The following is a 60,948-nucleotide window of genomic DNA, read 5'->3' as shown; positions in this document are numbered from 1 at the left end:
GGCGGCAACCATTTTAATAAAAAAAACAACAACGATTTTCCCTAACCAATCACTGGAGACCACCGTACGCGCTTGAATCAGACGTCATTTTAAGTCGACACCTATGACTATACACGCCAACATACCTGTTTTACCAGGGTTTTAAGAGTGAGGCGGGGCGAAGTCAAAACAAAAAATATATATTTGTACTTTTAATCAATTTCGAACAGTCTATCTTGTCATTGTTGTTATTACTCCTCCAACGGCGCCCGTGGCGCTGGTTGGCTGATCATTAATCCCCGCGGCGCATATGGACTATGGGTAATCCCGCCCACCCACGGCACTGATTGGCTAATCGATAGTCCGCCCGCTGCACTCATTGGACCGATCGTTTTATTCAACCGAGAAATCCTTTCTTGTCATGGTGCCAGACGATAAGCGTCAATCGACTAGTCCATTTCAAAGGTCTGTGCCCAGGCAACTTTATTCCTCACCACCAGTCACAATAGCGGCACACCGTTTCCGCCATTTCAGACGCAATACTAACTGCTGTCGAGTGGGTGCAGCATAATCATTTTATGTTGGTTGTGGCTCGTCTTACCCATCGAAGAGTAAGAAATCCCTAATTTCAATTTTTAACAATTCATCTAGCGAAAATGTGACTCATCTGATGCACTGATTCCCCATCCCCCGCTTTATAGTGTTTATGCTTGTTTATTTTTAGTTTCGTATGATCTTTTGCCGTTTTCAGGTTAAAATGTCTCGCGTCCTAAACGGCATTGTAGCTGTCTGTCCGGATATGGGAATCGGCAGTAAAGGCAATCTACCGTGGCATCCGATACGGCTAATGTAAGTGATCCCACAGGAACAGCTGGTTATGGAAACGATTGTTGAGTCATAGTTTTACGAAACGCCAGAACGCATGCGGAACGATACGGTTCCAGTAATCAGTCTTACAAAGTCTTAATTTATGTTTCTTCATTTCTAGCAATGAATTCAAGCATTTTCGGAAGCTGACAATGACTCCAAGCGTTGAAGGTAGGAACATTTTTTATTTTATTTTTTTGCAGTACACACACACACACACACACACACATACTATATATATATATATATATATATACACACCTCACAAAAAGTTAAGGATATTTGGCTTTCGGGTGAAATTTCAGGATGAACCTAAAATGCACTATAACCTTTACAGGTGAACTTAATTTGACCTTCTCTAAACTTTTGAATGCACATGTCCAACTGTTCAATGTTTCAGTACTTTTTCCTCAACTTGCTGTTCTCTAACAAGGAGCTGAACGGCAAAATTCACAACAGGTGCTTGATCCATGAATTGACCAATACATTTCCTGGTTCAATTAGAATTGGTCTTAAAACAGTCCTCTTCATCATGCTGTTCACATTTTGACATCATTAGACCAAGACGACACCTAACAACTGATCAACAGTACCTCGCCATTGCGAGGCTTCAAACAGGATGTTCTCGAAGGGAAGTGGCCACTGAGCTTAGAGTGTCACAGAGTGTCATCAGCAGGTTGCAACAGAGATACAGAGAGACTGGAAGAGTCACAGAAAGGCATAGAAGTGGACGTCCTTTGGCCACATCCCACACTTTTGACCGCTTCATTGTGAACAGTGCCCTGCGGAACCGGATGATGAATGCCACTCAACCCCAAGCACATTTAAGGGAGGTGAGAGGCACCCAAGTGTCACGTCAGACTATTCAAAACCGTTTACATCAGCGTGGTCTGTGTGCTATACGACCTGCAAGGGTACCTGACCACCCACCAGGCACAGGCATCATCATCTTGCATGGGCCAGGGAGCATTTACGCTGGACGAGGGACCAGTGGGCCTCAGTGCTGTTCTCTGATGAAAGTCGATTAATGTTGAGCAGAAATGATGGCCGCCAACGATGTTGGAGACGTCAAGGAGAGTGCTATGCATCAGCCACTGTTGTCACCACACGAGCCTTTGGTGGTGGTGGTGGTGTTACAGTGTGGGCAGGTGTGTCTAGTCAATACAGAACTGCCCTACACTTTGTGAATGGTACAGTGACAAGCCCATACTACCTGAATAACATCATTAATCCAGTCATTGTGCCGCTGCATGAACAACACAGGCCTAATTTCATCTTCATGGACTCCATTGATGCTCCAGCTCATCGAGGTCGCATCATTAGGGAACGGCTGCTGGAGACTGGGGTACCTCAAATGGAGTGGCCTGCACTTTCTCCAGACCTGAATCCCATAGAAAACCTATGGGATCAGCTGAGTCGCCGTGTAGAGGCTTGTAACTCTGTACCCCCGAAGCTCAATGACCTGAGGGCCGCCCTTCAAGAAGAGTGGGGTGCCATGCCTCAGCAGACAATAAGTCGACTTGTGAACAGCATGAGATGTCGTTGTCAAGTTGTAATTGATGCTCAAGGGCACATGACAAGTTATTGAGACATTGACATTTTGTGTTGTGGTAAACCCACCGCTGTTGGTGGCTTTTGTTTCAATAAATTGTTTGAGATGAGGAAATCACCATTGCATGCTTCTACTTAAATGCCCTACTTTCATGATATAATATCACTGTAGCATGAACTTTTTACATGCATGTATGTATGCATGTATGTATGTATGTATGTATGTATGTATGTACATTTTTTTTGACTAGCCACGTGAAGGCTTGGCTCATACTACAAAAAAAACAGGTTAGATTATCTCTATACTGTATTTATTTGGTCTTAAAAATCATTTAATAGATTTGAATTTACAAGGTAAACATTTTGGCTGATTTATTCATATATTTCTCTAGGTCATAATTAGTCAAGTTGTTCGGCATCAAGAGTCAACATTTGTGCTGTTATACAACTGTTAAGCCTACTGCTAAACGCAATACTTACCTTCTCACATACCTGCTACACTTGCCTATTCTCGATGAACCCAACTAACTTTATAACGTTCCTGTCATATTTACCAGTAGAGAGAAATCCAAGAAAACCCTTGCTTTTGCCTTTAAGGAGTAATGTGAAATTAAGTTGCAATGTGACCTAATAAAAACTGTTATAACATTTCGCAGAATCCTATAGTTTCCTCTAGTTTGTAACAGGGCCGGCCCGTAGAATAAGCACCCTATTACGGTTTTTTAGGCCCACAACCACTGACCGTTAGCCTTATCTCCAGTTCAAATGACATGCCAACTGAACTTTGTCCGGCATGCAGTGTTGACATCTTTCCTACTATGATCCAGGTAAACAGAACGTTGTCATCATGGGGAGAAGGACATGGTTCTCCATTCCAGAGAAGAACAGACCATTGAACAACAGGATCAATATTGTCCTCAGCAGGGAACTCAAGTATGATGCAGTATATTTTTCAAAAGCTGCATAGAACAATATAAATTGATTTAATAATTCAAGAGATGATTTGTCACATACACATACGGTCATACATATATGTATTAATTCAAAAGTAAAACAAACAAAAAACCCTAACCCTACCAAAATAGAATTGTCAACATAATCAATTTTGTTGTACTCAGGCTGGGAGTTGGGAGTACTGCTACTGCATAGATGATTTACTGGAAGTAGAATTTGTGAAGATGAAAATGACTTGAGGAAGAGTATATAATTAGTTTACTAAAAACTACAACTTAGTTGCATCACAGAAATTTGTGCTTGTGTATCTGCTCAATTTATTAGAATTTGTTCTTAGTTTTTGAAAAAATTTAGAACTGCCTCAAACCGCTTGCACAATGTCAGAGTCAAGACATCAGGGTGCTAGAAAATGATACAGCCCAACTTAAACTAAATGTAATTGGCGTATTAGAACCACAAAAAAGTATATCTCCAACATTATACAATATAAATATGAAACATTTACTAATGATAATGATCGGACAGTAACTCAGGAGGTAGAGCGGGTTGTCTAGTTAAGATTGCCAGTTCCATACCCGGCTCCTCCTGGTAGCATGCTGAAGTGACCTTAAGCAAGGCACTTAACCCCCGTGTGCGTGTGTGTGTGCACTGTAAAGCACTTTGAGTCATATGACTAGAAAAGCACAAAATAAATGCACCCCATTTACCATTTGATGCAGGACCAATTGTTTTTTTCCATTTGTTCTTTTTCTCTTTTAAAATGTATTTATTTTTCAACTTGACCAAGGCATATCATGACCCTGCTCTCACAATATGATAGGACAATCAATTAACGCCATTGTACATGCAGTTGATTAACTATACACACACAGGCTAAAAAGATCGGTAGGCAGGTAGATAGATACTTTATTCCTCCCCAAAGGGAAATTTCCAGTAGAAATGTCCTCACAGCTCACATCAAAAATAATAGGCAGTGATAATAACAAACAGTATTATGAAAATGAACAAATGAAAAGTGACAATATCTATATGAATATAACAGTTATGTCATATTCAACTAATTGTCATTGCACAGAATTCAAGTACTGAGGCAACAAAATGCATTTCTCTGCATTTTACACAAAGTAAAATATGGAAGGACAATGTAAAATAAACCTGAACATTTTAAACCGTATAAACCTGAGGAATTTAAGCAGTAAATGACAATAAACCTAACAAACAAAGTTAACAGTAAACATACACCTGTAATAACAAATTCACACTTCTGGTTGATGTATGTATGTTTATTCATCTTTTTTTTTTTATATTAATGCAGGTGTGACAATGTTTAGCATTATTAGAGGACATTATGACTTAGGGAGAGAGCACATCTTTAGAGATCGCCATTAGGGATCTCTTTGCTAAGAGTGAAACATTGGCATGTTCGTAAGATAACCGCTTGGAAAAAAAATTTCATTAATGTTATTAAATGTTAATGTTATTAGAGAGGTCGGTTAAATGTTGAACTGCACTGCTACAGGGAAATAACCTGAGAATAAATAGAAACCAGTATAGAGCAGAGCGAGTTCTGCCCGCTGTAGGTTAACACTTGTTATAAAGTCAGTTACAGCTATTGTTTGCTATTTTGTACACTTCAGAGCTGAAGGATGCCATTGATACTTGATCTGCAGATACTTGATCACAGCTACTTGGACTTTATGAACGCTTTCTAAATGACTCAAATGAAAACACTTACCGTCCACCTTTCTGCTGTCAACATGTTTTTTTTAGAGAGCCTCCCGCAGGTGCTCACTACCTGGCTTCAGATTTCAGCTCAGTTCGCCAGCTGCTAGACACTGCAGAGCTTGCAGAGAAGGCAGACCAAGTCTGGGTCATTGGGGGAAGCTCCCTTTACAAGGTAGGTTAACCCACAATTGGATTGTTGATTGGAAGTTGTAAAATGCCAGAAAACCAGAAAGCATTTCACATGACTAGCTCGTTTCAATCAGGATAATAAAAACTCCAACTTTGAGCTAACCTCACAGGCACTTCAGTGTAGCAGTCTTTTCAGCATGCAAAATTTAGAGCTCCCAACAGCTGGTAGCATCTAATTTATTTCATGAACCATGAAAGTCTAAAAAACTATTTTGAAACAACAGACTGTACCATTTCATAAAAGTCAAAGAAGGGGTGGACACAAGAGGGTCTGCTTTATTGTTGCTGTTTTTACTTACTCTGTTTATTGTTTGTCATGTTTCTTGACAGTTATTGCCAACAGCAATACAGATGTCTCCAACATGGAATGAAATTCTGTACAAGTAAAAGTCACATCAAATTGTGATATGACTGTAGAGCTTTAGGTTGCCTTGCCACAAAAAGACAAATTCGAAATCATTTGAAAAGATCAGATTCCATGTGTTTTTTGGACAGTAGTTCACATTTACCCCATTGATACCTGGCATTAAAATATGATCCCTGTGGCACAACCCTTGACCCCAACCAGAATACTCCAGAATACCTTTGGTGTGATGAAATCTTAAAAGAATCAAAATACTCACCATATCTCGTCTCTTCTAGTCTGTCATCTTATTCTCCTTAATTGGAAGTCAGCAAACCCCTCCTTCATTTATACAATGGGTGAGAGAGGTGGCGACCTCTCTAAAACTAAAAAAAGTTAGGTATTCGATAAGAGAGTCTTGGAAGAAATTCTAAATAACTTGTTCCCCCTTTATTGAAGGTCAAATGTATCTTTCGCTTGAATGAAACATTTTCTTTTATCTATCTATTTTTCCGTAATGAAACTTATTTCTATTATGGTTATAGCGTCATAGAAAAGATAGCTATCATAGCCTGCGGCTCATGGCTTGTTTACGACCAGAGAGCACGGGTATTATTTGTTGCGTGGTGCCGTGGCGATATTCATCTGAAAGACAGGGGGCCTGTGCACAAACAACCAGGTGAAACTGAAAGAACTGCTCTAAACAAAACAAAGAATGAATAACTAGAAAAGGAAAATAGAAAGTGTTAAATGTACAGTGGGGCAAAAAAGTATTTAGTCAGCCACCAATTGTGCAAGTTCTCCCACTTAAAAATATGAGAGAGGCCTGTTATTTTCATCATAGGTTCACCTCAACTATGAGAGACAAAATGAGAAAAAAAAATCCAGAAAATCACATTGTCTGATTTTTAAAGAATTTATTTGCAAATTATGGTGGAAAATAAGTATTTGGTCAATAACAAAAGTTCATCTCAATACTTTGTTATATTCCCTTTGTTTGCAATGACAGAGGTCAAACGTTTTCTGTAAGTCTTCACAAGGTTTTCACACACTGTTGCTGGTATTTTGCCCCATTCCTCCATGCAGAGGAATGAGAGGAGTGATGTTTTGGGGCTGTCGCTGGGCAACACGGACTTTCAACTCCCTCCAAAGATTTTCTATGGGGTTGAGATCTGGAGATTGGCTAGGCCACTCCAGGACCTTGAAATGCTTCTTACGAAGCCACTCCTTCGTTGGCCGGGCGGCGTGTTTGGGATCATTGTCATGCTGAAAGACCCAGCCACGTTTCATCTTCAATGCCCTTGCTGATGGAAGGAGGTTTTCACTCAAAATCTCACGATACATGGCCCCATTCATTCTTTCCTTTACACTGATCAGTCGTCCTGGTCCCTTTGCAGAAAAACAGCCCCGAAGCATGATGTTTCCACCCCCATGCTTCACAGTAGGTATGGTGTTCTTTGGATGCAACTCAGCTTTCTTTCTCCTCCAAACACGACAAGTTGAGTTTTTACCAAAAAGTTATATTTTGGTTTCATCTGACCATATGACATTCTCCCAATCCTCTTCTGGATCATCCAAATGCTCTCTAGCAAACTTCAGACGGGCCTGGACATGTGCTGGCTTAAGCAGGGGGACACGTCTGGCACTGCAGGATTTGAGTCCCTGGCGGCGTTGTGTTACTGATGGTAGCCTTTGTTACTTTGGTCCTAGCTCTCTGCAGGTCATTCACTAGGTCCCCCCATGTGGTTCTGGGATGTTTGCTCACCGTTCTTGTGATCATTTTGACCCCACAGGGTGAGATCTTGCGTGGAGCCCCAGATCGAGGGAGATTATCAGTGGTCTTGTATGTCTTCCATTTTCTAATAATTGCTTCCACAGTTGATTTCTTCACAACAAGCTGCTTACCTATTGCAGATTCAGTCTTCCCAGCCTGGTGCAGGTCTACAATTTTGTTTCTGGTGTCCTTTGACAGCTCTTTGGTCTTGGCCATAGTGGAGTTTGGAGTGTGACTGTTTGAGGTTGTGGACAGGTGTCTTTTATACTGATAACGAGTTTAAACAGGTGGCATTAATACAGGTTACGAGAGGAGGACAGAGGAGCCTCTTAAGGAAAAAGTTACAGGTCTGTGAAAGCCAGAAATCCTTCTTGTTTGTAGGTGACCAAATACTTATTTTACCGAGGAATTTACCAATTAATTCATTAAAAATCCTACAATGTGATTTCCTGGATTCTTTCCCCCATTCTGTCTCTCATAGTCGAAGTGTACCTATGATGAAAATTACAGGCCTCTCATCTTTTTAAGTGGGAGAACTTGCACAATTGGTGACTGACTAAATACTTTTTTGCCCCACTGTATGTATATTTATTGTAGTCAGTGCAGGGTTCTGTCTCTCTGTTGATCGTTTCTCATCTAGAGGTTGTCTGGCTTGCATCTCAGCCAGGTGTAAATGCAATCTGTACAGCTTGGCCACATACCCACAAGTCGAAAATGTCTCCCAGCTCTGCCTCTTCCCGTTCTCCCACAAATCATCAGTCCTCTGGCACATACACAGTGACCGATTTGATGTGGTGGTCTTCACTGCGGTTGCAATTGCTGCAAGAAATATTTGTTCTCATTGCTGTTGTTTTATTGCAGGAAAATGTGCCGTGTTTGTTTAGTACACCTACCTAATTTGCACACTGAGATGCGATCACAATGCAGGCAGAATCAAGATAGCGAGAACACTTATTAATACCAGGTGTAAATGCATGATCGGATGTCATTATCGAGATACAGATCACATTTTGCATGCGGGGTGTATATGGGGCCATTTTTCTAAAAAATAAATAAATTCTGGCCGATTTGTACCTGCTCTACATAGTCTTCCTAATATTAGTTAGTTAGTTCGTTCCTCCCGTTCCTTCTTGAAGATTGGGCGACGAGCCCCCACCATTTGCTCCTTACCAGAATGGCTTCTTCTCGTTTCCTAATATTATTAATCCATAAACTACACCACTTCTTGTCCGGCTATTATTTCCTGCTAGTGAACTATCCAGTACACTGACACACAGAATCAGTAAATCCTGGGTTTAATTTGGGTTTCACAAGGCCAATTCTAATATTAATAGCAAAGGAAACTAACATTTTCATGAAAAATGTTTAGCCAAAGTTGCAAAAATACAAGCTAGTTAAACATTCACTTTTTAATGTAAATTGACGATTGTTAATCACTGAATTTCTCAGGAGATGATGGAGAGCCCTGGGTCCACACGGCTCTTTGTTACCCGTATCCAGAAGCAGTTTGAGAGCGACACGTTCCTCCCTGAAATAAACCCAGCCAAATACCGCCTTCTGCCAGAGTGAGTTCAACATGCACAAAAAGTTCACATCTTACCACTAATTTCTTTAATAGTAGAGTCTCAAATACAGCAATCTTTTGTCACAGTCGAATGCAGTCTGTGCATCTTGAAGACTCTGAAGCGAGGGAAGTGTCTAGTTGTAAGATTGAGCCACATCTTCTTCTTTAAGTGGTGCAGCTGGAAAAAAGTGCTGAAATTGGCGAAAGTAGAATCATGTCCAATATCCGATGCAGTCGTTTTGGCCAATATAGGACCTGATGCTGAATGTGGGATCGGTACATCCCTGTCGGAGAGCAAAGCAAAACATATTCGCCGCACAAAGGACGGACGAAAGACAGATGTAAGAATTGGGGATAAATTCTAACGTGGAAGACTGATCATAAGGGTATAAAAAGGGTAGCCTGCAGCCAAACCTTCATTACGAAAATGTTTGGATCTTATCTACAAATTGAGTTAAGATCATCCACCCGCTTCCTCCACCATTCTCCCCTTAAGAGTAGGAGCAGTTGCATAAACTCTGTCCAGTCCATAATTTACACGTATAACTGGACAGCATCAGGAAAACTGACGAGGTGTTCACATGATGGGTTAAGACGCACACAGGAAAGCTTGTATGCACATAGCGCCTTTCCAACAATGTATAACCCTGAACAGAAAATATCTGAGATTTGTGTTCCAGGGGATATCATGAGTGCATATTTCAACCGTTTGGCCTGTTACTAAGCCCAATTGAGTGATAGCCCCCCTCAGGGAAATAGGTACTTGGGTGCCATGTGTACATAGACAACGTGCTAACTGCTGCCTCCACAACCTAGAATGTGCAGCATAACACAGCATCATATGAACCTGAGTTTTAGAATGAATGCGGGTCTAACTCAACATCTCTTTCATAGGGCTGCCAATGGACTCCTTCCTTTCAGTGGAGACGCTCTGTCTGGCACGCAAAATTGGGTTTCTCTTAATCTGTCTACTCAGGCCCAAGACTACTTGGGCTGATGGCTTCAGCCTTGCTAGTTGTTCCTCTGGGTCATTTACACTCACCGGCCACTTTATTAGGTACACCTTGCTAGTACTGGGTTGGACCCCCTTTTGCCTTCAGAATTGCCTTAATTCTTTGTGGCATAGATTCAACAAGGTGTTGGAAACATTCCTCTGAGATCTTGGTCCATACTGACATGATAGCATCACGCAGTTGTTGCAGATTTGTCGGCTGCACATCCATGATGCAAATTTCCCGTTCTACCACATCCCAAAGGTGCTCTATTGGATTGAGATCTGGTGACTGTGGCGGTCATTGGAGTACAGTGAACCCATTGTCATGTTCAAGAAACCAGTTTGAGATGATTTGAGCTCTGTGACATGGTGCATTATCCTGCTGGAAGTAGCCATCAGAAGATGGGTACACTGTGCTCATAAAGGGATAGACATGGTCAGCAACAATACTCAGGGGGGCCCAAAGTGTGCCAAGAAAATATCTCCCACACCATTATACCACCACCATCAGCCTGAACTGTCGATACAAGGCAGGATAGATCCATGCTTTCATGTTGTTTACGCCAAATTCTGACCCTACCATCTGCATGTCGCAGCTGAAATCGAGACTCATCAGACCAGGCAACGTTTTTTCCAATTTTCTATTGACCCATTTTTGGTGAGCCTGTGCCAATTGTAGCCTCAGTTTCCTGTTCTTAACTGACAGAAGTGGCACTCGGTGTGGTCTTCTGCTGCTGTAGCCCATCTGCTTCAAGGATTGACGTCTTGTGCGTTCAGAGATGGTATTCTGCATACCTTGGTTGTAAAGGGTGGTTATTTGAGTTACTGTTGCCTTTGTATCGTCTTGAACCAGTCTGCCCATTCTCCTGACCTCTGACATCAACAAGGCATTTTCGTCCACGCAACTGCCACTCACTGGATATTTTCTCTTTTTCGGGCCATTCTCTGTAAACCCTATGGATGTTGTGTGTGAAAATCCCAGTAGGTCAGCAAGTTCTGAAAAACTCAGACCAGCCCGTCTGGCACCAACAACCATGCCACGTTCAAAGTCACTTAAATCCCCTCTCTACCCCATTCTGATGCTCGGTTTGAACTTCAGCAAGTCATCCTCACCATGTCTACATGCCTAAATGCAATGAGTTGCTGCCATGTGATTGGCTGATTAGCTATTTGTGTTAACAAGCAATTGAACAGTTGTACCTAATAAAGTGGCTAGTGGGTGTGGTTGATTTAGCATTGGGTGACATCTTAGGGTCTGGATCCTCACTGTTGTGGCCACCACAGATTTCACATCTCAGCAACATGCACTTTTGCACTGCGACAGTAGAAATATCTCGGTTGACTTACTTTAACACGCAATTACTCTAACTAAGAAAGTAAGTAATATATTCTTTACCAGGGGCAGTCAACATTTCAGTTTCCACATTATGTGCCAGAATTAGCTAATGAACTCATTTTCATCCATAGTCCCTGAACATGTTATTACAAATTATTGGCCTAATGTCATCAATACAATGCTTCAGCAAGCAGGACAGTACAACACATAAATACATGACAAAAGTATCAGATATACATGAAAATAATGAGTACGTAAAGGCAGTGCCAGAAATGAAGTAGTATGATTACTCATGATTAGTACGTAAAGGCAGTGCCAGAGATGAGGTAGTATAATTACTCATGATTGCAAGTTGGTTTGCTTTAAGCTATGTCTTAAGTTTATGTTTAAAGTTAGGTAGTTTGTGCTCTCTCTTAATTTCAAAAGGTAGACTATTCCAGACTATTCCTAGGTAGCTCTAACTGAGGAGACTGTTTGCCTAAACTTACTACGTCAGTATTGTACCCTCTGTTCCTAGTTGCCCTGCCGCTACCATCCTTCTGCATTATGAACTGGCTCAGTAAGGGAGTGGAAGCCCATGTAAGAAGATATAAAAATGGTATAAAAAAATTAATAAATTGTACTTGTATTTGGGAGGATATGGCAATGGTAATAGCTTTTGGCCTTTTGGTCAAGTGTTTTTAGTGACTATTTTTAAAGCGACTTGATTGGTTTTAGAGTTGTAATGCTTGCTTGTGACCAGCTTGTAAAACTATGCTATGTGGGAGAAGCTCATAGGATGCATAAGGAGGTTGGTAGCCTCTGTTGTTAGGGATGGTCTTATATGCCTAAAGTTAGCCAGGTTAGATTTGTTAGTACTGGCCAATTTTTTAACATTTTTTACACAACAGATTTGAATCTAGAATGATTCTAAGGTATTTCAAGTCAGACACCACCTTGAGCTTGGTAACACTCGTTTTTGCGAGAAAGACAGTTTTGTTTATTTTAGGTGTCATCATTAATTGCTTAACCAATCAGATATATGGACCATAGCTGCAGTTAGTTTGTTTGCAGCTTGTTGTTTTTAGCATGTACATCAAGAACTGTCATCAGCATACATTTGTATATTGACAGATGGGCAGACTAAAGCCAGGTTCTTAATATACAAGCTAAACAAAATAGGGCCCAGTATTGATCCTTGAGGAACACTCATGTTTTAGTTGAGGTATGTTGATTAGGTATTATCAATTGCATCACGTCCTGCCTCCTCCAGACCCACGATGCATTGCAGCTCTTGTTCTTCTTGCACAGATTGCATGCAACTGCTGCAGACATTAGCTATGCTTGAAACCAGGATAATCACGCTAGAAAAAGACAGGTGCACTTCAGGATACAGTACCGATGTCACCCTTAACCGGTGCGCTAGCGCAGGAAGAGTTTCTAATGGATGAAACTCTCACTGTTGTTTTTCCAAAACTTGACAAGACAAAGACAGTACTAAAGAAACCAACCAAACAAGCAGCAGATACTACCTACTGGTACAAGAACGGTGCCATGCCTAAAAAGAAAGGCAAAACGAAGAAGCATAGAACTGCGCAGTTATGCGGGTCGCTGGCTCACTCTACCCCGAACCACTGACCCTACTTCTACAGAATAGATTGGAACCACTGCTCCAAGTGTCTATGGTAGACACCTTGCAGAAAAGTGATGAGACCGCAGCCCTTGAAGAGAGATAACCGCCCCCCTTTTCACCCTCCCCCATGGACACTGACCATCAAGACCTCCCCAATGGCCAAAACAACACCCTCCCGCAGATCAAGGTCTTTTCCAAATCTATCCCTCTTCACCGCCTACTCGCATCTTGGCTTAACCTGTGAAATGAAGGAACAGGAAATCGTTGGCACCAGGCTTGTATTTGTGTTTCATACCCAGCCCATGACCTTCATCACCCCAAAGACCTGTGCCCCCGCAATGACACAAGTGCAGGTAGACAGCCGCCCACAAAACCCAGCAACACATCAACAACTACCCAAGCAGGTGGCGGCGGCCCCCCCTCCCCATGCCTCAGACTTTGTGTTCTAGCAGCGGCACTGATAACTGAGATCATCATGGGTCCAGCCATAGCCATACTGTAGGTATGTTACTCAGGAAGTCTTGCACAGCTGGACCCAAGGTTGCCTACACCAGTGCCTGGCGCCTTCTCCATTCCTGTTGTGACTAGTAATGGAGTCAACAAAGTGAAATCTTATCACACTGCTAACCTGCCAAATTTAATAACTATCCCGTCAACCAACAGCTGTGCATCTAGTGCCGAGGCACCGTGTTTAAGTTCGAACTGAAAATACTACACTGGTGGCTAGAGCTCATATAAACAGGTGCTTTACGCCGAGTGCATACTTGGCAAACGTAGCTTAGCAAGACGTCGTAGCAAACCAAGTATGGGAACTATATAGTGACAATGCTCAAGTTAATCAGCATCTGGGTTACGTAAATAATTGTCGTTTTTAACTTTTTTTTCTTAAATTGCAGCTATTACCTTTCTCCCTCCAGGTTCCCAGGAGTTTCAGAAGACCTCCAGGAGGAGTGTGGCATTCAGTACAGATTTGAAGTCTATGAGAGCAAGTAAACTGTGGGTCAATGCTGAGGTTTTGAGTTGGTCTGTATGTTTAAAATGCATATGAGCAGCTCTTCCTGCACAAATGCAAGAGATAAATAAAAACATGAAAATGGGAATACACACACTACTGGTCTGTTTTTATAGGGAGTTAAAAAAAACTTAGTCATTCAAATGTTTTTATATTCACAAATGATTTATAAAAAATCATAAATTGTAATCTGTGATTTTTAAAGGAGTCAACTAGAGCTTTAGTCTTTATACTAGACGGCTGAATCGCTCCCTATCTTCCTTCACAGACTAAAGGACCCATCTCTTCAGACTACACCTTGAACCTATTTGCACTGACCCGTCTACCCCATGAGAATCTTCTCTCTTTACTGTCTAACATACTTTCAATACACAAAAAAAACCCCTTCAATCTACTAGTACTGCTTGAGTGCTGCTCTTGAGAATGTTTAGCTGTGACTGTTTCATACTGTGACAAATGAACTTATTGTAAGTCACTTTGGATGAAAGCGTCTGAAAATGGGAATATGCTAAATGATGTAATGTAGTAATGTAATGACAATGTGTTCGGCATACCCACTTACACATATTACACCATTTTCCTGATGTCTCACGTTTTCGGTTTTAATGTCTCTTCGATTTTTGAAAATTCAATATGGTGAGAATCTTACCTTAAAATATAAGTTAGGCTTCTCATTGCATCTTTCAAAATCCCTGGTTGCTATCATTGGATGTGTGATTTCTCTGGTTGTTCAAATGTCACCGACTGCATCTCTATCGAACGGTCTGATAATTATTACCACTGACATGGAATACATCTGTTACGTGACTCTGGCATTATAAGAGGAATGGAAGACTTAACATTAACAAAAACCAAAGGTAAGTTTGTCAAAATAATGCTATTTTTATTTAGACCCTTCTATTCTAATTTTTTCTTTTTTGGAACATTTTGCGAGATCCTAAACATACTACAGAAAAATACGATGGCTGTGTCCTTGTGCTGTGTATATGTATTACAGTAACTTTCAATGCCTTCTAGAGATGGCACTGTGACAGCTGACCCAGTGAAATGTGTCAGGAAAAGGGAACGCAAGGATCATATAGGTTTCTTTTTTTTTTTTTTACTAACTCAATAGTAATACTCATTGTATAGTATTGGTAAATGAATTGATGTGTTCAACATTCCCATTAAATCTGAAGTTGATGTAGTTGCAACTATACACTATATTGGAGCTGTCATTGTAACTATTTGAATAAACAGGTGCAGATGATTATCTTTACAACTCAATATACACGCAGCAAAAGACTCCAGACGTCTTTTGAAAGGGCACTTTTTTATCCACTATGGTCTCTTTATGATAAACATTGCCTGCATTCATTATACTCTTCTTTAACTAGATAAAAAAATACAAGGGGATAGTAAATAGAGGTCTGGGTTTCACACACTGAGCCAGAAAATGTCTTCATGATACATGGAACACCTCCCATTATTTGTTCTCTTTGCAAGGCTGCTACTTGAAGGCCAGGTCTGAGCCCTCAAATCAAGGGTGTTGTTGGGAGAGGAGGGTGGTCTGCTCTGAATGTCAACATGCAGGTCTCTTTGTGTATAGGACAGGCTTCCAACTGGTTTGTATGCTCACAAACCACTTTAATGGAATCATGGTATCCTTGCAAATCAAAACTTGCATGTAAAATACTCTAGAATCCTGTTTAGCCATCATACTGTTAACAGGATATTAAAATCTATATTTTGTCAAAAGATAATCCCATTTTTGATATTGTTTTTGTTTTGAAACAGCCACTCATGTATATTTGCCTTGAATTTGATAAACCAGTGTAGGTAGATAGATAAATGTGGATCAATATCTATTGCTCAGCAAAGTTGAGGCTAAACCCAGATGTGTGTTGGGTTGCATTTTCCAATGGAATTCGGGTACTTACAACATTGCATACTTCAAACAACTCTAACATTTGTCTCCTAAATGTCCATCTGGATGCGGATAAATGAAGATTCTACTCTAGCACTATATACAACTTAAATACACACTCACCGTTCGGTGAAAGGTCCTCAACTTAAAATTTAAAAATGTATTCCAGTTAAAGAGACTGATCCATTTACTTGATTTGGTCTCATTAGAAAATGATTCTTAAGAGTCAGCCTTTTCTCAACAACTCATACAATCTCACCCATTCAAAACAAGCCAGCGATGATATACCAAGGCCTCAATGTCCCATCTCCCACTGATCTGGAAGAATGCCTGTGTTTTCCACCAATTTCTTGTTTCGAGTCACCATCTCAAATCCAGCAAAGCATTTCTCCACAAAGGTCTATAACAAATTGTTTTCCATCACCAGGGGACCCACTTCTTGACCTCAGGAATTCCCAATGGTTGGGCTTAGGGCACTGCCACGCCACTAGTGGGCCTGGTGCTCTCACCAAAGATCCTAGCCCCATACAGGCTTCTGGTTCTGATAGGCTCCCTCTCCAGAGGCTCCACTTTGAGCCATGGATGAAGATTCCTTCTTGTTTGCTGCTGCAGCAGCACAAACCCTCATCGTTGAGCCAGGAACAGGTGGACATTAGTCCAGAACAGAAACCATTATTAAGTATTAGTAGCCTTACCTGCCAGAAAAAAAACAAAACAACTATCTTCTTCATGCCAGAGATATAGATACCAGAGATGCACCTCAGCCACTGAGTAAGCTGGTGCAGTCATCTAGGAATAGTAGCGGAGGAAGTAGCCAAAGAGGCTTTGGTAGAAAGATGTCTTATGACAGTACTGCAGCAGTGCATTATGAGTATCATCCAAACTTGCACCAGGATGCCAGTTTTCCATGCCCACAAGAATCAGCTTCAAAAGAAAAGGTTTCTTCTGCATGTGTCCAATTCATCGGCGTCTCTCGTCTGCAAAACGTGGTCCTCCGCTGTAAAATTGGCATGGACCACTACAGTTCCGATTCACAGTTTCCCCAGGTTGGAAACCATCACATGGAGGATCGAAAGAAGTCTTCTGGGAGTGCAGGAGGAGCACCCAAAAAATGCAAACTGCTCAGCACCAGGTCCTCCACCCTGTCAAGCTCCCGTGAATCCCTGGAGAGCATTATCCAAAAACCAGAAGCTTGCGGCCTGGAGCGTAGAGGCTCAGGCGCCCTTCTTCTGGATCACATCTCCCACACTCGACCAGGGTGCCGACCCCCTTTGAATCCTCATGCTCCAATACCAGACATTGGAGTGGGCACTTCTTTTTCACGACCCTCGAATGACACTGACAAGACAGTGAATGGAACTCTTGCTGAAACAAAGCCCTCTGCCCTGTGCACCTCCTTTCACAAAGGATCCAAAAACTAAGAAAACACTCGAGACACTCTATACAATGCAAGCAGATCGGCAGCTGGTAAACTTTGAGGAATAGCTTTCTCACAGGTAGATATGCGAAAATGCATGCTACTGCTAAAGCTAGCCTCAGACATTGTTGCTCTATGCCTGTGATTATTACAAAAGCTTTTCCATCTTTTCATTTCCTCTATATATCAATCATCGATTGTAATTTAAAACAAGGTCAAATTCTTGAAAAGATGATTGTATTGAAAGAGGTAAAGTGCACTTTCCTGCTGTCTCTATAAAACAGGTAACATACTTGGGATCAAGCAATTATGCATGCACACTTGAATAAGTATCAATATTATCATTATTCATTTATCATCATAATCATCACTTAATGTTGAGTAATACAAGCATTTAATGCACACATTAGATGTTAATGTGCATTACAGGGATCCATAGTCTGCAAAATGCTCTTAACTGACAACTGCGTAACTAATTCAGTCAAGACAGCTTTATAATTCATACATTATATTACCTATTAAGTTTGTGTGAATTTCTCCATGAGCTGATCATATGAAGGTAATTTCTTATTTTGTATTTCCCTTATGGCAAACAGTTACCAGAATCGTACCACAAAATGAATGGAATTACAATTTTTTCCTCAAGCACCGTATGCATGTTTTCAGATGTCTTATTTCAGCCCAATTGTGCTCTGGTAGTCTGCATTTTAATTACTGAATGTTATTAAGTTATGATTTCATTGATTGGTTAGCATTATGTCCACTTTAGGCTTTTTTCAGATAAATTAAATGGGTTTTCATTAGACTGACTTGATAATTTGTTGAATGAATCGGGTTCAAACTGCCATTTCTACAAGGTCCTGCATCATCTGTAGATGAAGCAGAAGCCAGGATTGCTTTTCTGCAGCAGTGAGACTTGGTTAATGTGAATGGTAAATTATTTGTACAACTTAACAGCATCTTCTAAATGTATCTCTATTAAGAACCCTCAGAACTGTAGCCACAAAAACTCTGAAGTTGCATATGTAAGTAAGGAAGTAAAAATGTATTTATATAGCACCTTTCCAACAATAAATGCAACTCAAAGTGCTGTACAACAGTGCATTAGAAAGTAAAAGATTTAACCAATAATGAAACTCAAAAACATTAATCAGAGAATAAAAGATTAAAATCAAGCCATTAATCATAAGAATTAGAAGATTCAAAATCAAAAACACTAATAAGAATTAGAAGATTAAAAACAAGCCAAAGCAGTTTCTAATTTACCGTTTCTAGTCTACTAATTTAGACACATAAAGATTTGTGGCCTATACCTATATTTGAATACAACAAATTGTCCCTCAGTCTGTGTCTAGTATCCTTCATTGGAATGTCAGCTGACCTCGGCCCTGTCTCTCCACAGCTGCGATACAAGGTGATGACACACGTTAGGGAAAAACAACTAGAGTACCGTAGAGTTACAGTGCTGATAAAACAATAAGTCTAGGTAGGCCTACTAGGTACAGTAGGTACAGCCAATAGGAAATAGCAGTGCAGTGCAGGAGAGCCCTAGTTGTAGGCTAGAGTGAATAAATGCGTTTTTAGTTTTCTTTTAAAGATGGCAAACGAGCCGGCTTTCCTAATATCTATAGGTAGTACATTCCAAAGCTTTGGGGCATAAGTTTCGAAGGCTGCACTCCTGATTTTCTTCTGTGTATTACTTGGTGCTTCTAAAAGGCCAGCAGTAGATGTTCGTAGCTCTCTTGGGGGCACATAGTTAGTAAGGGAGTTGGTGATGTATTCTGGTCCTTGCCCATTTAGAGCTTTATGTATGAGGAGATGGACCTTAAAGTCTACTCTAGATGCAACTGGAAGCCAGTGTAAGGCAGCCAGGACTGGGGTGATGTGTTCTCTCTTCTTAGTTCTAGTTAGTAGTCGGGCAGCCGAGTTTTGGATGAGCTGAAGCCTTTCAGTAGTTACTTTGGGAAGGCCAGTGAGAAGTGCATTACAGTAGTCAAGCCGGCTTGATACAAAGGTGTGAATCAGCTTTTCAGCATCCTTTTGGTTTATGAAAGGTCTTACTCTTGCTATATTTCTAAAGGTGAAAAAATGAAACTTTCGTCACCTTGTTAATATGGGACTTGAAGCTTAGGGCGGAGTCTAGAATGACACCCAAACTTGTAACCTCAGGTTTGACCCAGGGTGCCAGTTTCCCTAGGTTTTTAAGTAGCATGTCCCTTTTTTTGGGGGGGGGAGAAGGATTTCAGTTTTGTTTTCATTTAGCTTCAGGAAGTTATTGCTCATCCACTTATTTATCGCTAGAAGACAGTTTGTGATGGACTGTATAGCTACAGTGTCATTTGGTTATGCCGAGATGTATAGCTGTGTGTCATCGGCATAGCTATGGAAGCATACATTGTGCTCTCTAATGGTGTGCCCAAGTGGGAGCATGTATAGTGAGAAAAGCAAAGGGCCAAGGCAACTTCCTTGCGCCACTCCAAAGCTGCTGTCATGTTTCTCTGATACATGATCTCCCAGCTTAACGTAGAACTTTCTCCCTATAATGTATGGTCTGAACCAATTGAGCACGTTGCCGGAGAGACCAACCAGCCTTTCAAGACGATTGATTAAGATGTCATGGTCAATTGTATCAAATGCTGCGCTCAGGTCTAGCAGGACAAGGATTCAGACCTTATTTGCATCAGCGTTCAGCCTGAGATCACTAACTTTTTTAGTGAGGGCAGTTTCTGTGCTGTGATTTGTTCTAAAGCCTGACTAATTCTTCCATAATGTTATTTTCTTTGAGAAAAGAGTTTATTTGTACTGAAACTATCTTCTGGAATACCTTACTGATGAAGGGAAGATTGGATATTGGCCTATAGTTTTTCAATTCGTTCACATCTAGATTGGCCTTCTTTAGTAGTTGTTTCACCACAGCTGTTTTGAAGGCGTCTGGAAAGATGGCAGTTGGAAGTGACAAGTTTATGATCATCAGGACGTGACTCTTGACACTATCAAATACCCGCTTTAAGAATGCCGTTGGTATAGGGTCAAGGCACGGCCTGATTGATCGCATAATATTAGAAAATTTGGTCTCAGCACTGTCATCTAAGACCCTTCTGTGGACTAGGAGTTTGCTTCTGGACGTTTTCATGATTAGTTTTGTCGCATAGAACATGCAATAATGGTCGGAAATGGGCATTTGTTGCACCGACAGTCTCAATATCTAACCCTGCTGTTATTAGTAGGTCTAATGTGTTCCCATATCGGTGGGTGGGTTCGTGTATATGCTGCGTCAGCCCATAACCGTCGAGCATGTTCTGAAGCTCACAACCTGTGGGGTCGTTCTCCTTGTTAATATGAATATTCAGGTCTCCATTTAAGATTATTTTATCATATTTAGTAAGGTAGATTGAGAATGAGAATCATTTCTGAGAATTCCTGTATAAACACTGATATTGAGTATTTTGGTGGGCGGTACAGTATCACACTGATTAATGGAAAGTGTGTTCTAATTTCTATAGCAAGATACTCGAATGATGGATATGTGCCCAAGTCAACATTATTTGACGTAACCTGCAGTGCCATGATGGTGGCTATTCCTCCTCCTCCCTTTCCCCTCAGTCTGGTTGATTGATAAGATTTAAAATTGGGGGGACACGCTTCATTCAATATCCCAATATTGTCCAGCCAGGTCTCCACTAAAAACATACAGTGTAGATCATTTTCAGTTATTAGCTCATTGATCAAAAAGATTTTTTGTTTCAAAGCCCAGACATTAAGCAGCGCTAATTTCAGCTGAAAGTAGTCTGCGGGGGAACAAGAGTCTGTTGGGGGACAGGGGGCGCTCTGATTTGGTTTAATACAGATCAGGTTTGACTTACATACAGAGCGTGCTGAGTAATGATTGTTCTTTCTAACCGTGATCAAAGTTGAAATGGCATCTGGTGTGTGATCAGTTATTTGGCCTTGAGTGATGGTTCTTGTCTGTCTTTTCTGCACTGTGGGCATGGGGAACGGGGGGGGGCAGACGACGGGGCCTTTTCTGGGCGCTGGGTGTGTGGGGGGCTTTTGGCGTAATTGACGCTTGTTCCTGGGAGCTGGGTGTGGACGAGGCTTTCTGGGGGGTGGATACTCGTTTTCAAGGGCTGGGTGTGGGGATGGGTGCGGGGATGGGCGCACATTTCTGAAGCGGAGGGCTGGGCGTGGGGGAAGGGGGTCGCTGAGGGCTGGGCGTGGGGAAGGGGGGTCGCTTGGGGGGCGGGTCAAGGGGGAATTGTGGAGGGTCGGGCGAGTGGTTTAGGGCTGAGTAAGGGGGAGGGGGGTCGTGAAAGGCGGGCAGGTCAAGGGGGAGTTTTGGATAGCCAGAGGGGGCTGGCCGAGGGGCTGGGTATGTTGCGGGCAGGTCGAGGGGGATTTTCGGATAGCCGGTGGGGGCTGGCCGAGGGGCTGGGTATGTTGAGGGGTTTCAGGGGGAGGGTAGAAGGTTTGGTCGTGGGGGGGATGATGGACAATGATGGGGGTGGGGGGGTGGGCGCTAAGGGCCTGTCCAGAAGGCGAGGCGAGCAAACTTTGATAAAAATCCCGAACATGGCGAGGTGGTCTCCGCAAGGGGCGAGGCATCTGGCAGCATGGTGGTCCCACTTGCTGTGGTGTCTTGGGCGCTGGGGAGGGCAGCCAGTGGGCAGGTAGTCTTGTTGCCAGCTGCAGCGCCCTGTGGCGAGATGGTCTGGCCACCATCTGTGGTCTCTGGCTTCGGGGTGATCTGGCTACTAGCTGTGACCTTCAGCTGCGGGGTGGTCTGTCAGCTAGCTGTGGCCTTCAGCGGGGTGATCTGGTCACCAGCTGTGGCGTCCGGGTGCGAGGTGGTCTGGTCGCCAGTTGTGGCGTCCGGCTGCGGGGTGGTCTGGTCACCAGCTGTGGCGTCCGGCTGTGGGGTAATCTGGTCACCAGCTGTGGCGTCCGGCGGTGGGGTAATCTGGTCACCAGCTGTGGCGTCCGGCTGTGGGGTAATCTGGTCACCAGCTGTGGCGTCCGGCGGTGGGGTGGTCTGGTCACCAGCTGTGGCGTCAGGCGGCGGGGTGGGCTGGTCACCAGCTGTGGCGTACGGCTGCGGGGTGGTCTGGTCACCAGCTGCACCACCCAGCGGCGATGTAGTCTGGGCGCTAGCTGTGGCATCGGGTGGTGAGATGCTCTGCTCCTGTGTCAGGGCCTTGCTCTTATCACTGTCCTTGTGCTGTTCCCATGCTTGGCTACTGTCGGCTGGATAATAGCAAAGGCTAGATTGTTTATTAGCAAAGCCTGGCCGGTTTGGTTTAAAGTGCCAGCGCGGTTGTAGACGCCCGATCATAGCCAGAACAGATTAAAGTTGTCGAGAAAGTTCAGCTTGTGTAGGTAGCACACATTTGTTAGCCATGTGTTGAGTCCAAGCAGTCTGCTAAATAGTTCAGATCTCTGTCTGGCAGGGGGCAGGGGGCCACTAACATAGACATGCACGTTTAGAGCGCTTAGCAGCTGGAAAAACTCGGAGAAGTCACTTTTCAGTATGCTCCTAGCTCTCTCTATATACAAATCAGGAAATAAATGTGGCTAATATTTTTGAAACAATACAGTCCAAACTATTAAAACACCACATACACATTTAGATAATACCTTTAATACTTTCAACTTTGTAATAAAACCAAAAGTTTTTTTGTTTTTTTTTAACCTGTGCTGTCAGCGTGCTGGGCATACAACACAGAGTATTTGTATGCCATTGCATTCAGGACAGAGTTAGTCTGCAAGTGGAGTTCAAGTTCTCAACCTGCAATGCAACTCTTTATTAATTCTTAAATCATCAAGAACTGCCGCAATAACTCTGTCCTGTGAATGACCTGTAGAATGACAAGACCACAGTTTTTGGTTAAAGAGAACCACCACCAACTCCCCTCTTTGGAGAACTATGTATCATGTTTGGGTCTATAAACAACTGATCACTACTCCAAGAGGGGGGGAATCACCACGGTAAGACAAATAAACATAGAAACAAACAACATTTACACAAAAACATGAACATTGGATGACAATATGTATTTGAAAACTGGAACTACAACTGGTCACGTGGCCTCTTCCTGTCATAATTATGGCAGCAAATGAGGGAGGAAAGGAGAGGATTGCAACCAGGAGGGTGCTGGGATGCACTTGAAGCAGGTGTGTGTGTGTGTGTGTGTGTGTGTGCGTGTGCGTAAGATGTCCACCGGTGAGTGTACATGACTTATCCCTATTGGCATTGGTAGAAGGTCGGTAATATGTCGCGGCACCTTCAAGCAGCGGAATGGGGGCCCCAAAGCCCCCACGACTTTCGCTGCCCCGTCGACACCCTACGGCTGCAGGGAAGCCCCGAGTACCCTGCCCTGCGGCCACAGAAGATCCCCGGGCCCCCAGAGAAGCCATAGGGCCATGGAGCAACCCCCACGCCCAGCCCCGAGGAGCATTACCCAGTCCCAGGGAGCATGAGGAAACCCGGGACCCCAGGGGCGCATACATACAACCAACCCCTGGGTGTAGGCACAAGACGCAGCCGCCGGCACAGAACCCGGGCCACGGGCGCAAGGCACGGACCAGGGGCCCGGATCCCGGCCCCACGGCGACAGACCGACAAACCCCGCCCAAGCCACCCAGCAGGAACCCCATGCCGACCCATGCCCCGCACAAGGGGGCGGCCCACCCCACCGCAGCCGACCAGATGCCTCGCACGGCGTGAGTGCCAAGTGCCCATACACGTAGCAGCGTGTGCCCGCGGGGCACCTCGAAATGACACCCCTGCCCCGGCGATATATGCAGGCCCTCCGCCACCCCAAGCACCCGGCCCACCTGAGCGCCCCCCACCCCCCAACCACGCCCCCACACCGACCCGCCAGTGCCCAGCCACCCCAGAAAAACCCCAGTGCTCGATGTGTGCTGTTGGTAATTGCAGTTAAAATTGCGGCGTTGGGGGTGCGAGTCCTTCAGGCAAGTCGAACCCGAATCACTCGCACCCCTCCTGTCCCGCAGACCCTGGTCCGATGGAGTGCTGTTCGGAGTAGGATTGGTGTGCGAGTATGTTTTCTAAGCTAATGTGAGTGGGATTAAAATTTTGGGACGGACGAAAAGCACGCTTGGGCAGGAGCGTGACAAGCAAAATGGCAGCTGCCCGCCCCATCCCGGCCTGCATCCCGCAAGCCCTCGATCTATTGTGTGGTGTATGTGCCGAGTATGAGTTTTGGCACTGGGAGAGAAAGGTGAGTCGCGACCGGATCGATCCAGGGGCACAGCAGGCCGGGGAACAACCACGCAGACCCCCTCCCCCTGGACCCGACCGCGCCCCAGTGTGCCCACCTCCCATACCTGGTGGCAGCCAACCTATAGCAATCAGCCAAGGGCGCAGAGCGTCCACCATGCGTCTCTACCATGTTGGGCAGCTCCGCGCCCCCATCAGGCCCCTGGTCAGCCCCCAGCCGCCGAGCATGCGGACTACAGAACAGAGGGCGGCAGACGGAACCCCCACCCACAGCCTGACCCCCCAGCGAAGAGCTCGGGGGTCGGGCTGGGGGGTCACTACCCAACTCCCCCGTGGGGCCCCGGGATCCCCCAAGAACACCGGCACACGAACCATGGATGTCCCCAGAGCCGCCCAGGCATCTACCCAACCGCAGAGCCCCGGCAAACCAGGAGGACCCCCACATTCCCAAAAGCACAACCACATTGCACCGACTTAGGAAGCCTCAAGTATTAAATGATGGAGTTATGTCAGTGATAAAAGTAGCCCATATTTCATTAAATGAATAAACATTGTTTTGGGATATTGCCAATAGTTTTTCCATTGAGATGTAATCTATTAATAACTGCAACCATTGGGATGTGGTGAGATTATCTCTCTTTTTACAATTGAGTAATGTTGTTTTCATGGCCATTGTTAAGGGGATCAAAATGGGTTGGTGGTGTTTCAGTGGTGGGTCGAATGAGGAGAGGTCACCGAGAAGACATAGTCTGGGAGAATCGAATGCTGCGACCCAGAAGGGTTGATAGCTTCTTGGTGATGTTGGTCCAGAATGCGAGGATAGGTGGGCAGAGCCAGAAGTCATGAAAGTAGTCATCTCTGGTATCAAGTGAACAGTTAGAGCATATGTCTTCATCCACAAAACCCATTTTGAACATTTTGTGTTCCATGATATGGGCTCTGTGCAAAATCTTGTATTGGATGAGTTGCATTTTGGAGTTGCGGGTCATAGAAAAGGTGTTGTTGCACAGCTTCCACAGGTTGATATCAGTGGAAACAGCAAGGTCTCTTTCCCATTTCATTGTAGGTAAAGATAAGGTGGCATCTGTTTTTAATAAAAGTTTGTATATTCTGGACAAGGGATTTTTCAAGTGACCGATATGAGTGAGATGTTCAATCATTTCAGGTGGTTGTAGGATGTCTTTCGTCAATTTGATTTTAACTTTTAGAGACTGGTGTAATTTAAGGAATTGAAGGAAGCCGTGGCCACCGATATTATACCTTTGGGTTAAGGTTGGGAAGGATATAAGCAAATTGTTTTCAAAAATGTGTTCCAGATGAGTAATTCCTTGTCTTTTCCAAGACCTAAATATTATTGGTCTGTTTTTAACCAAGACATCTTGGTTGTGCCAGATTGGCGTGAATTTGTTTGGAGATAGTGTGACCACTGAGTTTGAGGAATTTCCACCAGGGAAAGCGTTGACAGAGTTGTTGCGATAAATGGGTTTTTAAAGCAATTATGTTTCCTTATAGATTCAGTAAGGAATGGGAGATCGGATAATGATAACTACTGACATTCAGATTGTTCAATGTCTCGACATCCATAGGCCAATTGTTGCTCTGGTTGTAACCATTTAATTATAAATTGAAGATGGTTTGCTAGATAGTATCTAAAGTTTGGGGCTGCTAGGCCTCCACAGTCTTTGTTTTTCTGTAGTGTTGCTACAGAAAAGGGATGATATTGGGTTCCGTATGTTCGACAGGATATCGTCTGCATACAAACTGATTTTGTGAACAGTTTCCTGTTTGTAGGCCTACAATATTACTGTTTTTACGGATAGCCGCCGCGAGGGGTTCAATAAAGATGGCGAATAGTAAAGGGGAACAGACATCCTTGTCTTGTGCCGCGTTGTAGAGTGCAACGCTGTGAAGTGTAACCATTGGTGATGACAGAAGCAGATGGAGAGTTGTAGAGGATTCTGAGCCATTGAATGAGGGACTCTCCAAAGCCAAATTTGTTGAGGATTGAAAAGAGATATGTCCAATTCACTCTATCAAATGCTTTTTCGGTATCCAAAGAGGCAATAATAGTATTAAAGTTGTTCCTTGGAGATATGCTGATCAGACTGAATAAACGACGCATATTGCAGGATGAGTGTCTGCCTTTGACAAAGCCTGTTTGGTCTGGGTGAATTTTAAATTGAATTACTTTTTCCAATTCTGTTGGTTAGTGTTTTACTTATAATCTTAAGGTCGCAATTAATGAGGCTTATGGGTCTGTAACTGGAGGTGAGGGTTGGGTCCTTTTTGGGTTTGAGCAAAACCGAAATGAGAGCAGTATTCATGTGCGGAGACATGGTGGAGGTTGACTTTACCTCTGTAACCATTCTGATGAATAATGGGGAGATAAGTGGCCAGAGTGTTTATAGAATTCCATTGGGTAGCCATCTGATCCAGGTGATTTATTATTGGGCATAGAGAAGAGCCCTTTGCTGAGTTCTTCAAGGGTAAGTGGTTGATCTAAGGTGGAAGCCTGCTCCGTCGAAAGTTTAGGAAGGTCAATATCATCAAGGAATGAGTAAATGTTTGATATATTCGATTTATTATCCGAGTGATATAGGTTATTATAAGTCTCTAAATATGTTATTGATGTCTTGTATGTTATTCAACCCTGTGAATCTTGATGGCTGTAATAAGTGATTTCTCTATCACGTTTCAATTAATTGGCAAGAAATTTACCTGATTTGTCATTGAATTCAAAATAATTTGCTCTTGTTCATTGCATAAGGAGTAGTGTATTTTGATAGATGATATTATCAAGTTGAGATGTAATTGTCCTGATCTCATTTCGGATTTGCCCAGAAGATGAGTGGGCTTGTTGGGATTGCAACTCCTTTAGTCGCTGTTTGAGTTCATTTTGGCATTCTTGTCCTTTATTTTTCTTGTGAGTGGAGAATGAAATAATACTACCTACGCATGGTGATATTTCTGGGGAGTCATTCAGTTCAATGAAGCAAGTCCATTCTCTTGAAAAGAAATGGTTAAACTGCCACCTGCCGGGAGGGTTCCGGTTTGTTTCATTTATCAGGTTGAAACTAATTGGCCCGTGATCGGAAATTACAATAGGGTGGATTTCTGGATTAGTGATTTTGGACAGTGCAGATTTACTTGTCAAGAAAAGGTCGATTCTCGAGAAACTTTGGTGGGATGGTGAATAATGTTCATTCACTAGAATGTGGGTTATTTGATCGGCAACAATCCCCAAGAGCAAGATCACTCATATATTGTCTTATAGTGTCGGATGAACGCCAGGATTTGGGAATATTTCTGGCTTGAGAACGGTCTAAACTTCCAGATCCAGTACTGTGTTGAAGTCTCCTCCCAATATGATAATTGATTCAGAGAATTCTCAGAGTTTTGAAAATATATTGTTAAAGAAATTTGGGTCATCCTCATCGGGGCCATAAATATTAGCTATGGTTAATTTGATGTTACCTAAAATCCCATTCATCATTATGTAACGCCTTTCTGGGTCTGATATTGTGGTTTTATTTTGATATGGATGCATTTATTGTTTAATATAGATACCTCTTTTTTTTTTTTAGTTGTATGATGCGGAAAACATCTGATTAACCCATTTAGCTTTGAGTTTGAGGTGCTCAGATGTAGTGAGGTGGGTTTCTTGCAGTAGACAGAAGCTGGTGTTCATCTTGGTGAGGTGAGTTAGGATTTTGCTACTTTTACCAGGTGAGCCCAAGCCTCTCACATTCCAACTAACAAACTTAATGGGTGTCATCGAAGCTAGTTAGGGGGTGATGGCACAGTGCATCCAAGGCAATAACTATACTACCGTTCCCATGCTTTCCCATAGATAAGTCCCATAGATAAGATAAGGGATTTCCTCCTTTACATTTCTTTTCACTGCCATAGTATTGTAGAGATAAATAACTACACAAATAAATGACAAGTAGACAAAGATAAACACAGAACATTGCCGGATTATACATACTGTACATAAAGTGAAAGACATTATAGAGTGAGCGTGATAGAAGTGAGGAGAGAGGGATTAGGGAGGTGAGATGATGAGAGAAGTACAGAGGGGGAATTAGGAAGGTGAGATGAAAGTGAGCGATTTTAAATCCTGACATAGATAGTATGCCTATTCCTACATCTTGGGAGTATATAATAGCCAGAATAACAAGAATGCATAGATTATGATCAGAATAACCAGGGTGTGGTGGAGGAGTCTCGGTATAACAGACTGCTATATATAATTTATCAACAACCATTGATACGCGTTTACCCTTCTGCCGGTTCTCCTTCAGGACAGGCTACAGCACTTTCCGTCGGTCGCTGATCTCCCAGGGGAATTGATCGTTCATGCCCAGCGCTGTTCCCTTCAGCTCCCATCCTTTGCTTTTAACCAGCTCCTTGTGCTTGAAGTGTTCCCCACACGGTGTCCCAGTCGATGAACCCGGTGGAAGGTGATCTGCTTCACGGTGTCCGTCGGCACTTTCAGGGCGGTGCAGAGAAAGTCTTTCACCATATTTTCTGAGGACTCTGTTTTTCTCTGGGATCCCAGAAAATATGAGGTTGTCCCGCATACTTCTGGATTGTATATCCAGGATAGTGTCTTTCATTATTTTATTTTTTACAACTCCCATCTCCGCTGTGAGACGCTTCGGAGGTTTTTAGATCCGCTGCTTTGTTATTTTGTCTGAGGTGGAGCTACCGGTGCGTTAGTTAGTGGCGCCGCCATGTTGGGTCTCCACTCACTTCCACTTCCGTCTTCTCACAGCATGCTCCGCCAAGATCACAGCACCAAAAGTAAATTTTATAGAAAAGTAATTTGGAATAAAATTTATCAGTTAGGTTTCCCTGATGCAATGTACAAGTCTGACCTTTGAGAGTCCGGCAGGTCATAGTAAATTCTGGTCTTGTCAAACTTGTTTCTATATGTCAGCAAGTCTTGAATGGTGAACTTGTCATCCGAACCTGTCCACACTGTGAGAGTGTACCTGTAAAACCATCATGATCACATTCTTCACCCATTTGAAATGAAAGTACATATTCTTCATTACAGGAAATGAGAAGTATTCATACTGAACATTGTGGCAAGGTGCAAAAGAGATTTCAATTCAATAGTTTAAGTTCTAATTCCCTAAACCAGCACTTGCAGCGCACTTTGGTGGCTTGCTCAAAGGAAACGTTAGTGTTTCTCTGGCTATATTTACACAATTTGGAATGTATTCTGCACTATGACTTTTAAAAAAGTGTGTGTGTATGTGTGTGTATATATACACACACTACTCACAAAAAGTTAGGGATATTTGGCTTTCGGGTGAAACTTATGGAAAATGTAAAAAGTTCACGCAACAGTGATATTATATCATGAAAGTAGGGCATTTAAGTAGAAGCATGCAATGGTGATTTCCTCATCTCAAACAATTTATTGAAACTCAAGCCAACAACAGTGGTGGGTTTACCACAACAAAAAATGTCAATGTCTCAATAACTTGTCATGTGCCCTTGAGCATCAATTACAGCTTGACAACGACGGCACCTGCTGTTCACAAGTCGACTTATTGTCTGCTGAGGCATGGCACCCCACTCTTTTTGAAGGGTGGTCCTCAGGTCATTGAGGTTCTGGGGTACAGAGTTACGAGCCTCTACACGGCGACTCAGCTGATCCCATAGGTTTTCTATGGGATTCAGGTCTGGAGAAAGTGCAGGCCACTCCATTTGAGGTGCCCCAGTGTCCAGCAGCCGTTACCTAATGATGCAACCTCGATGAGCATTGTTGTCCATGAAGATTAAATTATTAATGATTAATTATTAATGATTAATGATTAATGATGTTATTCAGGTAGTATGGGCTTGTCACTGTACCATTCACAAAGTGTAGGGCAGTTCTGTATTGACTAGACACACCTGCCCACACTGTAACACCACCACCACCAAAGGCTTGTCTGGTGACAACAGTGGCTGATGCATAGTGCTCTCCTTGACGTCTCCAACATTGTTGGCGGCCATCATTTCTGCTCAACGTGAATCGACTTTCATCAGAGAACAGCACTGAGGCCCACTGGTCCCTCGTCCAGCGTAAATGCTCCCTGGCCCATGCAAAACGATGATGCCTGTGCCTGGTGGTGTGGTCAGGTACCCTTGCAGGTCGTCTAGCGCGCAGACCACGCTGATGTAAACGGTTTTGAATGGTCTGACGTGACACTTGGGTGCCTCTCACCTCCCTTAAATGTGCCTGGAGTTGAGTGGCATTCATCATCCGGTTCCGCAGGGCACTGTTCACAATGAAGAGCTCATCAGTGAGGGATGTGGCCAAAGGACGTCCACTTCTTTGCCTTTCTGTGACTCTTCCAGTCTCTCTGTATCTCTGTTGCAACCTGCTGATGACACTCTGTGACACTCTGAGCTCAGTGGCCACTTCCCTCTGAGAACATCCTATTTGAAGCATCGCAATGGTGAGGTACTGTTGATCAATTGTTAGGTGTCGTCTTGGTCTCATGATGTCAAAATGTGAACAGCATGATGAAGAGGGCTGTATAAATACTAATTCTAATTGAACCAGGAAATGTATTGGTCGTTTCATGGATCAAACAACTGTTGTGAATTTTGCTGTTCAGCTCCTTGTTAGAGAACAGCAAGTTGTGCAAAAAGTACTGAAACATTGAATAGTTGGACATGTGCATTAGAGAAGGTCATATTAAGTTCACCTGTAAAGGTTATAGTGCATTTTAGGTTCATCCTGAAATTTCACCCGAAAGCCGAATATCCCTAACTTTTATTTATATATATATATATATATATATATATATATATATATATATAATAAATAAACCCGGTGTGGGACTGGGACGTACCTTTCTGACTGTTGCAGTAACCATTCGAGTTGAGAGAATGACTGAGCCAGAAGGGCAGCTCGCACTGGGAAGGTTACCGGATGAATCAAGCCCTGACACACATCTTCCATTTCACGCACCATATCCCAGCTGTAACCTGAATGTTGGGAGAGGAGAAATTTTACTTTATATGGTTTCCAATACATTATATTATACAATTGTCAACCCCCCGCCCAAAAATATGCCATCACGTGTGATTTACAATCCCTACCGGGATTATCTATATTAGGCCCCCATTTTGTTGTCCAGCCGAGAGACAGGGTGACGTCATCCAGACAATGGAAAATCAAGTTCAGGAAAGCCTGCGGTTCCAAAGGGGCCTTGGCTCCTCCAGGTCCCACGAGGATGTCAGCGTTGAGCCAGAGCGGACCTTGCAATTGACCCCGCACCTTCTCCAACAGAGCTATGGATGGAGCCACTGCTTCAAGGCTGCATAGAAAACAAACCAAAGTTGTTTGCTGATGGAACAAGTCAAATATATTTCAGTGAGAACCCAGAAAATAAACATTTGTTAGTATATTACCCTACAAAAAAAACTTGTCGTTATAGAATTGGTTTTAATTTAATATTATCCCCCCCACCCCCCAATTAGACTGGCTTTTGATAATTTTTGTACCTATGTATGTTATTTTTAAGAACAAAGGGTCATACTGTGAGGGGAGCTTCACAGTATACATACAATGTGGTGTCTTTAACATAACATAACTATTACTCTTGTAGGCAGCTGGACATTAACAAAGACTGAGTAAATATTTGTAAAGAATTAATACAACAATGGGTGCAGATGTAATGTCTGCATGAATATTTATATATATAAAAATGTATATGAAACCTGAATGTATTACATCTGGGAGGTAGTGTAATTACTAGTACCTGTGGAGACAATGCATTATGTCAGAAAAGTGCTAATAGCATAAATGCATGTGCACATCCTTAAAATACAAAAAAAGTCCTCAGTCCTCAAATCCAAATATTAAAATGTCATTCATTTCAGAACATTATCGTTGTTGTTTTTTGTTTGAAATACATTTGACATCGGTTGCAGAGCAAAAAAAGGTTTCTGAATGGTGGTGTCATCTCCTTAATGGAGTTGATAGGTCAATAAACTGGATAGACTGTATTAATGTATTTACTGTATTTTTTTATGAACGGTCAAATATAAAACAACCATAATTTACCATATACACAAACATACAGTAGTATGTTGATATGCGTATATATCAACCTATGACTAATTTGTATTCATAAACTCTCCGTCCTTTAATCATGATAACAAACCCGGGTCTGTATCTGCCCATCCTGATAATATGTAATTATTCGATTTATTTGTCAATCGATACCTTCAATATTTTTTAAGTTTGGGATGTTAAGTTTGGTAATCCTTTTAAATGACACCAATGAGTCAAACAAACTCAATACCGTTGACTTATGTCTCATTGTGGACAGTACATCTAACAACCAGGACACTGAAAAGGTCACTGACCTCTTGAAATCCAGTTTTATCCCCTTGTTTTGGGTCATTATTCCTTCAAGCCATTCCTGCAGTGTGATGTCGCTGTTGTTCTCAGGAGGATGTGCCATGATTGGCTCTTTGGGGTCTTGGTCTCTAATAAGTACATCAGCCTCAATCATGTGATATGGACCTTGAAGGAAAAAAGTTTTACACCTGTTAATGGATGAACAGTTTATGCCGATTACGTATATGGATTGTTACTAGTATCAATATCGGGAGATGTTAGAAAGTAGTATTGGAGCATTGAGTGTTCTAAACCCACTGCACTGGTCCACTGTCTTTTTTAGGACTCTGTAGGATTGAGTCAGTTTACTCGTTTTAAAAGCTTTTAATGGCTCGGACCAGACTGCATTTTTTCTACCTTCCCCCACACTTAAAAAAACCAGCTAGCAACAACAATTGATTACAGTTAATTTAGTAAATTAATTCGACAATCACAAATTTTCTCCACACATTTTTTTATTTGTAATAATAAAAACAATATATAATAGCAAATAATAGGTGCAAATAAATATATAATTTTATAATAATCAAAATTCAATTTATAATAATATTTTGTTCAAAATAAGGCTGTATTCTATGAGTGTTGGTTCAGATATGGTATAATACTGGTCAGTCAGCTAATTAAAAAGCTTTATACAACTATTTATTTATCTCTCCAAATGGGGGAAACAAATCTTTTTCTGCTTCCGAAGGAAACAACTCTAGGATCAGGACGTTGTTTCCAAATTATACTAGTCCGTCCCCAATTTAATGTGTTATTTAAATAATTATATTAAGGATTGAAATTGGGGGGGAATATATGGAACAGATTCTTCTGATTGTAGGCCACACTAAGTTTTCACCAGACTGGTGCTTTGGACTTATCAAGCTGTTCAGAAAGACGAGGGTGAACACACTTGCGGAAATTGCAGCAGTTGTGTGCGGCGTCGTGACCAAGACACGATGTGAACACTTGGAGGATTTCTACTCTGTGAGGTAAGTGCTGGAGGTAAGTTATTGTAAAGTTTCATTCAGGAGGATTTAGATGTATATTTAATAAAACACAGACAATTAATTGTATTATATAATTATAGAACCCAGAATCGCGATTGTGGCGCCGCCCCTTGCGGCCGCACATTAGAGTATTTTCCAAGCTTATAGAGCTTGTGCGTAATCACCGGGTGTCATGACATTTCACTGCATATATGTACGACCGTATGTGTATGTATGTGACAAATAATCGCTTGAACCTGAACTAACAACTGCGAGATTTCCTTTAAATTGATTCATAAATTATACCCCGTAGAACAGTTTAGACAAAAAAAAAACCCACCTTGATATAATCCACTGAGTTTAGTATTTACCTTTCAGAGCCTCTGCGAGCTTGCGCTTACTGTTGGTGGCGTGAGACCACACGATCTGCGCGGCGTCCTGCGTTCCGATCTGGCCGATATTGCGGAAGTAATCGAGCGTGGGATCGAGCGACATCAGTGTAGATAGAAAGGCGATATAACATGGACTCAATTGTGACCACTTGTTACTTTTCAACCACAGAGCCAGCCTATGGGGGAGAGGGTGGCTGCTCGAATCTTCTAAACGTCGTAGCGAACGCGACTAGATTCTCCAGCAAAAATAAATAAACGTACGTGCACTTTTACAAGACATACGTCTTAAGCGTTTTCTCTGTACTTCGTTGATGTAGGGAAACAATTTGGTCAAGCAACTACAACCTGGACCCCAGCGACTTCTGTTTGGGTCTGACGTCATCATCTTCAAATCTCGCGTTTTACCCTGCGCTGTGCTCTCGCGAGAATAACGATGTCACAAAAGGAGTTTTTATGGTGTATTGTTTAAATTACAGGGTGAGGCGTCAGATTTCCATGTTTGGCCAATTTTAGGCTCCATACTTTGGCAAACTCCTCCAAGCAGGTTAATCAGATCCACCTCAAACTTGGTTAGCATATGTAAAAGACAAGTGGAATGGTGTTGGTGTGGCGAGGTGTCTAATGTCCAGGTTTCTTTCACCACAAAACAGGAAGTGGTTTGTAACTCCACTGTACATGGTCAAATCTGCCTCAAACGTCACAGGTTTGCTAAGAATCCCAACCTGAAGAGATTTACATGGCAATATTGAGTTATGGTCATAGTGCTGCCTATTGGCAATAGAAAATGACATGTTTTATCTTTTGATGTACTCCCCCTTAAAACATCTTACTCCTTCACGCAGTGTCCGATGGTCGCAAAAGTGTACGGCTGCGTCAACCGGTATCCCACCACCACCCCCGGACGTGGGCCCGCTCGTAGCTGCTTGCAGCTCTCGTTTAAAATCTTACTAGTAAAAATAAAACTAGTAACAACAGGAAAAGGCAGTACTCCCCAATGAATAAGTACTAGTACTCAATTAATAGTGACTAGTAAAATTGGAATAGAATAACAATTGGAACACGGAGGCCCATAGGATTCAATGACAAAATTGTCCAAATTGTTACTAGAAACAGTAGTAATTAGTAACAGTTGAAATAGTTGATAGTATCTTATAAATAAGTATGGGTAACTTTTAAAAAGTGACTATTTTGTCCTATTAATTAAATGTTAAAAACAGCTTGCCATAGATTTCTGGGGATGTGAAGTCATGAAACAGGAAGTAGAGATTCAAAATGTAAGAGCAAAGGAAAGAGTGTCACGCATAGGCAGCTAGGAATACTGCAAAGGTCTAACTACTCCTACTACTACCTGTAGTAAGAATTTCAAAACAGCAGCCAAGTACAGATATGAAGTGGGTGGATAAAATAAACTGCTGACCTTTGTAAAAGGAGTGATGAATGCAACTGTCTAAATAAAATCTAAAAACGAGAGGACCCCTATTTTTGCAAAAGCAGGAGTTCTTCATCTAGATATAAATCTGAATTATGAAGAAATAATGGACCATCTCCTGGCACATTCAAACCCAGAATCGACATGTGTTAGGTTATACTATTTGGCGTTAGAGCTCTAATGGAAAGTATTGACTGTTAGTATGGCAAGTCATTTTAACATTTAATCCATAAAACAGACTTGTCACTTTTAAAAAATTACTAGTATTTACACCGATCAGCCACAACATTAAAACCACTGACAGGTAAAGTGAATATCATTGCTCATCTCATTCCAATGGAATTAGTCAAGGGGTGGGATGTATTAGGTAGCAAGTGAACAGTCGGTTCTTGAAGTTGATGTGTTCCTGGAAGCAGGAAAAATGGACAGGCGTAAGGATCTGAGTGACTTTGACAAGGGCCAAATTGTGATGGCTAGATGATGGTCAGAGCATCTCTAAAAGCAGGTATTTTGGGGTGTTCCCTGTATGCAGTGGCTAGTACCTACCAAAAGTGGTCCAAGGAAGGACAACTGGTGAACTGACAGGGTCATGTGTGCCCATGGGCTCATTGATGCACTTGGTGTAGCCCGTCTGGTCCGATGCCACAGAAGAGCTACTGTAGCCCAAATTGCTGAAAAAGTTCATGCTGGCTATGATAGAAAGGTGTCAGAACACACAATGCTTCGCAACTTGCTATGTATGGGGCTGCGTAGCCACAGTCCAGTCCGAGTGCCCATGCTGACCCCTGTCTACCGCCAAAAGAGCCTACAATAAGCACATGAGCATCAGAACTGGACCATGGAGCAATGGAAGAAGATAGCCTGGTCTGATGAATCACGTTGTCTTCTACATCATGTGGATGGCTGTGGTTAGGGTCCAATCTGATCGAGCATCTATGGGATGTGTTGGAATAACAAGCCTGATCCACAGGGGCCCCACCTTGCAACTTACAGGATCTGCTGCTAACGTCACAACACCTTCAGCTGTTTTGGCAGTACATGGGGGAGCTACACATTATTAGTGGTGGTTTTGATGTTGTGGCTGAACGGTGTATATTTGAGTTTCTATTCCAACAGTTACTAGTATTATTTTGTTTTAATAGTAAAAATGTATTACCTCCTAGTACTTATTTATAATTTAAAAGTAACTATTGCAACGATACTAGTAACAATTTGGACAATTGTGTCATTGAATCCTTTGGGGCTGCATGGCAAGCCTTTTGAGCATTTAGTCACTTTTTCAAACTAGTTGCAGTTCTTATTGAAGTAGTTCTAAATGTGCACTTTGATATAATAACAAAAACACATTGTGGTTATCAAAAACACACATTTGTAGATATCAAGAAATCGCAACTTGAACCAGTTAATGTTATTTGGAGCCATGGATTCAAGGTCAAGGTCAAGCCAGACTGGCTGTCAAGCTGCAGGAGCCTGGACTGAATACTCCGCTGTGTGCCTAGATCCTAGACTTCCTCACAGCCCGGGGTGGGGAGGCACATGTCCAGCTCCCTCACCCTGAACACAGGATCCCCCCAGGGCTGCGTCCTCAGCCCCCTACTCCCTGTACACACATGACTGTGTGGCCAGGTCCAGCTCAACACCATCATCAAGTTTGCTGATGACACCGCTGTCGTGGGCCTGATCACCAACGGCGATGAGAAGGCCTACCGTAAGGAGGTGGCTGACCTGTCATTCTGGTGCCAGGACAACAGCTTCCACCTGAACGTCAGCAAAACTAAGGAGCTGATTGTGGATTACGAGGATTACATCCGAGGACGCATGCACTATTGATGATTAATAGGACTTCTGTTGACAGTGTGAGCATCCTGACAGTCAACATCACTACCTGGTTTGAGAACTGTACTGTTCAGGACAGGTGGGCCCTGCAGAGGGTGTTCTGGGAAACTGCTTACTGTGCTGTATTGCTGTTCTGTTTGGTGTTAACTGTATTGCTGCGCCGTACTGTTGTATATTGTACTGTATATCTCCACACACACTACCTCATTTTATTCAGATGCTACTTTAATTCACATATCTGTATATACAAAATAGCCTATCCCATAAAAACAAGTCTATTTCCTTTATTTCTATTTTGTACCCCCACTCTGCATTACCTTTGAGTTCTTTATTTTATTTTATTCTATATTTTTCGACTTACTTACTGCATTATGTTTTAGGAATCAGTTAGTTAGTCAGGTAGAAATGTTTAAGTAGCTATTGTGTTCAGTCTAGAACATATTGAGTGTAATCACCGGGTGTGTTGCATTGACATTTCACTGCATATACAGTATGTATGTAAGTATGTATATGTATGTGATAAATAAACTTCTTGAATGGCAACAATGGCGAGGATGTTCTCCATGTCTTCACAAGTAGGTGAAATCCTTTGGAATGTCAATGAGAAGCAGGTTTACACAAATTGACGAAGATACACTTGAGCAACATATATGCAGACTCCACCAGAAATATCCAAGATCAGGTTGTGAGGTAAGTGAATGATGTTTATAAGGGGTTCAGCCCACAGGGCTGCAACCCTATTGTTTTTGCTCAGATTTTTATTATTATTAATCTTCTTGGAATTTTTTGGGCTAAAAGTATCTGAAACACGGCAACCGCAGTACATACAGACATGGTTGAGGTCTTGTTGGAACCGGGACGTTTCACACAATTTGTGGTTCAAGTTTGATCAATATACATGTGCTTGTTCACATTTGGAGATTGTGCTGTGTAGACCTGGTTGCTTTGTGTAGTATTTACGCTTGTTTGCGACAACAGGAGGAGGCGATGTCGCATTGTAAACTTGGAAAATTGTTACTCATGCTGGATTTCACAGAACCCCGACAATTGTCGATGCAAAATGGTGTGTTTTATGCCAAGCTTCTGTGTTGGAACTGAGAGCTCAACGCAAACGCTTTACAAATATTAAAAACACAACATTATTAACATAAAATACAACCACATTAAAGGTGCAGCGCGGCGACCAGTTTTAGCATTTTTTATTTTAATTTTTTCTTCCTTCCGAGATAACCGCGATCGATTAAGTAGAGCACTCGTTCTCCAGTAAGAAGACGGGGACGCGGCTATGTGATTCAGAAGTTCTCCAAAGCAGGATGATGGTGCGTTCATGAACGAAAACGTAAGTGATGCGCTCATTGAAACTCGGAAGAACCGCACTATGGCGACTTTGCATAATTCTCTCTCTTTTTTCACCATACATGTGTTTGCATCCCTGTGTTTATTGATTTTTGCCATTTGGACACACTACCTCTTGAATATTATTTTCATATTAGTCAATCAGATGAATGTAACCTAAGCTGTAACCGTGTATTGAGACAGCAAAAGTAGATTAACTGTAGAGATCGTTCTATGCAAATGTTGTGCTTTTCAACACGTTCAACAACGGTTAGTAAACCTGTCAATCCATTGAGGTGTCTGGAAGGTTTGAGGTGAATAGGTCACTGAGCTCCCAGAGCTGAGATATAGTGCGGTCATAATATTAACTAAGTTACTATTAGATTTATTGCTTGAGAACGAGAACAACAACGGGTCTGTTCAGAGGCCCTATGGGAGAGGAGTTTTGTTTATTCTATTCTATTCTATTATTTGATTTATGACAGGACTGAGGCTGAGTGGGCACCTATAGGTTGAGACCAGAGATGGTATGTTATCTCTGGACAGCTTTAAAAGCGAGTGCAGAGCGTCACTTGGCAGAGATCCCATCCGGCTCGGGTCTATCCCAGGACATCCATGGCAAGTCTGGTTTGATGCTGATTTGTGTAATAAAACTATTATTTTAATCAAGTCAGCGTCAGCGGTCACTCCTTCATTCTTCAACACATCACACCCATCAAGAAACTAAACTTCAAAGTGGCGTCACGAATCAGGATCTGTTGGGCCTCATCTGCCGATGCTGCCTGCTCCAGCGAACTGCCGCTCTCAGGGTGAGTGACCTCTCACAAAATTGAGCTGTTATGTGGGCTGGAGCAGTTGTGTTTTTGGCAAAGAGACTGCACTGAGATTATGCGGAGATGGAGATGATGTGTGAAGTGAGTTTCCGTCTAAATTGGGGTTAATTAAGATGTAAAAGTTGTAAATAAGGGGAATAAGAGAATAATAAATGAAGAAAAAGAGAAATAAAAGTTAAAAGTTGAAATAGAAAATAGAGACGAGAGAAATAAAAGTTAAAAGTTGAAATAGAGAATAGAGACGAGAAATAAAAGTTAAAAGTTGAAATAGAGAATAGAGACGAGAGAAATGAAAAATGAAGTTAAAAGTAAAAGTTAAATGCTTAAAAGATGTTGAGAAAGTAGAAATAAAAAGTAATTGTAGAATGGCAGAACTAGTAGCCAAAAGTTATTTAAATAACCATGCAAGATTAACGAAGACAGGGCCCGTATCTCGTTAAACAGTAAGACGTGTACATTAAATGCTGCGTGAAAGTTGGCCGAATGAAGATATAATTTACATTTACATTACATTTAGTCATTTAGCAGACGCTTTTATCCAAAGCGACTTACAAGGGAGAATAACATTCAAGCTACATTGCGACAGAGATTAGTGTAACAACAACATTCGTGTAACAATAAATACTGCAAGGTGGTGCTAAGTAATTGTAGGTTAGGACAGGAGGTACTCCCTGAAGAGCTGGGTCTTCAAGTCCTTCTTAAAGACAGAGAGGGAGGTCCCCGCTCGGGTCATTTTTGGCAGCTCGTTCCACCAACGTGGAACTACAAATGAGAATAGCCTGGATTGCCGTGGCTGTATGGCCGGCAGAGCTAGACTATATATAATATAGTCAAATCTAGGTAGGAAAAACAAGAGGAAATAACCCTGGCCAGGGGAATTGACTTAAAATAAAATTATATGAATAAAGATGAAAAAGAAGAAAGTAAAGTGAAAAAGAGATAAAAGTTAAAAGCCTAAAGTAAGACGAAAAATATGAAAAGTGAATAAGAGATAAAAGTTAAAAGCCTAAAGTAAGATGAAAAGTGAAAAAGAGATAAAAGTCAAAAGTAAGATGAAAAAGATAAAGTCAAATAAAAACAGTTACAAGTTAAGGCTCAAAAGATGAAAAAATAAAGTTTGAGAAGAAAAGTGGGGAAAAACAGGGCAGAACCTGCTCTGGAGAACTAGTGAACATGCATGATGAGAGAATCTGATTAAAAAGAATTCTGGCCAAAGTGAAAATTTTGATGAAATTAGAAAAGTATAAATGAGTCGACGTAAAACATAAAGCTAAGCGCTGTTGAAGTCTCTGGGGGATTAGATGTTCTGCTGGTCTTTTTGTGTGCGTGAGTGTGAAAGTGCCTTGGCTACAGATGCGTGAAGAGCTTTGCGTAATGTTTTGTGTATGTATAAGTGATATATAGAATATATGTGGTGAGCAGTTGAATAATACATAAAGAGAAACATTTCTTGCCCCTTTAGTGATAAACATATATGAGCCTGTTTACGGACTTTTGATAAATATATATATGAGCCTTTCTTGAAGGACTTTTGATAAATATATATGAGCCTTTTTCTCTAAGGACGTTTGATAAATATATATGAGCCTTTTTTCCAAGGACGTTTGTGTATTTGATAAAGGATATGAACCTTTACAGGACTTTATATAGCTGATAACAAAATGAGCCTTCTGAAGGACTAGAGCCACAGTCTGCCTACACATACATGAACACATCCAGAAAAGAAAAGAAAATCTCCTGCTCTGAATAGGAAGGAGGATTTGTGATTTGTTTGATTGGCGTGTGGGTTTTTTCTTTTTCTTTTTGTGCTTGGGGTGTGTGTGGCGGTGATTTCTGTGAGTCCTGTCTGGTTAAAAGAGCAGATGGTCTTGTTGGGGTGAAGGGAGACTCTGGTTCTTGATGCAAGAAAAGAGGTTTTGTGTTTCGACTGCTGAGAGAAAACAGTTTTGATTTATGACTGTGCGTAACTGCATTGAGCTGGACTGTCCCTACGGGAGCCAAAACAGGATGTTCACTCTCTGACGACCAGTCCATACTGGAAGTCTTTGCTAAACTTAAGAGGTGGAGCAAGTGGTGGTGCTTCACACAGAGTGGAATTTAGTTAACTCCTCCTGACAAGAGGGGCTGGTGAGCCCCCCTGTCTACTCTTTTCTCTCAGTAGTTAGAAGAAAGAATAAAAAGGATAAAAATTAAAATAAATAGATAAATAGAATAAAAATAACTAATTAAAAGTGATATCAGATTGACTAATATACTCTTTGGACTTTAAATGCATTGCATGATTAAAAGTAACCATTGCTTTATTTCAAGTGTGCGCAAAATAAAAAGCTGATAATGTATGTCACACTAAATTGTATTACAGTGTGTATAAGAATTTAGAGTGAGCCTAAGGCATTGAACTCTCTGTTGTTCTTTTTCTTTTTTCTTTCTTCCTCTCTTTTACTATGCTGAGTGAAAGCTGGGGAAAGACAGAAAAGATGGAATGAGTCTGAACTGAATCATCCATAGGGCAGATGACAAGACATCTGGCAGATCTTCACAGACACTGAGGCTTGCGGATGACAACGTTCTGGAATCCTGAATCCATCCAAACCAATTAAAGGCCAGTACGGTTTTATCCACAAACTCTTTCAACAGACCTCACCTGCATTTACCTATATGCCTATAAATTTAGTTACAATAAATGTGTTTAGCTTGTCTTCACATATGGGTTTGTAGTAGTTCTTTTTCATACATTGCATTTGCAATTATTTAGTGAGAGACTTGGCAACAGACTGACCAATTAAGGCATTTGCCTAATTAATGGAGTATTATTGATTAATTGATTGATCACATATGGAAAAGCTGATTTGATTTAAATACTGTTCGGTGAATATTGGTTTCATTATCTGGGTATGATTTATCTATGCTGTTTTGAGAATGAACACTGATGTAATTTTGATAATTCAACATAAATGAGGGTGATCAGATGCATCAGATGGTGAACAAGTGAATTGGCTTTCACAAGTGGGAAGCGATTGGTCTCCTTTGGGGTTGGCAAATTCAGCTGTTGTTGGTTGAGTGTGATTACACGGTGCTTTATAAACACATTTTTAAAATAATTCAATTTGATTTACAATAAAAGAAAAATAAGAGAGCCATTAGGATGTCAAAAATGGATACTAAAATTACAAAAGTAATCACTCCTATTGATGTAGTGCAAAAGAACAATCCCCTTATTAAAGATATTGCAAAAATATCAGGAAAATGGAGCAAGCGTTGGCCGGACATTCAACAACCATGGCCAAAAAAAAAAAAGAGAGAACAAAGTAGCCAAGAAATAAAGAAAAATGAAAAGGAAACAGAAAAATTGATGGAGAAGATTACCGCACCCTTCTCACATACAGTATCTGTAAAGAAGCCCCCACCTTATGAGAAGGAGGTGAAGTTCACTGATGTTTATCCCCAGCTCCCAGTAATTACCCAGGAAGGCAACTATCTCTGCAAAGATGAAGATGAGCAAATAATAGAAATGGGCAAGGCTAAAACAACCATCAAGATGTATCCGAGCTCCAACAGTACCAAGAGAAGGAACCGTCTGGGAAGCAGACAGCGGGTCAGAAGTCTGGAAATAGGAGAAGAGATTGGGAGTGACTCTGACGAAGCTATTGGAGGATACGACCTAGCAGTCAGACGGATGTTGGCTAAAGCGGAGAAAAAGGGAGATCGACCAGTGAGGAAAATGTCACCAGGAACGGACGACACGGATGAAAGTGAACAGGGTGAAAGCGATGAAGAATCGGAGAAAGAAGGTCCTTCCTGTTTTCAACCGTTAGCAGCCAGCACTGTGGTACGAGATGACAGACGCATGATTTTAAGAGAGATTGAGAGGAGTATAGACAGATGCCTCGAGGACATAAGTGACTCCACCTGTCCAGAAGTTCAACAAGTATTGGAAAAACAATTACACAAGTTGCAAATAACAGAGAAGAAACTCCAGAAGAAAAAGCCTCAAAAGCCAGACACGTTGAGGTATGGGCTACGTCCAAGAAAAGGAAAGAGACCCAACAAAATGTGTCCAGTGATAATTCGAGGACAAAATTTAGAATACAAGCCTTCGCAGAATACAGATATGTCTAACATACTTGAAAAGTTACCCACTCTTCAAGATGGAGCACATCCGTGGATCTCAAAGCTGGAAGAGGTTTTGGTGGGAACACAGCCTGCCATGGGAGATATTAAGAGACTTCTGGCTAGCCTCATTGGAGTCCCAGCTATGGAAGAGATCCTGCAGACGGCAGGCCTTAACAGATACGTGGCAACTGCTGTATATGACCCAGAATTGTTTGCTGCAAGCAGAGGTCGGATGTGGAGAGCATTGAAACAAACGTACACCCGGACAACATCTTTATCGAGGCATTGGGCCCACAGGAAAATCCAAGAGCTTATGTGTCAAGAACTCGTCAAGTGTGGAGAAATGTCACAGGAAATGATCCAGAACTGAAACAAATGGAGAAATCAATTCTCCGAGCTAAATTACAGAAGGGGCTGCCTCTACAAGTAAGGATCAAATTGGCAGAAGTGGTTGGTCTTGGAAGCATGACCAAAAGTGTTTATACGACCAGATCCACATACCTTGTTAGCCCAAATTCCTCCAGAGGCTACACACTTCACAGTGTTGGATTTGTGTGGAGCATTTTTCAGTGTTCCACTGAGCGAAGAAAGTCAAGGATTGTTTGGATTCACATTCAATGGACAAACCTTCAAGTACAAGAGGCTCCCTCAAGGATTCAAACATAGCCCGCACATTTTCAATAAAGTGTTGCAGGATGACTTGGCTGGGATTGATCAGATCTTGTAAAGTATGTTCAGTATGTGAACGACATCGTCATCTGTTCACCAGATAAGGAAACATGAGGACTCAATCACACTGTTACAGCTATTGGCAGACAAAGGACACAAGGCCTCTCAGAAGAAGCTACAGTATTGTCAAGAAAAAGTTGTTTATTTGGGTCAAACAATAACCCATGGACACAGAGGCATCTCTGAGAGTCATTTGGAAGCCATTCAAACGGCAACAAAGCCTAGAACAGTCAGAGAGATGATGACATTTCTTGGCATTGCGGGATATTCTTCAGCCTGGGTAGAAGATTATGCCTGCCTAACAGGGCCTTTTGAAAGCCATGATAAAAGAGACTGGGAATGCTCAACTCCATTGTAACCTCACCTGGACACAGGAAGGTCTTATGGCATTTGAAACGATCAAACAGAGGCTACAAGAAGCTCCAGCGCTAGCGCTGCCAGACTACTCTAAGAACTTTTTGCTGTATGTGGCTACGTCCACTGGAGGCAAATATGCATGTGCAGTTCTTTGTCAGCCAACAGGTACAGGGACAAGCCCTCAACCTGTGTCGTATTATTCTACTGGCTATTCAGAAGTAGAATCGGGGCTACCACGGTGCTACAGAGCAATGGTGGAAGTTTATCTAATGTATGAGAAAGCATCATCAGTAACTATGGGTTACCCAGTGACAATTCTTACCCATCATAGTCTTAGAAATCTTTTGAACTTCGGTAAATGTACATTGACTATGTCTAGGCTAAGAGACTATCATTGGCTCTTAGAGCAGGAAGATGTCACCTTAGTAAGGTGCGTCACGGTAAATCCAGCTGATAATTTACCAACACCAGGGGATGGAGAGCCACATGATTGTATTCAGGAAGTAGAGAGATATGCAAAGCTCAGATCAGACTTGCAAGCTTTCCCACTGCATGTGTCAGATGTGGAGTATTGGACTGACGGGTCCTGCTATCGAATAGGAGACACATTGAGTGCTGGTTATGCAGTAGTCAAAGCCCAGGGAACTGAATTTGTTGTTGAGAAAGCAGAAGTAATACCACAACCTGCTTCTGCAGAGCTTGCTGAGCTTGTGGGCCTGACTGAAGCTTGTCTATTGGCCGAAGGCAAGCGAGTGACAATATATACAGATTCGGCATATGCACATAATGTGTGTCATTTATTTGGATCAGTGTGGAAAAATCGAGGATTTAAGAAAACCGATGGTTCTCCGATACAGCATCATGCCCAAATAATGAAATTGTTGCATGCAATGATGAAACCAAAGGAAATAGCTGTAGCTAAGTGTGCAGCACACAAAATGGACACGTCAAGGGTCACACAAGGTAACAAAGCGGCTGATGAGGCTCCTAAAGCAGTTACAGGAGCAAACAAAGCAGGCAAGGTTCTTCTGGTCACTCATGAAGTGGACTTGGAAGATAAAATCACGCTCAGAGATGTGATCGCGATGCAAGAAGCGGCATCAGCCATAGATATACAATTATGGTTGGACCGAGGGGCCACACAAGATTCTGCTGGTCTGTGGAGAAATCATGAAGGACTGATGGTAGCACCCCCTGACCTACTAGGTCTGATGATTCAGGAAGCACATGGGTTAGCCCATGTTGCAAGGGGGGAGGTAAGGAGAAAGATCACGAAAGAGTATGGTTTTTGGGCACTGTACTTGCTTGAGCAAATTGATTATGTCATAGGCAGATGCACAATCTGTCTTAAAAATAACGTTTGGAGGGGTGTGTTGAGTCCACCCGGTCACATTCCAACTCCGACAGGTCCTATGCCTGAGTTGGTTGTGGATTTTGTTGACATAAGACCAATAGGAGGTAAAAGATACATGCTAGTCATCGTGGATAGATTTTCATGTGGCCTGAGGCATGTCCAACCAAGCGTAAAGATGCTCAGTCGGTTGCCAAGTTCTTGTGTCGTGAGGTCATAAGCGGGTGGGGACTTCCAGATCGGATATCCTCAGATAATGGGAAAGAGTTCGTGGATAGAACAGTTAAATTAATTCTGCAAAAATTGGGAACTAAACAACGTTTAGGAGCTGTTTATCATCCGCAAAGCCAAGGAGTTTGTGAAAAAATGAATGGTGTGCTGAAAAATCGCATTGTTAAAATCTGTCAGCACACAGGTCTGATTTGGGTAGAGGCGCTTCCGTTGGCATTAATGGTGTGCCGTTCAAGTGGGCTCCGTGATTTGCGCATGACACCCCATGAGTTAGCCACGGGTAGATGGATGCCAACACCGTGTTTGCGCACAAGTGGAAAGGGTCCAAGCTTAGCCCTTTTAGAAGAGGAAATGCGAGTGTATGTTAACTACATGGCTGCACTGCATAAGAAAATACACACATATGTCTCTGACAGGCAAAAACAAGAGGAGGTGCTAAAGAGACTTGATGAGCAAAAGAGGAACGCGGTGCAACCTGGAGACAAGGTATTTGTGTTTAGGAGGAAATGGTTTAACGAACGCCGCGAAGGACCATTCAAAGTTGTTGGCAGTACAGGAACTGCGGTTCAGGTTGAAGGTTCTCCTACATGGTACCATTTATCGCATTGTGTTAGAGCGCCAAACGAAGAGGCGCCACGATCACTGAGCAGAAATGTTGAAAGCTCAATAGAGCCAACAGAAGCTGCAGACACAGCAGAGGTTCATGAGGACCTCAGAGGTCAAGACCCAGAAAAAGGGATTGGCGATGATGGGGGTGTGCTTGATGTTGATGAGCAAACTTTTGAGGATCCCAGGGATGAATTGTCAGTCCCTGAGCAAGAAAGACACTTCGGTGACATTGATTTACAACATGTCCCAGACACAACAGAGTCTAATCCCAGAGAAAGTGAATTGTCAAAGACTCCAGAGGGCTGTGACACCTCTCCAGGAAAGTGTACCGACCCAGTTGGACCCAGGAGTCCAAGACAATCTCGAAAAAGGGTTAAACCAAAACGATACGAGGACTAGAGTTGAAGTGATTTTGGGAAAGTCAGTTCAGCTGCCATGTCAGTGTACCAAAGAAAATTATGAAAAAGGGGAAGTCCGAGTCCAGTGGGAAGATAACCATGGGGAGGTAATTGACTTGTCGGGAACGTCACCGCTAAAGAAGTATGTGCTGCTAAATGATCGAAGAAGGCTGAAGATGGAGGATGACTGTAGTCTTTATCTACGTAGACCCCAGATTGAAGATCAAGGAGACTACAAGTGTTCTTATTTTGATCCTAAATTTGTGATTGTGAGAGAGGATGGAGTGCAAACAAAGCCTGCCTACAGATATAGAATTGTGACTCTTGTGGTATTGAATGAAAGTAAAATTGTAGAGCCCACAGTTTTTGAAGAAGTAGGAAAATTAACAACTGAAGTATCAACTCCACTACCAACTGAAGAAACAAAGCAGACGTCCGCCTTGTTAGGTTTGAAAGTCACCAATGTTGCAGAGGAATTGCAGTTAACTACTGCTGTGCCTCAGATGATTCCCACAACTTCAATTTCAGTGAATACTGTGATTAGAACTAAATTAGGAAATACAGCTAACCTTCCATGTAAATGTAGTAAATGGAATACTGGTGGAAATATCTCCCCCAAAGGGAAAACTGCGCGTAGTGAAGACATAGTGCTAGCAGGACCTGATGTTAGCAGTGTGCCTCGCAATCAACGAAAGTTTGTGTTGATGAAAAAGTGTCAAAAATGATAAAGTTCAAAATGACTGTTCGCTTGTAGTACATAATGTACTATGGGAAGATCAAGGAGAATATACATGCACATATTTGGATCCAGAGTTTAAATACGTCCCAAGACAAAATTATTGGGAAGCGGGATATAGAACTTGTAAGATAATGCTGGTAGTAAAAGGTCTGGTTACTAAAGAAATAAGTATGATTGCTAATGAAACCCAAAAACAACTAGTCACACCAAGGGTGACTGTTGGACTGATGACATCTATTTCCTTAGCTCGGGGAATAACTAGTAGTATTAACGTATCATCGTCAGTTACCACTATAGCTCCAACATTGGCAGAAAATGATGTTACTACTACGATGATGACAACTTCTACTTCTGTAACTCTCTGTAATCATACAAGAGAGGTTGTGAGGATGAGATCAACCACCTAAAAAACACTGATGACTTCTTTGGTATCTAAAATGTCTGTAGATTAGACACTGACACCTATCGCTACATCCCCATCATCTGAGAAGTGGATAAATATAACTCAGAAGTCTATGGTGTAGTTGGAAATTAAGTTAAATAATAGGAAGGAGAGCTCTGTGATTAGAGAGCCAATTGCTGAGGAAATTGATAGTAATTCAGGAGCAATAGCTCAGACGACGATGACAGATGTGGTCAATGATTTTTTTGAACCAGAGTGGACATCAGAAGACATGACTGATCATCTTCATGCTTTAAAGAAGCGAGAAACCCAGTGGAAAGCATATGGGTTTGATTCCTCGGCGATGCAAATAACAGACCCATGGGCTAAGAGAAATCTGTGGTTCCAACAGATAACTCACTCCGTTAGAATAACTGCTAATTCCAATTGTCCGTGTGTGGTGAAAGTTCCAGCTCCGGGCACATGGCCATCAATTCTAGAGACAGTACCGGAACCTTTGACGTCTGAATGTCAAAGTAATGCATTATCGTGGCTGCTATTCAGACAACAAGCAGCGAATGAAGTATGGCTGGCTCTGTCGGTTAATCTATTTAGACCTGGACGTAGGTGTTCCTGGTTGAGAGAATTGCCATATTTAAATCTTCTTGATTAGTATGAAGATATTAGAACAGCAACACCTGAAGCGATGGAAGTGACACCTGCAAAAGGTATAGACTGCTTTTGTTCTAATGATACTCATGAAGGAGATGGTATGTTTATGGGGATATCAGAATGTGAAATCTACATGATGGAATTTGGAAAAAGTATAAAAAGGACGGTTGGTGAAACATATAGAGTGACCTTTCATGCGCCAAATAGTCGTCACAGTAAAACATTGAGCGTAAAGAATCAAACTTTACCGGGTTATGTGACTATAGGAACATTCAAAGATATTTGGTGGGTATGTGGTGATAAAGCATACTTATTTCTGCCGTATGGATGGACTGGATGTTGCTATATGCCACAGTTGAAACTTCCTTATGATGTTTTTGTCCTTCAGAAGGGACAAAAGACAGATGAGGGTGATTCTGCAAAGACGGCCAAAAGTAGGAAGAAAAGAGAGTTGGCACAATTTCACAATTTGGAGTCTTATCATTGGAGAATATCTTTAGGAGAAAAATGGGCTATAGGATTGTTTCCATAGTACGGGGTTACATTCTTAGCTGATCATATTGATTATATCACATATACCCTACAAGGGTTTGCAAATGAGACCATAAGAGGTTTTGACTATTTGTCGAACGCCCAGAGGAGTCATCGATTGACGTTGCTGAAACACGACATGGCTCTTGATTATATTTTGGCCAAACAAGGTGGCCTCTGCATGACTTTAAATCTAACCGGAGATGCCTGTTATACGTTGATTCCTGATGTCTCCGACAATATGACTAACGTCATAGATGTGTTGAAACTTATAAGGGATGCGTTTGGGCCATCAAAAGGAGCTGGGTGGTCAGCTAATGTTTGGCTGCAAGACAAATTAGGACCATTAGGAGCTATAGTAGTTCAGATTATGGGGGCTGCTCTTCTATCACTGTGTATGATGTTTTGTTTTTGTACGGTGTTGTTGACCTTTTCTAAGGCCATGATATTGAGATGGGTAGGAGTTGTAATGCCGGGAGAAAGTGTTCAGATGCCACTCTTGGGTGGTAAGGACGTCAGTGAAGATGAGGAGGAAATAGTGATAAAGGAGGAGCTAACACTAGCAGAGAAATACCCATTTTGAATATCTGATTCCATCATATACTCAACACTATTGTTAACAAGGAAAATACATGAACAAAGGGGGGAAAGGAAAATGTTAATCATATATTGGAATACTGTTAAAGTATAATGCAAAAGTGAAATTATTATACTGTAGTTGTTGTGTGTGCAAGATTCTGGCTGGTGATTTTTTCTTTCAGGACCAGTCAGAGGATGGCTGTGTCCAGAGATCCTAACAGCCTAATGGACTTGAACACTCAAACATGGACATTCAAAAATGGAGGAAGAAAATGGACGGTGGACCCTGAATGAGGACATCATGATCAGGAGTGTCGAGTAAAATATCATTAAAAGTTGATGGTGTTAAAAAGCAACAGTTCAATACATACATATGTGTCCTGAATGTTTTTATAATATTGGAGTTTGTTTACTACAATGTAACCTGTATTATTGATGAATATCCTGTACTCTACGCTAGATATTTTTAGCAAGACATATTACTTTGATTTGCTATTCTTTTCTTTGAGTTGTCTGTAGTAGGATGAAGTGAATACATTGGGACCTCAGGTATTTTCATTTTTTGCGGTTTTTGAGGGACATTGGTGCTAGGCAGGGAAAGGTCCACTGGAAGGTCCAATGGGTGGACCAGCCTGACTTTGGAAGAATTTTTGATTTATTTCTGAGGCTCTAAATGTATGTATTTATATGTAACATCCTATACAGTATTCTAAACCCTTCGTCTTTTTCTGTTAATTGATTTGGAGTACCTTAGGTGGTTGCCTGGGGCAGGGGGACCGTGAGAGAATTTTCCTGTCTTGATTGATTGATGGATGTTCTAAGAAAGGAAGCTGCCTGATGGGTTTTTCGCTCTCACACTCCACAAATTTGCTTTATTGCTATGACTAAGCATGGTCAGAAGGGTATATTATAACCAATTGTGTTTGTTATTAAGTGATTTCTATTAAGCCAATTAACATCTTATGTTAAATTACTCTTCTCTCTGTCGAGACTTTGTGTAGTCTCGAAGGGGGGAATATGAGGTGTCTGGAAGGTTTGAGGTGAATAGGTCACTGAGCTCCCAGAGCTGAGATATAGTGCGGTCATAATATTAACTAAGTTACTATTAGATTTATTGCTTGAGAACGAGAACAACAACGGGTCTGTTCAGAGGCCCTATGGGAGAGGAGTTTTGTTTATTCCTCCAGCTCGTCCAGAGGAGGAAATGTTTAGATTTATGACAGGACTGAGGCTGAGTGGGCACCTATAGGTTGAGACAAGAGATGGTATGTTATCTCTGGACAGCTTTAAAAGCGAGTGCAGAGCGTCACTTGGCAGAGATCCCATCCGGCTCGGGTCTACCCCAGGACATCCATGGCAAGTCTGGTTTGATGCTGATTTGTGTAATAAAACTATTATTTTAATCAAGTCAGCGTCAGCGGTCACTCCTTCATTCTTCAACACATCACACCCATCAAAAAACTAAACTACACCATCATTGAAACACGTGCAGTGGATTAGCAGACAGGGAGCCTGAATTTGTAACATAAAATTTAGTCTGCCATGTATGGAACACCAATTTTTAAATTAAATGGCTGAGTAATAATTAATTTCCTTAATAAAGTAATAGAAGCCTAAATTTTTCCAATCTGATGTAATATTACAGTTGTAGTCAACAGGGCAGCATGAGCCTAATGCCATGATGAAAAAACAAGATTTAAACAAGATTTCATCACTACCAGAATACACAAAAGCTTATTCCCTCAGACTATTCCCTCACTTTGAAACACAGAAAATACACACACACATGCTTCAATTCATAGCACTATTTATTTTTTACTTATTTTAACTTTAGATCATGTTGACTTTTAACATCTCTTGTCTTTTAGTGTCTCTGCATCCTGTGAAACCCTGGAGATGGCTGGAATGACAGTAAAACTAATATAAACTTGAACGATAACCAAGCATTGTTGATGTGATGCTCAGTCAATGTGGACATTTCTCTGTACTTGCTCCAAGATTTAACGGAAGGAATTGTGGATTCCAAGCATCTTCACAAGCCCTGAGTCAGTTCGACAGCCTCATGCCAGCCCCAGCAGCTGCTGTTGGAGATGAATTGCAAGCTCACTTTAAAGAACAGCAGAGACAATGTGGTTTGATATCTCTACAATGGGAATCTGATGTAGAGAACTACATCACCCTGCAGAACATGGCTGATCGTTAATATAGCCTATTTGTAAGATAAGACTTTAAAGTACAGTACATGCAAAAAAACTTTTTTCATGGCTTTAGATACAATGTAAACAGAAAGAAGAGTCTGCAGCCTGGGAAAGTTACTGTTATTATTTTTGGTTATTTTATTTTCAATGGAAAATGTTTAAGCTGGAGCCGCCTTCAGTATGGCTTAAAGTACATAAAATATGAAAAGTATACAGCCAGTCTTCATAAAATTTGACAAACAAAAGAATATGGTGTAGTCATCAGTGTATTTTTCTACAATATCATAATGACACTTACACAATACTTTCTGACATTTAATTAATGATGTGTTATCTTTCAAACCAATCTAGAAAAAAAATAAAACATGGATATATGCAAAACCAGCCTGAACATTTGGCCACTGCTATTAACGCAGTACAACTGCAAAACAAAAGCATTTTATTTTTAACAGTAACCTCTACTACATTGTTTTTTCAATGACAATCTAGTAAACTACTTCTTGTGAACCTTTACAGGTTTGGTTCAAGGGCCACAGTTGAGGGCTGGTTAAGTGCACCCAGAGACGGGAATTCTTAATCCCAAAGTTTGCCTTAAAGGTGTTGTGCTCCAAGAGAGGCAGCTTTAAAGTGTAGGCACATCCTCTTGAATCTTGAATGTACTTGCTATAGAGAGTTTTGAACTGGTAAGGAATTGAGATTGATTGAGAGTTATATTGGGAGAAGGATGCTGCCAGGCGAGAGGAAAAGAGGAAGGCCAAACAGAAGGTTTATGGATGTGGTGAGGGAGAACATCCAGGCGGTTGGTGTAAGGGAGGAAGATGCGCAGAACAGAAGGTATGGGAGGCAGATGACCCGCTGTGGCAACCCCTAATGGGAGCAGCTGAAAGAAGAAGAACTGGTAAGGAATTGAAAGCATGGCTGAGATTCCATACCAGCAGGAGGCATGCATGGCACACATGTGGCAAACATGAAGACCTCCTTCAGGGTTACCGCGCTGTCATTTCAACCCTGAAGTTTTTAACCCCTAATTGCTCCTGATCGCTGCGTCCGTCGGTTTTTGAACAATTGTAAGTCGCTTTGGATAAAAGCGTCTGCGAAATGTAATGTAATTATAATTTGTGTACATAACATTTGATAATTAAGAGCAAATTTACCAACCTTCGCAATCAAGAAGGTAGTCCACCCAAAAGCTTCTTGTTTTATCCTCCTCGACCCTCTTGATGCTTCCATCTGAACTGAGCTCTGGTTGGAACAGATTTATAATTTCCGTAGCAGATAACTTGTTATCCAAATGGCAGAGAACAGGGGTCAGGATTGTAGGATGCTGCTACAGCGCTTTTAAAAACTGCAAGCTGGCAAGACCATCCTTGAATCTGAAATTCAATAACAGGTTGCCTGCAAAGTTAAATGTGCACTATGTAGCAGCTACTAAGCAAGGGAATGAGAGTGACACCCATGTTTTATGCTGAACAATAATATTTTTTAGCAACAATAAAAGGCAAAAATACCTTTCTATTGCACTGTGGTTTCTGTCAATTATATACCACTTGAGGTACTCCTTCACAACTTAGTGCTTTCCTCTACTGACTTAACATGTTTGAAACACCCTGCGGTCTGCAACATAGTGCTGTTCTGTACCATTAGGTCTTGCAGGGTCTTGTGGCACGGTGGCGCAGTGCATTGCACTGCTGCCTCACAGCAAGAAGGTCCTGGGTTCGATTCCCGCCTGGGGCACTGTTGGCACCGTGCTCCGGCGGGTTATCTCCCAAATAGGAGCCTTTCTGTGTGGAGTTTGCATGTTCTCCCCGTGCTCACATTGGGTTTCCTCCACCTCACGTCAGTAAGGACCCCCACCAAAAACATGCACCTATCATCGTCTGACCAGCGATGGACATTTATCACCTGGTCCCCGGGCGCGTCCACGTATGCTGCCCACTGCTCCTGGCTGTGCCCCCGGAGGAAGGACAAGCCAGGATGGGTCAAAAGCAGAGAATCCATTTCACCGGCCACCATCAAAGCATATGCATGTGTGTGTGTGTGCAAGCATGTGTTGTAGTATGGTGTGTTGCGTGATAAATAAAGACTCTTTCTTCTTCTTTCGTCTTCAATGAGGATGCATTCTGGATCTAAGGAGATGACCCTCACTCGTTTCAAATACAACAATTTTAAATAATAGTAATATCAGAAAGCTACCCTGAAAGAAAGTTAAGTGGACAGAGCTGCTCCATTTAATAACCAACTAGCTTTGCTAGAATTTCCCACCCTTCCATCAAGGACGCTCATACCTCGTAGAACTTTCCTTTTTTCATAACACTGTTACAGCATTGTGACATAACTCCAGTACTGTACCATACACAATCAGCCAGCCATACAAACATCATGCCAGCAGCTGTTAAACCACACAGAAGGAGAAAACCATCATCGTCATGGATGCAAACTGTCATTAAACCTCAGAGAAAAACATCAACTCCACACCACCATGGACTAACACCACAACTCCTTCCAGCCTGGTTATTGCCCTTGAGGAGGCAGAATCTGTAAGTTTATCCATGTATGCACACAGTGTAAGAGTCATGACAACTTATTGACAGGTTGCTGCATTTGCACAGAGATTGAGCATCAATTTTTATATTTTTGTGCTCTTGTCCTGGGGACTTTATTGGGAGAGTGATAGCTTGCTCTATAGCTACGTACACAGGCGTGGCGAGGGCAGAAGAGTTGCACTTAAGATTTGATTTAACAAAACCTACAATATAAGCAATGTTAATATCTTTCATATGATGAGCATCCTGACCAACAATGGTAAAGGGCATACCATGTCTGACCTGCATTTGAGTCATGTAAGCAGGTAAAACATGTCAAGTGTTACACTCACTACTGTATCGACCAAGTAGAATTCTGCAGCACTTCTGCTTCTAATGAACACCTCTGAATCTATGGAGTCCGTGGTGAATTGCTGAGCTGTGAAATACAGGATCAGATATGAGAAGATTTTTAATGAATCTGAACAATGGAGCAATTTACTCGAGATACTAATCAATTTAACAGAGCTCATCTTGTTTGGTCATTAATTTCAGAATTGCTTACAATTGCTAAGGAAATCTTCAGCCGTACAAATGTACACTGTGATGCGTTGGTATGCCTTCCCCAGTGCCTCCTTGTAGTGTTGCAGAGGGAAGGCTGAGTGTAGGGACCATCTTGTAAATTTTTGGTTGTTCCTTAATCATTGTTTTCCCCAGCTTTGCGGAACTGCTCCGCATCTAACCCTGTTGCACTACAATGGGTAGTACCATTCCGCTGACAGGTTTCAGCACTCGATCCACCATCTGCATAATGCTTGCTGAAATCTATAGAGTAGAGAGGTAGGCTACTGTAAACAGGCTCATTGACACACTACAAATACATGACAGAATGGACTACCAGCAAGGGATTAGCCTAAATCAGCAAAGAGAAGTTGCCTTCACATGTTTTTCTTATAGTGGTTCTTTTTTATTTTTGAAACATGATTGGCTCTCCTTCTCTTTTAATTCTAAACTGATGCCAGTGCATTTTTTCCTGTGCTTCCTGCTTCAAACAGTGCCCAATCATATATCAATAAGAGACTGCATAGATCACTGCTAATCCTGTTGATTACTCATCCAGTATTATGATCTATACTCAAACAGTATAGAATGTCGATACCTAAGCCTAAATAAGTAACCTATGAAATGTTACCTTCACTTGTGCCAGGCTTATCGGCATCATACAAGAATTTTATGTTCTTGCCACACAAAAGGCAGAACTCCATTTCAGAATGCAGGTTGAATCCACAAAAAGGCTCAATACATTATAATCTGTAATAAAGTACATATAATTAGGCTAGCACCGAGAATGTAGGAGTGGGTGAACCTTTCTAGGGGGTGTCTAGTCACCCGAACCACGAAACATGATGGTATAGCGGGTATAACACTACGTAGTCAGTATATTGACTGAACATGATCGAAAAGGAACACTGATAAGATTAATGTATTGTTTATCAATGTGCTCTGCATCCTGTACCACATCACCATGGTCAAGTAGAGAATCTTGAACAATGTTAACCTTTCTAGTAAAATGGGACCTCAGAAATAAATCAAAAGTTTGTCCAAAGTCAGGCTGGTTGACCCATCAGACTTTCCAGTGGACCTTTCCCTGCCTAGCTAGACAACTCAAAGAAAACAATAGCAAATCAAAGTAATATGTCTTGCTAAAAACATCTAGTGTAGAGTACAGGACACATATGTATGTAACTGTTGCTTTTTAACACCATCAACTTTTGATGATATTTCACTCGACACCCCTGGTCGTGATGTCCTCATTCAGGGTCCGCCGTCCATTTTCATCCTTCATTTTTGAGTGTCCATGTTTGAGTGTTCAAGTCCATTAGGCTGTTAGGATCTCTGGACACAGCCACCCTCTGACTGGTCCTGAAAGAAAAATTCACCAGCCAGTATCCTGCACAAACATCAAATACAATATAATAATTGCACTTTTGCATTATACTTTAACATTATTCCAATATATGATTAACCAATTCAGACCTGTTGTCACGAATGGAGCTAGGAGGGACCCAAACGCACGACACAGAGAGACGGGAGGCAGACGAAGGACGTTTATTAGCCTACACGGTGGATATGGCCGGGGGGACCCGGTCAGGTAGGGATGGAGCAGGGCTGGGCAGGGATGATGATGACCAGGAGGAGGGGTCCAGGATCCGGGTGGAGGGACGGGGAACCGGGCTGGATGCAGACGGACGGACAGCCTTGGCCCACGAGCGGAGACAGACAGACTGCGTCGACGAGAGGAGACAAGAAGGTAAGGGGAAGACAAAACAAGGAGACATAAGCTAGGTACTTGAACAAGCGCTAGGAGCTAGGAGCTAGGAGTGAGGAACTATGAACTATGAACTAGGAACTAAGAACTAGGCTGGTAGCAGTACAACTCGGGTAAGCTAGTTGACGGTCTGGCAATGAGTGACTGGGGAGCTATCGAATAAATACTGTGTGAGTGATGAAGGTAATTGATCCCAGGTGTGTGAAATTGGATCAAGGAGGGAGCTGCAGATGGGGCAAGAGCGGCCTCTAGTGGCGCTGGGAGGCCATGGGCCTAACAGTACCCCCCCCTCTACGGACCAGAATCTGTCTCTGGGGGACCCAGGAGCGTTGCTCCGGACCGTACCCCTCCCAGTCCACGAGGTACTGGAGGTCCCTCCCCCGGCGCCCCACGTCCAGCAGGCACCGCACTGTGTAGGCCGGGTGATCGTCTATGGTCCGGGGGGGTGGTGGGGCCTTGGCGGGGAGGGAGAGAGGGCTGGAAACCCTGGATGGTAGCTCAGGCGGTAGAGCTGGTGGTCTAGTGATCTAAAGGTTGCTGGTTCGATCCCAGTCTCCTCCTGCTAGCATGCTGTAGTGTCCTTGAGCAAGACACCTAACCCCTAATTGCTCCTGATGGCTGCGTCCTTTGGTGTTTGAACAATTGTAAGTCGCTTTGGATAAAAGCGTCTGCTAAATAAATGAAATGAAAAAAAAATGTAATGTAGGTCTTCATGGACTCCTGCTCGGGCCGGTAGACGTTATACAGGCGACTGAAGGGGAGGGGAGCGCCTGGCAGGAGGTTGATTGCGCAGTCGTAGGGGCGATGAAGTGGTAGGAACAGCGCACCCTGCTTGCTGAAAACAGGGGCCAGGTCCAGATATTGTGACGGAACCAAGGACAGGTCGGGGCTCTTGGGGACCGCCGGTGGCGTGTCTGGCAGCACGTACGGCGGCGGGGTAGAGGCTGAGTGGAGGTAGTGGGCGTGGCAGTGTGTGCTCCAGGCGCTCACGCTACACAAGTGCCAGTCCATCTGAGGGTTGTGGGTCCAGAGCCAGGGGTACCCCAGGACCAGGGGGCGATCTGGAAGTCCCCACCTGCTTATGACCTCACGACACAAGAACTTGGCTCTTTACGCTTACACGCTTTACGCTCATCTTTACGCTTTCATCTTTACGCTTGGTTGGACATGCCTCAGTCCACAGTGAAAATCTATCCACGACGACTAACATGTATCTTTTTCCTTCTACTGGTCTTATCATGTTAACAAAATCCATAACCAAATCACACATAGGACCTGTTGGAGTTGGAATGTGACCGGGTGGACTCAACACACCCCTTTGAACATTGTTTTTAAGACAGATTGTACATCTGCCTATGACATAATCAATTTGCTCAAGCAAGTACGGTGGCCAAAAACCATACTCTTTCGTGATTTTTCTCCCCCCCCCCTTGCAACATGGCCTAACCCATGTGCTTCCTGAATCATCAGACCTAGCAGGTCGGGGGGTGCTACCATCAGTCCTTCATGATTTCTCCACAGACCAGTAGAATCTTGTGTGGCCCCTCGGTCCAACCATAATTGTTTATCTATGGCTGACGCTGCTTCTTGCATTGAGATCACATCTCTGAGCATGATTTTATTTGCCAAGTCCACTTCATGGGTGACCAGAAGAACCTTGCCTGCTTTGTTTGCTCCTGTCACTGCTTTTGCAGCCTTATCAGCCGCTTTGTTACTTTGTGTGACCCTTGATGTGTCCATTTTGTGTGCTGCACACTTAGCTACAGCTATTTCCTTTGGCTTCATGATTGCATGCAACAATTTCATTATCTGAGCATGATGCTGTATCGGAGGTTTTGCTGTATTGGTTTTCTTAAATCCTCGATTTTTTCCCACTGATCCAAATAAATGACACACATTATGTGCATATGCAGAATCTGTATATATTGTCACTCGCTTGCCTTCGGCCAATAGACAAGCTTCAGTCAGGCCCACAAGCTCAGCAAGCTGTGCAGAAGTAGGTTGTGGTATTACTTCTGATTTCTCAACAACAAATTCAGTTCCCTGGGCTTTGACTACTGCATAAACAGCACTCAATGTGTCTGATCTGAGCTTTGCATATCTCTCTACTTCCTGAACACAATCATGTGGCTCTCCATCCTCTGGTGTTGGCAAATTCTCATCTGGATTTACCGTGACGCACCTTACTATGGTGACATCTTCCTGCTCTAAGAGTCTATGATAGACTCTTAGCCTAGACATAGTCAATGTACATTTACCAAAATTCAAAAGATTTCTGAGACTATGATGGGTAAGAATTGTCACTGGGTAACCCATAGTTACTGATGATTTTTTATGATACATTAGATAAACTCCCACCATTGGTCTGTAGCACCGTGGTAGCACCGTGGTAGCCCCGATTCTACTTCTGAATAAGGAGTAGAATAATACGACACAGGTTGAGGACTTGTCCCTGTACCAGTGGGCTGACAAAGAACTGCACATGCATATTTGCCCCCGGTGGACGTAGCCACATACAGCAAAAAGTTCTTAGAGTAGTTTGGCAGCGCTAACGCTGGAGCTTCTTGTAGCCTCTGTTTGATCCTCTCAAATGCCATAAGACCTTCCTGTGTCCAGGTGAGGTTACAATGGAGTTGAGCATTCCCAGTCTCTTTTATCATGGCTCTCAAAGGCCCTGTTAGGCAGGCATAATCTTCTACCCAGGCTGAAGAATATCCCGCAATGCCAAGAAATGTCATCATCTCTCTGACTGTTCTAGGCTTTGGTGCCGTTCGAATGGCTTCCAAATGACTCTCAGAGATGCGTCTGTGTCCAAGGGTTATTGTTTGACCCAAGTAAACTACTTTTTCTTGACAATACTGTAGCTTCTTCTGAGAAGCCTTGTGTCCTTTGTCTGTCAATAGCTGTAACAGATTGATTGAGTCCTCATGGCCCGTTTCCTTATCTGGTGAACAGATGACGATGTCGTCCACATACTGAATGACAGTTCTTTTCAGGATCTGATCAATCCCAGCCAAGTCATTGTGCAACACTTTATTGAAAATGTGAGGGCTATGTTTGAATCCTTGAGGGAGCCTCTTGTACTTGAAGATTTGTCCTTTGTATGTGAATCCAAACAACCCTTGACTTTCTTTGCTCAATGGAACGCTGAAAAATGCTCCACACAAATCCAACACTGTTGGGAGGAATTTGGGCTAACAAGGTATGTGGATCTGGTACATCTGCTGGAAAATCCTGCACCACTTCATTTGTCGCTCTTAAATCATGTACCAAGTGATAGGACTCATCTGGTTTCTTTAAAGGCAATATAGGCGTATTGCTCTGAGGATCCGAACATATTTCCACTACACCTGCTTTCAACAGTCCTTCAATTTGTGGTTCAATCCCTTTGATTTCCTCCTCCTTGAGTGGGTGTTGGTTCTTCCAAGGAGGTTTGGTTCCTGGTCTCAGTTTAACTCTCACCGGTTGGGCTGACTTCACAAGTCCGATGTCAGTACTATGTCGTGACCACAAACATTCTGGAATTTGTTGCAGCATCT

General features: G+C 42.4%; 3 protein-coding genes across 6 annotated transcripts; 2 read left to right on the top strand and 1 right to left on the bottom strand.

Annotated features, from left to right (window-relative positions):
- The first annotated feature begins 425 nt into the window (after positions 1-425).
- Positions 426-15,149, top strand: dhfr (dihydrofolate reductase). 3 transcript variants are annotated; one of them, XM_080003232.1, is made up of 8 exons: positions 454-590; positions 731-828; positions 968-1,017; positions 3,225-3,330; positions 5,122-5,248; positions 8,832-8,947; positions 13,806-13,884; positions 14,169-15,149. In XM_080003232.1, the coding sequence occupies exons 1-7, from the start codon at positions 558-560 to the stop codon at positions 13,879-13,881; spliced, it is 606 nt and encodes a 201-aa protein (XP_079859358.1). In that variant the 5' UTR covers positions 454-557; the 3' UTR covers positions 13,882-13,884; positions 14,169-15,149. The 3 variants fall into 3 exon arrangements, with proteins under 3 accessions (XP_079859359.1, XP_079859358.1, XP_079859357.1); XM_080003233.1 differs by lacking the exon at positions 454-590 and adding an exon at positions 426-444 and having other exon boundaries at positions 13,806-15,149; XM_080003231.1 differs by having other exon boundaries at positions 13,806-15,149.
- Positions 9,197-34,503, bottom strand: fam151b (family with sequence similarity 151 member B). 2 transcript variants are annotated; one of them, XR_013844228.1, is made up of 6 exons: positions 34,216-34,503; positions 32,840-32,999; positions 31,568-31,785; positions 31,318-31,453; positions 28,743-29,457; positions 9,197-9,230 (listed from the first exon to the last, which is right to left on the bottom strand). XR_013844228.1 is itself a non-coding variant. In XM_080003230.1 (5 exons), the coding sequence occupies exons 1-5, from the start codon at positions 34,337-34,339 to the stop codon at positions 29,304-29,306; spliced, it is 792 nt and encodes a 263-aa protein (XP_079859356.1). In that variant the 5' UTR covers positions 34,340-34,503; the 3' UTR covers positions 28,337-29,303. The 2 variants fall into 2 exon arrangements, 1 of the variants encoding a protein (XP_079859356.1); XM_080003230.1 differs by lacking the exon at positions 9,197-9,230 and having other exon boundaries at positions 28,337-29,457.
- LOC307233124 (ankyrin repeat domain-containing protein 34B-like) lies at positions 16,385-17,227 on the top strand (the record flags this gene model as incomplete). Its single annotated transcript, XM_080004336.1, has 2 exons — positions 16,385-16,451; positions 16,551-17,227. 2 exons carry the CDS (start codon positions 16,385-16,387, stop codon positions 17,225-17,227), a joined length of 744 nt encoding a protein of 247 aa, XP_079860462.1.
- Positions 34,504-60,948: the final 26,445 nt, after the last annotated feature.

Source organism: Zeus faber, assembly GCF_960531495.2.
Source record: "Zeus faber genome assembly, chromosome: 7".
In the NCBI taxonomy this organism is placed as follows: Eukaryota; Metazoa; Chordata; class Actinopteri; order Zeiformes; family Zeidae; genus Zeus; species Zeus faber.
This window is presented reverse-complemented; position numbering and strand designations above follow the sequence as displayed.

What these genes read in the sequence shown, in the direction of transcription:
- dhfr (XM_080003232.1), top strand. Translation starts at nt 558, where the DNA reads ATGTTGGTTGTGGCTCGTCTTACCCATCGAAGA. An exon ending in CTCGTCTTACCCATCGAAGA is followed by an intron (nt 591 to 730) that starts GTAAGAAATCCC and finishes TGCCGTTTTCAG; the next exon opens with GTTAAAATGTCTCGCGTCCT. An exon ending in AAATACCGCCTTCTGCCAGA is followed by an intron (nt 8,948 to 13,805) that starts GTGAGTTCAACA and finishes TTCTCCCTCCAG; the next exon opens with GTTCCCAGGAGTTTCAGAAG.
- fam151b (XM_080003230.1), bottom strand. Translation starts at nt 34,339, where the DNA reads ATGTCGCTCGATCCCACGCTCGATTACTTCCGCAATATCGGCCAGATC. An exon ending in ATAAAACTGGATTTCAAGAG is followed by an intron (nt 31,786 to 32,839) that starts GTCAGTGACCTT and finishes TTTTCTATGCAG; the next exon opens with CCTTGAAGCAGTGGCTCCAT. An exon ending in GCCTAATATAGATAATCCCG is followed by an intron (nt 31,454 to 31,567) that starts GTAGGGATTGTA and finishes CCCAACATTCAG; the next exon opens with GTTACAGCTGGGATATGGTG.